Source organism: Numenius arquata, chromosome 1 (assembly GCF_964106895.1).
Source record: "Numenius arquata chromosome 1, bNumArq3.hap1.1, whole genome shotgun sequence".
Taxonomy (NCBI): domain Eukaryota; kingdom Metazoa; phylum Chordata; class Aves; order Charadriiformes; family Scolopacidae; genus Numenius; species Numenius arquata.
This window is the reverse complement of record NC_133576.1, coordinates 48232464-48291302: the sequence shown is the minus strand read 5'-3', so window position 1 is coordinate 48291302 and position 58839 is coordinate 48232464. Positions and strand designations below refer to the sequence as shown.

Below are 58839 nucleotides of genomic sequence, written 5' to 3'. Positions count from 1 at the left end.
CGGCGTGGTGCAATGGGCCCTGTGAGAAATCTCTATCAGTAGAGTTTGACCAAGGAAAAGCTTCAGTGTCAGCCCCCGCCAGGCCCAGCCCTGGCTGGGACAACCGAAGCAAAGACTTTGGTTCTTGCTTTTCCCTCGTTTGCACAGCAGCACGGCTCGCTTTCTGCTTCATACACCCTTTTTTTCTCTTAACGTTATTAGTGGGACTGAGAGAAGTCTAACGCGAACGGAAGATGCTGTTTAATGTGAGGAACTTCTTCAGTATTGCAAAACTAACAGGGAACCGCAAGCCCCTGCTGCGACAGTTTTGGTAAGCTTATCCTTTACTTTTGTCTGGTGTTCAGTGACATTTAGTCAGAAACCTGGAGGCAAAACCAGTTGAATCCTGTGAAGGAGTGAGCGTTTCAGAGAAAGGCTTTTTTTTTTCCTCACATTTTTATGGCCCTTTTGCTTCCCAAGGCAGCAAGCTCTGCATCTTTGGGAGACTGGAGGATTTTCCCTTTTAATGTTTGTGAAATTCTGTTAATTCTTTCTGTGGGATTTATCAGCAAAGTCAAGAAGGAACATTTCTTCTTGAGGTCAATGTACGCTGCAGGCACTATAATCAATAAATAGCTATCTGAATAAATGACAGGAAATTCTTACACATTTAGACAATTGTCATAGGCAGTACTGGGGGGGGAAATTCTCTCCTTGAAGCTGCAAGGTAAATCCCTGCTTCAGTATTTTTTTGTCTCTGTAAACACCGGAGGTGTGCAGGAAAAGCATGATGTGATCTAAGGGTCCAAGTTAACCAGGTAGACCTGACTCTGTGACCTGGCTTTGGGTTCTTTCTTCAGCCATGTAGACATGCCTGTCCCCTGTGCCTTCAGAAAATTAAGGCAGTGTTACAGTAAGCTGCTTCTCATGCTTGTCACATCTCCAGAATCAGGTTAAATTTAATGACTTGAAACTTAATTCCACATCTTCTTATGTTTTCATGTTGATGTCAATAAGAATAGCATTAACAGTGTTATGTAACAAGTGATTAGTGTTGGAAAACAATACACGGGAATTTCACATTCACATGAATCCTAATATGCAGTAAGTTATTTTTATTTATCATTTCTACGTTACATCAGATGAAAAACAAATGTTTTCCAAGTTCTGTGATTTATTTGCTACTTTAAAGTGTTCCTGAAGCCTGAGTGATAATTTTTATATGGATTTTGGATTTTCACTGCTGGCAATTGGTGGGAGCTTTCTCTGGTTAGCAGATATGATAGAAAAGCAAGTTTGGAAAACAACTGCAGTAAAGCCCATTTTCCAATAAAGTCATCCAATTTATTAAGGTCCCCACATAATGTTGTTTGTTATTTTTAGGGTTTTTTTAACATTCTGTCATAATATTCACATAACTATCACGACTGTCTATGAGCATTATCAGTTAAGCATGCTGTTGTTGATACTGCAGCATAACCTAGTATCTATCAGTCTGTGCTAATAGTCCAAAGTAATTGCTGCTCCTGCTCAGAAAGGAATAACCCAACTGCTTGACCTTGCAATTCTGCTTGTTACGTTTTAACTTTGGTCTGTTGTCTCATGCTCCTCTGGAATTTATTTGTCCACTTCTGCCTCTCTTTCAGAGGATGTGGACAGGAAGGGAAGCATTTCTTGAAGGTCATAGCAATAAACAGAATCATCATGGGAACACAGAGGTCAGGAGCGGACCTCTAGTCCAACTTTCTGCTTGTAGGCTGACAACAGCATATGAGGTCAGCTCTGTCTTTGCTTAGCCACATCCTGAAAATCTCCACAGATGGTAATTCCAAATCCTCTCAGGGTAAAAATTTAATGCTTCTCTATCTACTAGTGCTGAAATTAGTGGTGTATATTTCTCAGTCGACTTCTCAACCATGCCAAGAGTTGAAACAAGACCAATGAACAGAAGTTCCTGCTTAGCAGGTTGAGATTAGACAATCTCTAACTTCCTGGAAGGAACTGTAGGCTGCAATTAGAAACTCGAGGAGCAGCACCAAAGCTGCTCGGGAAACAATGCAGTGAAGAAGAGTAGAGTGACCAAGCAGCAAGCAGCTGCATAGATTTTAAAACAGGGCAAATATTTTTTTGTTCCCCAAAACTGGAACGAGTATCAAATTCCTGTTCCAAAAAATATAATAATAAAAAAATCACAGTTATGAAACTAATTTTCTTCACAATATACATATTGAAGTTAGAGCCAGTCCCTTGAATATCAGTTTAGTGCCTTGGTGTTCAAGACTGGATTTTGGTAGTTTACTTTGGTGAGCTGTTTTTCATGCTATGGTGGAAGCTACCATGAATGCCCAGCCTTTCTTAAAATGTCAGGTATATTCTATTCTGCAGCTGTTGAATATAGAGGTACAGGAAATAATTATGCTAGCTCTGTAACACCCACTTCAAATTTAAAAATGGGGCATTTACATGCTTCCTAACTGTTTCTAGGTTGTTTACCTCAGGTTGGAAACAAGCATGGGTACAGAAGGATAGCAGTTATAGCAAAATATGTAGCTTTATTTTACTAATGATGGTAATGCTATGAAGATTAGCCATTATGGCTTAGAAATGTGCATTATTATTTTAAGTGCCACAAATATTTCTTACCTGAGTCACACATACAGTTTAGATTGTATTTCACTTAAGAATCAATTTTCAGAGACACTCTAAGAAAATACACAGGCAACTTTTCTCTAAACTTAGAAAACAAGAAATCCACTCCTTTATCTGCACAGTGCTACAGAAAAGTCCAGCAATCCTGCAGTTTGGGGGCCTGTGCTGAGACCAGGCTCTGATGATGCACATTGATGGGAATCTTTGTGGTGCTTTGTGCTGGATCCTCTGGCAGCCTGCATAATCTCTGGAGCACATTGCCCTGATATATGACAGCATATACTGAGTTCCAGCAATATTAATCTGTAGGGCATCTGCATGGTCTACTTCTTCATATATTCTTCATGTTTCTGCTGTTAAACATAATCCTTTTCACTGTGAATAAAGTATTCTCAGTAATTGCGGCGGTACAATGTGTATCTTAAGTACTTCTAAGGTGTCCAGAAGGTGTTTTACACAGCATTTAGATATCTTCAGTTAAAAACAAAATTCAGCTACATGATTTGAAAGGACATGCAGTCTGTTCTGTGATGTCAAATAGACAATAATAACGTCTGGTACCATTCCTTTAAGAGCTGCTCTCTTCCTATGGTTTCAGCTGTAGTCTATGCTACAAACTTCTGCAGAAAAAGTCTTTCACTCCAGATTTAACTAACACCCAAATCTTTAGAAGCCATGATAGGCCTATCCACTCCCAGGGCTTTTATTCATTGGAATTAACAGATAAATGAACAGAAATTCTAGTTCCCCCCCCTGAATTTTCCTAGCTGTGGGCTCCAGAGCTTGGCAATTGGCAGGTGCTGTAACTGAGCCTGACCTCAAAGGTGAGCTAAAGGGAAGCCTTGAAAATACAAAAGCAGTAGCTGCACTCTGTCCATTTGTTTGCAGTGCTTTGGTCTCCATTCCATCAGATCGGTCTAAAAATGCTGCAATGAATTAAAAAAACCCCATCTTTAGCTTGTACCCATCCAAACCTTAGCAAGAATACAGTGTGGGCTGTGTTATGCTAAGGAGGGCTGTAGATACAGTACCAGAGAAGGGGTTAAGCTGCCACTCTCCATTATTAATCTTAAGCCTGTGAAAACACAGGCTTAAAAAAACCTGTTTTATTTTTAAAAAAAACGTGATTTTCATTAAGACACTTTGTCTAAGCTAGAGAAAATTTGGTCATGTAACTTCTGTGGGTGGTTATCAGCATCCAATTTCATGTGATTCTGAAGTTGCAAATCTGGCTAGAGGCCAGAATACACTGAATAAATACACTGCAGATGCCCAGAACATCTCTTGTGTGGTAGGAGAAAGACCAAAGCACATGGCTATTTTGTTGGGTTTTTTTTTACCCTCTTCCCCAGTGTAATCAAAAGATTTCATACATGTTAATAGAAATACCACTGTTTGTACCAGTGGGGGTGGAACATGGCAATTGTCTACTCATCCACAAAGCATGAAGGAGGGAGAAAGAGCACCAGGATCTATTCCTCATATTCTCTGCCCTCAAAGGGCAGCTTTACGGTCTACGTGTAAGCCATTTCACCAAGTCTCAAATGGCTTTATGCATTTGGGTTTATTTGATTAGGCAGCATGCAGTCAATGCATATGCATATCAGCAGGCAAAGGAAACTATATCTAATGTACAGTTTATAATACAATTTGAGACACTGTTACAGTGCACTGATCGATATAGTGCATGGTGCCATGTTGCGTATGTCTGACAGTAAAAGTTATTTAAACTAATTAACACAGCCCATCAAGCTGATCCAGCTGGGTCAAATGAGGGGAATGGGAGAGATTTCAGCTGCTTGCTTTTTAGCATGAGTACAATTTATTGTCGAATGACAAAAAGTGTGTATTTCTTGCTCTTTTGACACAGGTATGGGCCACCAGCTCAAATGAATGTTGATCTGAAAGGTCGTGACCTCCTTACTCTACAGAACTACAAAGCAGATGAGCTGAAGTATTTGCTGTGGATGGCCTCAGATTTGAAACAAAGGATAAAGCACAAAGGAGAGGTAAAATGCTTCAACTGTCATTTAGGTCACTCAGATGTTGAAATAAATACTGTTCTGAAGAGTATTGGGAATGAACCATTCAGCTGTCTTGTCCTAAACATCACCTGAGCTCTTAAATACTGTAAATCATGTGCTACAAATCAAATAGCTTTCCTGTAAAGTGTTCAGAGATATTCTTTAAATACTTCAGAGGACTTCACAAGTGAAAAGGTTAAACAGCTTTTCACAGTTAACTGCCTGTTGTTGGCTAACCCCATCAATTGACACATGGTGCATATGCAGCACTAAATGTAGGAAATGGAAGACACTTCCCTTCATGGGATTAAATTAGTATTAGAGTTCTCCTTAATGCTAGCTCAACTTGAGTGCCAAAATGCAATTGCTTTATGCCCCTAGAATGACTTATTTTCCTTTAACCTTTACACTGCTAATAAATTCTGTGAGAGGCAGGAAAACAAAGCTACAGCTAAAAAACCACCTGTGTAGCTTTTCTCATGCTGAATTAAAATGTGAAAGAAGTATTTCACACTGTAAAATGTATAATGACTATAAAATTGAAATGCCTTCCATTTTCATGTTCCAGTATTTGCCTTTGATGCAAGGAAAATCTTTGGCCATGATTTTTGAGAAGAGAAGCACGAGGACAAGATTATCTGCAGAAACAGGTAGGTCTGAGCAATGGCACAGCCAGATTTTATGTGAAATTGTATACTCTATGTACTGAAAAACACTGCATATTTTTGTATTTAGCCATTTCTACTCAAGAGAAACTTAAAGTTTGAAACTAAAAATAGGAAAACAATGGTAGCTAATTGTGTTTCACCTTGCATATTAATGTCACAGGCACATCGCCTTGGTGACTAAAATTTCACCAGATCGTTCGAAAACATGATAGATCAAAAATAAAGTAACAGGCAGAAGTAAGCATTTCTGGTGTAAGCTCCTAGCTGTACTGGCAAGATGCACATTTCCTAACATCTATTTTAGTAAGCATCACAAATTTAATTCTGTGCAAGCTCTAACAAGTATTTTTCTAATGTATTATGCATTACCATTGTCACATTTCAGAGTATGTGTTTAGGCTGGGAATCATAGTAATGCCTAGATATAAATTAGTAAAAAAAATTAACAGTATTACCTACAGGAGAAGATGACTCGATGGAGACTCCAGAGTATTAGCCTAATAAGGACAGGCACTGGAACATTATTCGTTTAGGATACAGTACTGCAAACACTGAAACACGTACATATCTTTATTTACATCATGGAACTGCTGAAATAAATCAATCATGTGCTTACATGTTAGCAAGGAATAACTATGAATTGGTGACACAGCAAGGAAGGAGAAGCTTGCCCTTCTCACATTTAAGTTGACCCAGCATCCTTTAGGCTGACTTCTCCCTAATGAAGGGACAGGACACTTAAGTATGCACATTTCTTTAAAAGGTGTAAGGGAGAAGGTAAAAATAATGGAAGGAAAAAGCAGATATGTTAACTGCAAGCATTTCTAATTTGCCTTTGTATCTTCTGGCACAGCCATTTACCTGCTGATCCTGCTCTTTATGTAGACTTGTTGCTTTCTGTTTTCTCCAGATAAGCAGGACTTATGAATGGGTTTCTCTTGTGCATTCTCTCTCTGTGAAGACCACCCACCTTTTAATTCCAGAGTTTTTAGTCCAGTTTCTAGTTGCCTACCATACTGATATATGGGCAGGTAATGAGGAATTCTCTGAATCTGTTTATCCTTCGTGCTTCTGTATTCAGAGGGAAGCACCATTTAGTCCTTCGTTTTTTAAGGCTTATGAAAGGGGGGAGCTCAGGAAAGTTCAAATGAATTAACTTAAAGATGAGAGTTAATGCACATAAGTTCATCCAAGAGGGATTAAGCTCCAGTGAAATAAAACTAATTTATTTCTGAGTGAGAGCTTCCACAAGGGAGTTTAATCCAGTTTAACTTCTGTACATTAACTTCACACCTTCAGTTAATTGGTCTTAAGTCATCAAAGCCTAAGACTTTGTTTCAAAGGCAGACTCAATTTTTTTCTGTCCATGGAAACTCCGCATATTTCAGCTGTTTTTTAACATACATGACCTCTCCCTTGGAATTTCTAACTCAAAACAAATGTGGGGTCACATGTGTTCCTTTTAGCTAAATAAGCTAATTTAATAGCAATGTTCTAATGTCCAGTGAAAGCAGACATTGAAATGGATTGGAGTGTTTATTTATAAAATACCTGAGTCATCTCAAATAGCATTTCCCACAAGTTGCACCTTCAATATCTTGAAAGAGGTCACTTGTAGGACAAGCTTCTGGTGATGAGAATAATCTAAACAAACTTTGCAACTCTCAGGAACAACTAGATGAAAACCAGTGGGTTTCATTATAAAGGAGTAGAGACTTGGAAAGCACTGATTACAAAATCTGCTCTGTGCAACATCTAGGAGAATGTTTCCATTTTTATTAACACCATGGAATTCTTTTCTGAAGTCCTGCTGTCCCTATGCCTATAAAGAACACCATCATGAACACACATATGAAAAATAAAAAAACAGAATCACAGAGTGGTTGAGGTTGGAAGGGACCTCTGGAGGTCATCTGGTCCAGCCCTGCTGCACAGGGAGGGTCATCTAGAGCCAGATGCCCAGAACTGTGTCCAGAAGAGTTTTGAATAGTTCCAAGACTCCACAACCTTCTGGGGCAACCTATGCCAATGCTCAATCACCCTTTCAGTAGAAAAGTTTCCTGATGTTCAGAGGGAGCTTCCTATGTTTCAGTTTGTACCGACTACCCCATTGAAAAGCATCTGTCTCCATCCTCTTTGCATCTTCCTTTCAGGAATTTACATACATTAGTAAGACTCCCTCAGAGCCTTCCCTTCTCTAGGCTATGCAGTCCCAGCTCTCTCAGCCTTTCCTTATATGAAAGACGCTCCAGTCTCTTAGTCATCTTCATGGCTGCCTGGAAATAGCATCCAGGATTAGCTGCTCCATTGCCTTTCCAGGAATTGAGGTGCGGCTGACTGGCATGTTATTCTCTGGATCCTCCCCCTTGCCCTTTTTGAAGATAGGCGTGACATTTGCTTTCCTCCATTCTTTGAGCACTTCTCCCAGTCATCAAGATTGATCAAAGATTAACAAAACAATAATTTATAAGTGCATTGTAAGAGAACAGTTGACATTTGTGAATTTTCCAATACACTATGCCTCTAAACTGTTTTATTCTGATGACATTGCAACTGTGGTGAATAATATACAGCTCTTTGTGGTATAATAAATTGCCCCTTTACTCTCTTGGACAAATATAATCTTGTCCTAATACATATTTCTGAAGCCTGTATTATTTTACCGTTTCTAAGACTAGTAGTGGTGTTGTAAGTTTAATGAAGAACTACAAGTAACTTCCATAGGGTATTGGCAAAGTAAATCCAGTTTTGTTCAGCCTACTAGATTTATTGCTATTGCTGGCTATTATGTTGGAAAATGTGACATCTATGCTACTATACTAGAAAATGTGATCTGCTTGCAGTCAGAATCCCATACTCATTCTGCATAAAATCTTGTGTACTTTTTGAAAGGAAAGGTATTCCACGTGGTCATATATTACTTGTAAAATAAACATCCTCAGGCATTGCATAAAGGTGAAAGCCCTGTTTTTGTTATAGCTTTGGTGTAAAATATTCTGATTGTCACTGATACTCTTAAAATATACAGCCACAGTTATGGTTTAGTGAACAAATTATAAATAAATCCAGCCATTTCACAGACGGTGAATGCAGACAATGTGTCACAGGGTAGAAATAGAGAGGAAACAATACAGGTAGAAAAGCTCTGTATACCTTCTTTTGTTGAGCACTGGAATATACAAGGTCTTAACAGCTTTACAGAAGTTCACTGCCACTGGCTTTAGTGGAATTACTCCCAACTCACTCCTCTTCCCCAACAGGATGAGAAGAACATGGTATCTGTGCCTGAAGACTACTACATACAGTCACAGAAATAATTGCATCACTTTGTATTTAGTGAGGATGGTATTACATAGCAGGAATACAGGGTCTGTTGTTTTGTTGGAATGGCTAGTATTATTTAGCTTGGCCACATTACAGAGGGAGCAAAAGTATTCTTTTAGCTTGCTCTCCACTTAGAGGGGTAGCTTTAAAAAAATGTGTATTGGGTTTTGCATTTCTACTTTAGGACTATTCCTGTTATTGCTGCCAAGAGTAATTTTTTGTTATGAGTCTAAACTGAAAAATACTTTCTAGATTGTAAATTCTGGACAGCACTGAGGAAACTAACAAATTCAAATCCAGATGTCTTGAAGTATAAAAAAGAATCCTTCCTTTGAGTTTGAGAAGATGGCTGCGTATGTCTCCCGGCGTCAGCAGGGCAGCCTCACAACTATATATCCAAAGTGTTAACTAGAGGATTCACTTTGGCACACTTAACGCAATGTAGCAGGGACAGGCTGGAATGGAGATTTAACCCATGTCTGTACAACCACCAGCACTAGTGTCCTATGTGAAATAGTTTGCATAAGTGGGCTTAATAAAGTGCCACAGCCCAAGGCATAAATCTGTCCATTTTTGAAAACGAACAGTAGTGAGAAGTGCTGACATGAGATAATAATCTATTCTGGCTCTGCAGTATGAACATTTAATACAGTTTGTTGAAGATACCAAGATTCATATAAACACTTAGCATTAGGCTTTGGATATGACCAGCTTGTGACAACAAAGAGGATTGGATCTTCCAGTTTAACACAGCACTCCAGTGTGTGCTTATTTGCTGAATTGGTGCCTGCATATCCTCAAAAGTCATCATTTTTTTCTTTCTACTGGTAGTTTGGATGAAAGAATCTAAAGCAGAGATTTTTCTTTGCAACTATATACAAAGCTAGAGCACAGAGCTCCTGTCTTTCCAGATGGAAAGTTAGGGATGGAAATATGTTCGCAGGCCCTGCACAGATGGCCAGTTCACAAGCAGAAAGCCCAACACATTAAGACTCTGCTATGTACACAGACTCCAGGTGGTAGCTCCGACTGGGCTGCCTGATGTCTGGCAATTCTGAATAAATGACCAGATTCCTCTTTTCCTACCTGGGCATCATTTATAGAAAACAGAACATGTCCATGGGAGCCTGCCTGGAGTGTGATACATATACCAAAGTGTAGGCATTTAGAAGCCTAAAATGCAGAGCTGTTGTACTGCATGGAACTTGCGGGGATAAATCACTGACATAATTGTATATGACTTCGAAAACACCCACAAGAAGCTGGACAGAAAAAGTTACTACGAATGACATTTCATCCTTGAGGTTTTGACTTAAAAACTAGTAGTGAATAGATAGGCTGTAATATCTAGGCAACAGTTTGCATACACATTCCCATAAATACAGCGTTTGTGTCTCAGCTGCAGAGAGGAGGTGAAAGTATCTGAGGAAACCTAAACATTTGCCTGCCTCAATACAAAAATGCTTCTGATTAACCAAGAAAGGAGGGCAAAGCAACTAGCAAATTTATAGTGCTTTTGTAACAGAAAATACTAATAGTAGAATAGGTGATGCTTCATTCTTAAAAGTTTGCTGTATCTGACTCTAACCTTGTTGAGATTTGGAGCAATCCTTAATGATGACAAAGGGAAAATAAAATCAGGCCCATTCAGTCAAATGAGTATACACTGGCTGGATGGAGCAGAGATTTGCCCTTCAGGTGGAGTCTGGAGCATTATTATTTTTAATCTGACATCTAGGGAAACTGAGGCAGTCAAAAGGGAATGGCTTGCCAGTATTATTTTTATCTGTTGCATTTTAAAGTCTAGAGACTGGCTGAACTGATGCAAAGTGGAAGACCTCACCTCAACCCTGCTGCCCACATGGGATGGAAGTTAATAAGGGCTGCTCTGTGTTAGGGGCCCAGATGTGGGGCCCACGCCTGCCGCCTGAACCTCGTTGCTTGGTTTTATCTGTGAAAGGTTTCGGTGTTCACTTCTGGTTTAATCCTTTTTTGAAGAGTAGCTGTGGGATCAATTTTTTAATCTTTGACAGGCCTGTACAAACCTCATGTTGAAGCTGTAGTCCTGGCCCTGTCTGCAGTGCCATCTAATGGCTACAACCAGCCCAAGCAGCTTTTAACCTTTTTTTCTCCCCACGCCTGCTCTGCCCCCAGCTCGGAATCTGTTTAGCACCTCCAAGAGGTTACAGTTTGGCAGAGAAGGGGGGGTGTCTCTGCTCTTTTGTGTTGTATGCAGCCTTTCTCTTGCTGACAATAAAAATAAGATTTTTGTCACAGTAAAAGGCTCAGTTTCCCCCCCAGCATTGTCTCAACAAGGTTGATTTATCCACACCGAGATTCTCTGGAAATTTCCTCCATTATAGATATTAGTGACAGGGCAAGATCTCCCTGAAAATTTCTCTACTCTCTCCCAGTGCACAGAAAATGCCTTACAGGGCTACCTACAACACAGTTCAAGTGCTACACTTTGTATATCCCCAGTTGCAGGACCATGTGTCCTGTGCTAGGCTTATGCTAAACCATTTGTGATAGTTCAAAAAACAGCATCCCCCCAGGCCCCATCCTCCCAGTAAGTGGCCACGATGGACTTTACACTGAGATTTAGTGGAGGGAGGCTTTAGGCTTAAACCAGGCGAAGACACGGAGACTCGAGTGTTGGTGAAAAAAAGCTGGTTTCCTCCTTGTCTGTGTCAGAAAGCTGTGGTAGCTTTCTAGTTGTGGTGCAACTGTAATAAGGCAGGACAGAACCCGAGAGTTGCCCTTAGCATGTAATTTGTCTTTATCCAAAATACCGTCCAGACATCTTTTAAGTTCCCCTAAGTGTTTTATATTCTTAAATGATGCTCAGGTCTTTCCATGATTTCCTGGTCAGGAATGGATTTCATTCTTCAGACCTAATCTATCCAGTTCCTTGGCTCACCTTGTAAATTCTGAACTATTGCAGGGTGGAGGGATGTGCAGTGCTCGAGATCTTTCCTTTTCTGTCTGTCACAGTATAGTTTTTAAGGCACTTGGTCATTTGTGGTGAAGCTCAAGTATGTTACAGTGTGTGAGGAGACTTAGGTTTTTCTATCTGAGTGACTATACTTGAAGCTTCTTGCAAGGATGTGGAATTACATCTAGTGACTCAGATGACCATTCTAGGATGCTAAGTCCCTTGAAGTAGAAATTCAGCATGATGAATGGATTACCTAGCTCTTAACAGGGAGACACAGTGATGCTTTTGGCAATGTGTAGCCTTGCAGCTTGAATGACTGTTCCTATGAACACAGATCAGAACTCATGCCTAAGGATTCCAGCAAAGCATCACATTTGAGTGGTTTTATTCTAAAATACATTTATCTGTGTTTTGTGTGTCAGACTTTAAGTGTTTGAAACATTTGGATACCCTGCTGAGTTTTACTTTTATTGTTGTAAATATCTTTTAAATGAAGATTTTTAATCTTGGCTGTAAGTATGAGGTGCTGGTGTTTAATTTCTTTTTTTATTTGTCCTCACTGTAGGATTTGCACTCCTTGGAGGACACCCTTCCTTCCTTACAACACAAGACATACATCTGGGCACTAATGAGAATCTCACAGATACAGTAAGGTTGGTAAAGTGTCACTTGATTGATCACTATGTATTTGGTAGTTGATCAGGATGAAACCTGTCTTACAGAATTTTGGAAGCTAATATTTTCTTTCCGGAAAATGTCAGAAGGCATTCAAAATTTCTTAAATATTTACAGATCAGCTCAAAGAATCTGTAGTTCAGTACACCATCATTCCATCCACTCGAGCTCTCCAAAATGTCTCAAACTGAGAAATATTTTTATCAAATTTGGCATCTAGAGTGTCAATGAAAGTGGCAGTCATACAAACCAAACCATTTCATGAACCTCAGTAGTACAGCTCCACTGATGACAGCACATATATTCAAACAAGACTAGAACCTTCTGGTTCTGTTGCTCCTCATGGAGCTAGAAGTACAGCTGACTGGCAAATCAAAAAGAAAAATCAAAAAGCAAAGATTTCATTTATCCTAGTTAGGCCAGCTGCTGGTGGACCTTAGCCTACCTGCAGTGATAGGGTGGCACTGAAGGCCACTCTGATCCCTCTGTTCCAGGGGCACCAAACTGGAACAACAGTTTGCAGTGAGTTTCTGATTTCATGTGCCCTCTTCCACAGCTGTACCCACTGTCAGGACTGCTGTGGAGTCTGGGCTATGGCGTTTTTCTCTTACTGGCACCCTTGGAAGATTTTAATCATGCCCAGTCCTGCATGCATGCAGAGATGGGTAGCTAGCAGCTTGTCTCTATTTGCCATAGCAGGGAAGAACTGAGCTCAAGGATTTTTTCCAGTAGATTCCCTCCAGTGTTGTAGAAAGTAGACAGAACATGAAGTTATCTTTTGCAGGTGCTCTCGCTGTTTTTCGTAGCGCTCCATGTAGTAGTCATCCAGCCTCGGTATTGTGCTGCTTTCTAGGCAGCCCTCTTTCAGCCTGAGGTCAATTCCGTCAGGCCCAGCTGTTGGAAGGTTAGGAGTGCCTGAAAGGTCCTTTTTGTTCTGCTGAAAGAAATGCAGTGTCAAGTTCATCAGGCTCAATTCAAAATATTCAGTCAGCCACCTGACGTTCCATTGCCTGTGCTGTACACTGCAGTTTTCAGAGTCAGTGGTAGAGATTGTTTGAGAACTATGATGCTGTTCTCTCTGTGATGAAATCCAAGGAAAATGTAAGAAAAAGACCAAACATTTGAACTTTTTAGACTTTTCTTTCTTACTTTTAACTGCTGAAGTGGAATACATATGGATATTGATAGCAAAAAAGTCAAAATTTCAGTATCTTGAGGCTTGAAAGTGCTTAGCTCTCACTCCCTGATAGATAAATAACTTTGCCAGTATCAAAATAAGCTGCAATGATAGTGTTCAGATGCTTCAACAAAAGTGTGTCCCACTGCCTCGGTTTAGTAACTACAAGTTTAAAAGATTGAAAAATTTCAATAATTTTGTAAATTTGTGGGTCTACAAAGGGAACAGATTAATCTGAGACTTAACAGTCAGGTCTGAGGTACATTAGGCCACTGTGTCCAGTGGCCACTGTGTTCTGCTCAGCAGAGCTCGTACGCTGCCATGAGATTCAAATACATCCCCTCAAAAGAAATTCTTCATACACCATGGGACATAGCCCTAGTTTAAGCCCCAGAAGCAGCTATAGCTTCATCAAAGTGTGCCATTTAAATGCTTCAGAGCACATGCATCCCGGCTGCAACTCTACTGGCATGAGAGATGGAGTATTTTTCAAGTCAAGCATGCATAGCTTACTATGTCATATTAAAGGGGAGTGGGAAACATATCAAAGGTATGTAAATACAAAAGTGATGTAAGTATTATTCTCCATGTGTCTTGCCTTTTTTTCCATTCTTACTGGACCATTGTAAGCAGAGAGTCTCTTGGCTGAGAAGGGGAAGGAAGAGAGGATGCTGAGAGAGAGCACAGTAGGAGGGAGATGGGAGGCTGGTGCTGAGAGAGGGGCTGAAAAGACAGAACCTGACATAGGGAGAGCAGGGGTGCCTGCACACCGGGCTGGAAAGACAAAGATCAGCTATTTACATCACCTTAAAGGAACTGAAACTGAGAAGGGATGGGACACACCAGAGCAGTGGGAAATGAATGAAAAAGTGCAGAGGTGTCATATTTGGGAAGGAGTGACTTCAGGCTCCAAGACAAAATGATGTGGAAGGATGGCAGTGCCACCAAAGGTGGCAGGTGAAGCCAAAGGAAGGGTTGATATACCAGGGCCAATGTGAAATTGCACTGTGGCACTTGTGAATGGGAAGGGAAGGACAAATGGTGAGAGTCTTCAGAGCGTTATGTTAGGGTGCCATGTGAGCTGGTGGCTCCTTGGGGACTAGGGAGGCTGGGGTGCCAGGAGCTCCCCCTGGCAGGGCAGCACCCCACCAGCTGGCACCTATATCCCTACCCCCAGCCAGGGAAGAGGACAGCCAGGACACAGCCAGGGCAGCCACAGTGCAGGGCATCAGGCACCTCTGTGGGGATGGGGGTATGCCGAGGCCAGGCTAGGACATCAGCCCACAGGTGAGGGTCCAGGTCGGGATCAGCATGGGCATGGTTACTGATGCCGTGAAAGACGAAATCAGGACTCAATAGTCGGGATGACTATTAAGCAGGTATCCTTTATTGCAGCGCTGGACGCACAGGGGATAGCTCCTCCAAATGTGCGTGCCCGACAGAGTCAGTTTAACAACATATATGCACACCATACATACATATTCATGCAAGGAGTTTTAACATATTCATTAGTTTCCAGTAACTCATTACCATATGCTACCTCCCTCTTGGAGCCCCCCATTTGTCAGAGATAAGATAACATTGTGCTGGCCTCACAATTGCTATCTACATAGGTACCTTCCTGTCTTGTTACTTATTGTAGCTCTGCAGGGGTGTAGGCCCCTATTTGTGGTCAGCCAAGTTATATTTGCTAACTCATACTTAGGTAAGCAAACCTTCAAGCCATACCTAGCCTTATTCTTTAATTCAATCCCCCCTTTTTTTTATGCTATTGCAAATTCTTTTGCATAGTTTTGTTTACAGTCCATAATACATGTACTTGTTGAGCAACAGTTCGTACTTTCCACCACAGCCAAATGTTGAGAATAGTCAGCAGTAGGGCTGCAAAAATCAGCACTAGTACAGGATGCACTAGGAAATTGAAAACCTGTGCAGCGGTTGGAGATTTTAGTGAGGTATTTAGAAAAATGTCCCACCAATGATGTTCACCAGTTTTCTCAATGGCTGTGATGATGTTCTTTATTTCTACAGTATCATGTTGGACGTGCCATAATGTTCGTTTCGAAGCTTCCTTCACCCTCTTTAGCAACATTTTAATGTCTGGGTGGGAAAGCATTTTCTTCAGGACATTAATGTCCATTCCAATCTGTAATTTAGGTATATCATTGTATAGCATGGAACTGTCAGACATCAACTGAGAAGTGGTTATTGGAGCAGAATAATTAAAATCACAACCTTGTATCTTGGTAAAATTACAAACACAAAAGTTAGTTCCATTTGTTTCTTTACCGGCAGTATGGGGGTGTTATATTCTGATTCACATTCCACTAGTAGTCCATGTTGTAAAAAGTTCTTAATTGGACCTTCTATCCCTCTGCGATCTTCTAATCTCAGGGGGTATTGTTTTTGACGTATTGGGCTTGCTCCCTCCTTAAGTTGTATTACTATGGGGGTAGCGTGTTTCGCCCTTCCTGGAGTCCCTGTAGCCCAAACCCCTGGATATACCTGATTAATGATTTCTTCAAGTTCGGGTGATGACACAGTGGGCTTTTCAGAGTGCATTAGGGCTAGGCTCAAAATTTCAATCAACTGATCTTCTTTCACTTTTAATTCCATGGCTCCTTGATTAAAAACTATCACTGCTCCTAATTGCTCTAATAAATCTCGCCCTAACAGTGATTTGGGGGAATGTGGCAAGTATAAAAATCGATGTATTCCGATCTGTTTTCCTAATTTAAATCTAAGGGGTTCCGAAAAGAACGCCTTTCTCTGTTGGCCAGTGGCTCCTATTACATTTACAAAATCCTTGCTTACAGGCATTAATTCTTGATTTCTAACTATCAATTCAAATCGTTTTGTCACCTTAGAGGGATCATCTCGATACCCTCTAGCTACCTCCTTCCAGTCATTTAAATCAGTGGTGGAAAACGGAATTTTCACTCTAGCTGGTCCACTAGATCCCATTACTTCCCGTAACGGGGCTAGGAGTTGTGGAGCTCTCTGAGTTTTACTCCTGGTTCTTGCAGTAACTGGAGTAAAAGCAGTTGCCGCTTCCCCTTCTTCCTCACCGCTACCGCCACCCTCTGTCTCAGGGAATGGCGACTGGGGTGGAGAAAGCGGATCTGGCAATGGAGGGGGGGGCATTCCCAAATCCTCAAGCTGATCTTCTGTTTCCTCTTTCCTCTTACTGGATTCTGTCACTTTTAAACACCTTTGTCCAATACTACATGCCGAGCAACATCTCTTCATTTTCTGCTGCCCCTTCCTTTTATCTTTATGTTCTTTCTCGAGGGACAAAACTAAAGGGTCTTGCGGTGGTATATTAAATCCGCGGTCCTTTTGCCATTCAGGATGATTTCGCAAAGTGAAAAACATATCCGCATACATAACCTCATCCCATTTTCCTTCTCTCCATAAGAACAACATCAACTGCAACATAGTATTATAGTTTAGAGTTCCATTAAGAGGCCACTTTTCTCCATCATCTAATTTGTATAAGGGCCACCATTGATTACAATATTTTATCAAAGTTTTCTTATTCACGTTCCCACCTGACGGTCCTCCTATATTTTTCCAATGTTTTAAAATACATCCTATGGGGCTCTTTTTCACAATTCCGCCACTTTGCTGTCCCCCCATATTTGCTAATTTAACACAGTACAGTTAGAGGATACAATCTGTCTCCTCAATATTCCTCCCACTGCATCCACAGCTGGCAATTAGGGCACTCAAGATCAGTACAATCTGGATTAGACCCAAACCAGTGAAAAAATCTTAAAACAATTTTAACGCTTAACACTTATTGTTTGCTTTACACCCGTTATCTGGGTGGAAAGGACAATATCCATTTATATGACCGATCATATTCATCCAGTCAACCAAATACACTCGCTTTGTTCATCTCCGGCCGCACCCCTCGCGGGATAACGGAACCGCGGATCAGAACTCCACACTCGCTTCGCAGCTGTGCCGCGTCTCAGGCATACAAGAGCTAGCTCAATTCATTCACACACCTTTTACCAAATCCAAATCAACTTTCAATAAACAATTCCTTTAAACAGTTCCAATTTCAATACCGATAAGTTACTACCACCACAAAGTACGTTAATGCAAAGGTACTTAGCTTTACTCGCGACCGTACCTAACGTACTAAAACCAAGTGTATGAAATACAAAAGTACAAAACACAGCATGTGCTCATACCCGCATACACAAACCAAACCAAGTGTACGAAATACAAGAGTACAAAGCACAAAATGTGCCTGTACCCGCGTACACAAACCAAGTGTACGTAATGCAAGAGAGCGCAGCACAACCTGAGTTGCGCAGCACAACTCACGTACACAGTATGCCCTCAGGCACTAGTAGCCTGGCATACAGCGCCCTGCGTAGGACGTCTCCTACGACTTATGGGAACCCCAAGTGACCGGTTCCAAAAACCAAAACTCTTTTTTTTTTTTTTTTTTTTTTTTTTTTCCCTAATTTTTCTTAAAAGAATACCTTATTTTCTAGATGGTCCTTGTCTGCCCCCGCAGTGATCCGTATGAGGCGAGGAGTCCCTCCGGGAAGATCCCGGGGGTACCCTAGGGAGTCCTGTTCTCAGAGGGTCCTGCAGCCGAGCAGAGAGGGTCCCATCTGGGGTGCCAGAATTGATGCCGTGAAAGACAAAATCAGGACTCAATAGTCGGGATGACTATTAAGCAGGTATCCTTTATTGCAGCGCTGGACGCACAGGGGATAGCTCCTCCAAATGTGCGTGCCCGACAGAGTCAGTTTAACAACATATATGCACACCATACATACATATTCATGCAAGGAGTTTTAACATATTCATTAGTTTCCAGTAACTCATTACCATATGCTACCTCCCTCTTGGAGCCCCCCATTTGTCAGAGATAAGATAACATTGTGCTGGCCTCACAATTGCTATCTACATAGGTACCTTCCTGTCTTGTTACTTATTGTAGCTCTGCAGGGGTGTAGGCCCCTATTTGTGGTCAGCCAAGTTATATTTGCTAACTCATACTTAGGTAAGCAAACCTTCAAGCCATACCTAGCCTTATTCTTTAATTCATTACAAAGCAGCAAGGGATGTGACTCTCAAGAGAAGGGTTTGGCCCTGATGGAGGCTCCTCGCAGTGCCATCTGGGAGTCTCCTCTCCCCCTTGACATCAGAGTGAGGAGGGGTAGCCCTCAGCTACACTGTTGCAAAGGTGGCTCTGAGGCCCAGCTGCCAAACCTCCAGGAAAGGGAAGGATGCCATCAGGGCCCTTACACAGTGCTCCCCTGCAGTAACCTCTCCAAGCACCATCCCAGCAGATGCACAGGACTGTCATCCAGAGTCTCTCTGCCATTCAGATACCTACACTGCAGCAAATACATGTGTGTTCTGATACGCAAATGGACATACTTTGTATAGGCCAGTTTTCGTTTCTTCTTCTTCCCAAATGGGATACTAAAGGACCATTAAATCTTTGGGTCACAGTTGTTTGAATGACACTTGTTTGCACAAGCAAAAGGGGAAAAGAAAGACAGTAAGTACAAGAAATAAGGCAAAAAGTAGAAGCATACACATCTTCCAGCGATTCTGGAGGAATTTGTGGAGAAAGCTCCATGATACCTCCAGAAAGCTCATGATACCTACTTCCCATGCAAGCCTTCAGCCTCCCTTTTCTCTGTCACTGCTTGCTTTTCCAGGTCAAGCCCCTATTTATGACACTGGGGATTTTGCTCCTTTGCTGAGTCATAGCACTCACCTGTTACAGTGGAGTGAGGGCTTTCCCAAGTCCTTACAGAGCCCCACGTGTTCTGCTTCACTCCTGCTCTCATTAGCAGAATTATTATTGACTTTGCATAATCAAGGCTGAGCAGTTTACCCAAAAGAACAACCTGAGTGTTAATTCCTTGGCATTTGTGAATGAGGGATAACATGCCAGCCTCATTCAGTTAATGTAAGAATAAAAAAAGAATGACGGTTGTAGACCCAGAGGGTATTTCAAACACTTGCAGCCACGTGTCTAGGGCTGTGAAGGCTTGAGTACTTTTCAAGAAGTACTTGAGATTGAGACTTAAAGCAAAAGGGGTGCAGACATATAAAAGACACAGTTTTTATTAAATTGCTGCTGGTAAAGGTTGAAAGTATTTCTGCTTTGCACGTATGTTTAGTGACTTATTACCTGCTTGTAATACATGCTTCACAAGACATTTACATTTACGCTAACACAGTAGCAAAAAGTTGCCACCTATTAAGGAGCTCTAAGCCTTTCAGTGCTGTTTAGCATGCCTGATATATTACGTGAAATGAAATACAAGTATTGTATCTGTATTTTCTACTGTAGAGCGGTTCCGTTGTGCACCACTATAGCTCAGTGGCCATAACGTTCAGTGACAGCACAGAAGAACTCAGCATGATTTTACCAGTCCACTGGCATTATTAGGGCGTGAATCTCTGCATCTATGGGGGACAGGCTTACTTCTCACAGCTTACTGAGAACACATCCACCATATGCCCCTGTAAGACTATGAATGACAATGGAGTGGTCTTGTCAGAAATTTAAACCTTTTGAATGGACACATACTTTCAAAACAAAGCCAAAGCTACCTTGGATAGCAATATGCTGCCCAAAATACATGCAAATGCACCAGCCACACCAAAAAAACCATACTTTCATTTGTGTTTAATTTTGGATTCCTCAGAGGATACACTTGAGTAAAAATTTTCAGCATTTCTCTATAGAAATAAAAGTTATTTTGAAAAGAGAAGTATGTAGCATTCCAGTATATTCATATGTTTCCAAGCTCTGGGATTTTGAAGTTTATAGGCTCACAGTCTTGCAAAAAGAATTAAAAGAGAAAAAGACCTTGTAGTTGGTGATAACACAAGAACCTTAAATGAAAAGTCACCTGATGAGCCTGTGCTTACTCCTCCTCACTTTCCAGACCTTTACTTAAGCCTTTAATCTAGCCAGGTCTTTTTTTCTTACAGAATCCCAGGCTTACATGTTTTCCTTTAAATTGGTTAGATGACAGGAGACTTCATTTCCTCAGATGAGGTGTATATATATTTTTTTCTGAGTTAAATTTGGTTTTGATTTCACAAAGAACAAACCCAGTTTCCACCTGGGGTTTCTGCTATAAGATATGACATCTAGAAATGCTGGCAGAAGGACTGTCTGATGTCTTGCTGGTTAAGTGTCTAATAAGCCTCGTATCTACTTTCAACTGATTAAGGAAGAAAATCTAGCAGTTTTCACTAATTGGTAATTGATTATGACTGAATTTCTTATAATGGCATACCCTGAAAAGGAAATATCTTCTTTAAATTCTTTATCAGTCGTGTCAGGTAGGAATCGGCTGTTCTGACATCCTAAAAAAAAGTCTAAGAAAAATGGGCAATTTCCCAGTGTGATTTGCTCTTTTCCTTGACTGGTGGGACTGGCTATGTCTCGTTTAGGGTGGATGTCTGTTAGATGGCTAACAAAAGTGACTGGGCATCCATCCCTGATGACTAGTTCAGAACAGAATAGATTTTCCACAATCACATGCTTCAAGCTAGAATAAACACACACAGAAAAAGAAACTCATGAGCTAAGAAGAAATAATGGCACAAACAGCAACTGTTCCAATACCTTGCAATCAGTAAATACCTTGTTCAGTTCCTCCTTTTCACTTGTAGCTGCTGTGGGCAGTCTTTTCTTCATAGAGAGCTCGACAGGGAATCTTGTAACATTTTATAAGAGTTTTGCTTGTGTGAGGAATGTCTGGTGTCAGTAGAAAATATTTGTTACTGACTTCATCAGGAGATTTGTCTGTGTAATGGCCATGGCATTAACAGCTGTATTTCCATAAGAGGACATACCAAAATTCTTCATGGCTCATCAGGAAGACAGATACTGCAAGGATTTTTTCATACTCTTTTGTTCAGTCTCTTCCTTGTTTTGTTTTAAGGTCCTATTAGCGATAACACAAAAACACACAAAATGCTACTTCAAAGTCAGGCTTCAGGGCCTGATTAAAGCACAGAAATGCAGAGAAATGCAGAGCTCCATATTTAATTTATCTAAAGAATTCAGAGTATACTGAGTATACTATGCTAATCCACTATGCTAATCTCTGAGTCTTTCACACTTGGACAAATGAGGTTAAGGCCAGAATGGCACAGTGACTCCTGCATGCCCCTGTCCGCATATCGAGTTTCAAATTTGGGCATTACTTTAACACTTATAACCACGTGTGTCAATATGCAGGTGTGTACGTAGGAGAAAGAGCAGGGTGGTGCTGTTGGCCTCCTGTTTCTGTGTTCATTAAGATCAGTAAATAATTGTGGTACTCTAAGACAGATCTGTATTCCTCATCCTCACAAAGGTCAGGCTACCATACAGAGACACTGTAATATTCAGTCAATGCTACATTTGTTCTTTGCTAAAAGACTCAAGAAATCTTATACCTTACCTTTTCTAAAGTTATCCAATTCTTCAAATGTTACAGTCATGCAGTCTCTTATCTTAGTTCAGATACCTTAGCCTTTATTGATGTTACATCTATAGCTACAATCAAAAGCTAGAGAGAAAAAAACATAAAATACAGCAGAAGTTTTCATTTACTTACTGTAGTTTGTTAATAAGTAAAGCTGCTTACTTATTAGCAGCTTGTTAAATGTCTTCATTTAAGTGTGCTATGCAGGCATGATAAATTATTCAGATAGCTGGAAAAAATTGATTCATTACCACTTCTCATTAATATTTATGTGCTGCACGCTAAAGAGTGCAACAGGGATATATTTATTATGTTTGACTTGGGTTTTTTCTGCCATCCTCTAGAGTGCTGTCCAGGATGACAAATGCAATCTTGGCTCGAGTTTATAAGCACAACGACCTGGACCTAATGACGAAAGAAGCCACGATACCAATAATCAATGGATTGTCCGATTTATATCATCCTCTCCAAATTTTAGCTGATTATCTAACTCTTCAGGTAACAATATAATCCCCATTTAATAACTTTTTTTTTTTGCTAAGTCTTGGTAAGTATTTGGGAAGTCAGGTTCAAAATCATTTATTCCTAGGTTTTTCTAAGTGGTAATTACATGACACTTGTTATTTAAAGAGTTCTTCATCCAGCAATATAATTAAGGACCTGTTTAATTTAAAACAATTACCTAGCCCTATCAGCTGTAGTGGGACTGAAGTTAAGCATAAAATTAAGTACTTCATTGGAATTAGGATGCAATTCAAAAAATGTGCAGGGGGCTTTACATACTAAGATAAAGGTGAGATGTTGGCTCAGCCAAAGCCAGTGAAGGTTTTTCCATTAACTTAAAAAAACTCAGTAGTTCACTCTTGGTTCCTCCCTAACCAATGAACAGTTTAAAAGGAATCACTACCCATATATTAGGAAATTGGTCAAACAAATTTGTTTTGAAAAGCCAGTTAATGCTGCCAGTGCAAATGCCTGGTGTTCAGGCACTTAAACCTATTTAAACCTTGCTGACATCAAAGAATAGTTAAAAAAGATTATATTGTGTAGTTTAATCTAATAAAATAGTTGATTTGACAGCAGGATGTTTTACACATAGAATACCAGATGTTTATCTGTGAACAGAAGGACTATGCTGTTTTACAATCAATTGAGAAATTGGCTTATAAAAAAGGTTATTATACTGCAGTGCTGGTTGACAACTATGATGAACTCCTCTGACCTTGTTTACTTTCTGAATGAATAAAATTCACACTGCTTGAAAAAGGGAGGGCACAATAATTTCCTGATTCATTCAGCTGTGTTTCACAGCTGTTGAAGACTTTGCTATGGGGCATTCAGTATGTGGAAAAGATCTAGTGAGAGTAACATTAAATTCATTCCTTAAATTGTAAATACAGGAAGACTCATATGTTTATTGAAAATTACTTTTTCCTTACTTTGATTAGTATTTTTCATAAAATTTTCTATGCCAAAAGGGAAGAGACCAGCAAAAATTGGCAAACTTGAGACTAAAATGGTTCACATACCTCGGCATAAGATACATTTGTGAGATCACATTGAGCCAGCCTGAATGAACTGTTCAAATTATGTAAGACAGTAACCTGTAATGAGAATGTCATCAATCACTAAATGTCATAATTTCATTTCTCCAGGCTAAAGAGTTCCAGCTCTCTCAGCCTTTCCTCATAAGGGAGATGCTCCAATCCCTTAATCATCTTTGTTGCCCTACGCTGGACTCTTTCCAGTAGTTCCCTGTCTCTCTTGAATTGGGGAGCCCAGAACTGAATGCAGAGTCTTATGGTTGTGTCTTGTAGGAGGGTCTGTCTTGCAAATACCTTAGTTATTAGCATTTTATCACTTGTGAATAACAGGCTTCAGCAATAATGTGTCTCATAGTCTACACAACTATTTCTCTGCCCCTAAACCTGGTTTTATCCAGGCCTCTGACTATGGCACCAAAGTTCAGAGTGCTGTTGCCCTGTACTCCATCTCCAGTCAATTAAGAGAGTCCACTGAGTATCACAATCACCCTCTAGAGATGCATCTCTTTCTCTACTGATCTTAAGGGGAAACCTATGGAGACCAGCAGAATGAGTACATTCCCTGTTGATCATACTCTGCTCCTCCTCCATTGTGTCCTTGTATAGGGCAGCCACGGTAGAAGCTCCATGAGCCCACAGGCTGGACTTTTCCTTGGTTTGAATACCTAGGGCAGCTGCAACAGCAGGTGGGTGTCCTTGTTGCCTCAAGCACTGGGGAGGACATCTTTGGAAAGAGCGTCCCTGTCCATTTTACATGATGAGGAAACAGGGCCATAACAGCTGGTGCTCAAACAAAAGAAACATTTGATGTGCAGAGGTACCATGACAAAGTGAGCACTTCCAGAGATCTCAAGGAGTGGCTCAGCTTTTGCACAGCCATGGAAGCTTTTTAAAATTTGCAGCACTTTCCCAGTCAGCCTGATAAGCAGAGCACTGTTTCCTCCAACTGTTCCTATCTCTCCTCCAGTCTTTCCAGCATGTTCCTTAGCCCAGACTTTGTCAGGAGGTCTTTGGAAGGCAGCTGGGTGCCCGCCCCGCTTTACCAAGAGCATGCTGCACCGCTGGTTTCTGACCCACTTTCCATTCTCGCTTTTTTACCCAGGAGGGAGGAGCAGGCAGGGAGAAGCTCCTGGCAGCACTGTGGGTCTTGGCACTGCCTGCTCTTTCCCTTTCTGACCTGCCCTGCTGCTGCCTTTTTTTCTCTCTGCACTGTACACTGAGGTGGAGAAGACCGGTCTTACAGCCAGTTGCATGCAATAAGACCGTGTTTTAATCATCTAATGAACCTTACCAGGTCACAGAAATAGGATTAACACTTGACAAAGTGTGAGCCACAGGGTCTAGTTGTTACTTAGGGCAATCAAACTTCTTGTGGGATTTTTGGCAGGGTAAAAAGATGTTATCCAGGTACTGCATGCAAGAAGATTAATATAGGGATGTTGAATAGTACCACTGATTCTTTGAATAAGTTGAAAATTCATGTATAAGATTTGGACTGCTTTCTTGCAGTACAGAGGCAAGTTGATTTATACATACATGCAAACTACAATAGTGGCACACACTGCTAGCCTTATATTTAAATATAACTACAGATTTTGTGCAGCTTATTTCTCTTTAAAAATGCCTCTTCCTTATCTCTGTAAATATTTCTGCCTGGCTCTGCTTCTCCCTACTGTCATTACATACCCAAAATGTACTTTTTTTTTTCCTCTTCTTTTTTCTCCTGCTGCATTTGCCAGTGGAGCACTCTGGACCTCATCATGCTTAGCACATTTTTATTCTTCCATTTTCTAAATCCTATTAATTTTGTGATGTGCCTTCTTGAAACCTCTTCAAGCACCTTCTCATCGGTTTGATACTGCCTAATTTCCTGGTTTATTTTGTCAGAATGTCTTCTTGCTTATGGCTTCTGATTCCCTTTTCACAGGTGCATTTTAGTGTGGTTATTTTAGTACAGTCTGTTGCATTCCCCAAACAATGCAGCTGGTTTATTTTCAGGACTGTCAGTTCTCGTTCTGTACCCAGGCTGTTTTTGTCAGATCACAAAGTGTGCTCCTGTCATGAATACTGGAGTGAGAATCTTCAAGTTCAACATCTTCTTGCCCAGTGCCTTCTTCGTGAGAAACCTGGTGCCCCTCATATGTTTGATGTCTGAACTGGCTCTGCCCTTTAATACTGTGCTCAGGATTAATGCCTCCTATTATGCCAAGAACGATGTTTTTCTTAGCATACATGTTACCCTCTTTCTTAAAGGTTGGGATGAGCTGAGTTTGCTTTTGAGTTATAACCCAGTAGAAATAGCTGTAAACATCATGCAAACTGATTTTGAGGGTTTGGGGATTTGGTCTTTAAAACCTATGAGTTTGTGTGCTGATACTGTGCACATGCAGAGCCACTTTACTTCTCTGTCTGTGCTGAAGGCATGTAACAGCCACTTGCTGAGTCCACCCTGTGCTTCTCAGTCTCCTGGCGCACAACTTCTGCTCTGCAAAGCTTGGCTGGAAGGCAGCATCATACAATTTGTATTCTGGGGACAAGTTGAGTATTGACATTGTTTCAATTGGTATTAATGTCACTGACCAAATCAGCTAACTTGTAGCTGACTGCACAATGGCCAAACTGGTAATTAGAGTGGATCCATATGCCACTAGCTTTTTATGTCACTGGTCTGAGGGAAATGTCTTTTGTAGAAAGAAATGGTTGGCATTAAGAAATACATCAGTGATTCCTTTTCAAATACCGTAACAAATTACAATGTTGCCCAGCTTGAAGAGGGCTGCCGTGTATTCTCAACTTCTGTATATGTGACCCAGAGAGTTCAAATTATTGTAGTCTTCTAATTCCTGACTATTATCCTCCTCCTCATTATTCTAACAATTAGAAATCCCAACTGAGATCTGGACTGAGCCTCTAGAATATACCGTTTCAATAACCATGACAAAAAAACAATGTGGGAGAGGAAAGGTAACTGGCCCAGCATCTGCCTTCAGCTCAGTTCGAAAGCCAGTAGATCCAGGTTTGCCCTGTTTCTCATTTACTGGATTGCACTGTCTGCCAAAGGGCTAAAGCTTTGACTAGTCCTCTGCTTTCCATTTTAAATTTTGACAGACTATTGATTGATTATTCAAAAGCTTGTTTTCCTTGAGGGCTGTTATAACTGTTGTGGTCAAACATTTCAGAAGTAATCTGTAATGGTGTCAGGGTTTCAGCCTAGCTGGAAGCAAGTCCGGTCAGAGGCAGACATGAATGTCCCTAATTAATTAAACCAGTCTTCTCTAAACATACAACAGTGCTAAATCACTGTGTATGCTTATTTTTTCCCAGGGTTTGATACACTGATACAGTGCAACCATGGATAAGAACAGAATGAAATATTGTAAAAGCAGCATGGGGATGAGAAAGTTGACTGTATAATTGACATTAACCATTTATCAGGCATTTTTCATGAAAATGGCAAAGCCAAGTTTTGTGACACTACAGCAGCAATCACTAGTTTGCCAAATGGGCATTCATAAAGGAGAAGGGCTCTAGATTTTCTAAATATGTTATTTTCTGAATAGCTTTACAAGGAGTATAAATATTTTGAAGTCGGGTTCCAATGTGAAGAGAAACTGCAGAACACCCAAGCAGGCAAAAAGCCTACATGAATATCACAGAGTTTGGAGAAGTTGGGGAGAGATGCAAGGAGAAAAATGTCTTCAGAGGCTCAGGTGATCAGCATGTATTGTAAAGGTTCTGGTTAAACCTAGAGTGTTAGCATTGTGGCAAAACACTTTTAGCAGGATTTTTTCTGTGCAGTTGTATAAGCATATACTATAAAATGGGAAAAAAAAAAATGTGTGTCTCATATACAGTAGCTTTTGTATTGCCTCAAAGCTTTCTGGTTCTGACCAACACAATCATGTCATGTCGCTTAGATGTCATGTCAAGAGTCGCTTAGATGTGGTGTTGGGGGATATGGCGTAGGGAAGAGCTTTGTAGAGTAGGGTAGATGGTTGGACTCGATGATCCCAAGGGTCTTTTCCAACCTTGATGATTCTATGATTCTATGTCTCTTGGAAGCTGAGGACATATGCCTACAAGCAGTACAGCCACAGTCACAGTGAGCTGGCTTTAGGTGAAGAGGCTTGAGTTAACAGCAGCAGTCTACCAGTGGCAGCATAAAGCTTAGCACAGGGTATAAAGTAGACTCCACTAGCACACACACAGCATGATTCTGCCTTGTCTACGACTTCTTCTATTAGCTAAACATCTTCATTAAAATTAGCTCAGCTATGCTTACTCTATATAGTAGTCACTGCAGATGCGGCTTTGCAATTTGCAGTGCATATTGAGGGTCATTACACAGACATCTCCAGTACTTCACATTTTACCTGTAACAGCTAGTAGCTTGAGAAAACAGAGAAAGGTATTTAGTATGCACTGTGCTTCTTTTAATGCAGAGTGGCAGCTGGTAATAAGATGGAAGTTATTTAACATAGCAGTATATTTGTGACTCACTAGTCAGTGCTTTGAGCATTACAGGCTACAATATCTATTTTTAAACAGTAAGATCAAAAGAACTCAGGGTTGTCTCATTTGCTCCTGGCTGCAGGTTCACGTCTCAGCTATCACTAATCCCTAGCTGGAAACAACCCCTTAAATAAATGCTTTACTTTGGCCTTCTCCTAGGAGCACCATTGCTAGGAGATGTGGGAAGGACTTTGAAAGACCCTTAGATACCTGCAGAGCTGTTACACTGAAATAACTTCCATGTCCACAAAGTCCTGATTTGCTGTCCTGTAAATACCCTTGCATCAAACCTCTGCCAATAAGCCTGCTGCTAACAAACTTTGACAGAAAAAGCAATAGTTATACAATACGTTTTAGCCCTTAAACTGTAGGCAGTCTAGGACTCTATTAGGTTTAGATTTCAACAGCATTTTAATGTCATTCAAGATTTCGAGTGCTACTATTTTTGACTCAAAATTGTGGTCACTGGCAGAAATGCCAATAACTTTGTTCTGAAAAAACTTCACAACTATTTGTTTAGGAGAAGCTGCTGCCAGGAGAGGAGGGGGTAGTCGCAGCCCTTTTCCTGTTCAGTCTTTTGGCATCTTTGCTGCGACTGCCTGCAAGGTTGCCAGTTAGTACAGCTCTACAATGTGGATGTTTATCCTCCCTGACAAGCATTGAATCATGTCACACAAAGTGTCGAAACGCTGTCTGGCTTCCAGCTACTACAATGCAATTGTAGCATGGCCCAGTTTTGAACTAAGAATAAAAGGCTCTCCATTGTGTCTTTGGTCTTTCGCTTCATGAGGTGGAGTTGTGCAGAGCAGGCACATACAAGTATTTGTTTATATCTTTACAAACTTTCAGTATCAACTTAAGTACCTATAAACATGCATATTTAAAACAAGGCTTACTAAGGGCCTCAAATTGTCCTACTCTGGAAATATGAAACTCCTGTTACTCTTGTTCCTCCTTAGGCCTTATCTGTTGGTGGCTGAGGGCCAGAGCAGCTGCCCACGTACAGGCTGTAAGTGCCATCAGGCAGAGCTACAGTTCATGCTGTAATGCTGTTTCAAGTTCAGGTAATCCACACTTTAGAAAAATCATTGCACTCTTTGGCTGTACAACAGAGAGCAAACCCTGCAGGCCATGACTGGCACGGCTGCTTTCAAAGTATTGGTCTTTGCTGTCCAGTACAGCTGTGATGGTTAAAATGCACTCTCAGGATATGGCCGCTGCCATGGCCGCAGGGAACATTTATATAAAGACAACCAAGCCAGAGCAAACCTGAATAGGGATATTGTCACAACCTGGGGGAAAGCTGGAAGGAGTGCTATCCTAGGCATTAGGACTGCCTCTAAATTAAGAATTTCTACCATTTGCTGATATTTATGAGCACCAACCCATGGCTGTACAGCTTTGGTACTAAAGTTACTGTGTGTCTGCTGCTGTGGGTCTTCATATAGGACACAGGGGGCTTTCTCTCCCTGGCTATCCTGTAGCTGCAGTGTGTTCAATTAAAGGTATGGTTCCATGCAGCTAGCATTTGAAGTTAGCCAGCCTTCTTTGCACCAGACCTGTCTGATCGGTCCCTCCTACCTATCCCATCAGCTTGCTCAGCTTGCCTGGAACATAACCCCAGGGCTGTCTGATTCATTTGGCAGGAGCACTATGGTGGCCTGAACGGGCTTACTATCACCTGGATCGGGGATGGAAACAACGTCCTCCACTCCATGATGACGAGTGCTGCAAAGCTGGGAATGCATCTGCATATCGCGACTCCCAAGGTAGGAAAGCCACACACATGCAGTAAGGAAGGCATACTTTGTCCGTTCCTGTCTCAGCCACTTGGATACTTCCCAGCATCACCAGCCAGTGGTGCCTGCACGTATCTTGAGTGCCAGTTTTCAGAACCAAGGTTCAGAATCCTGATTCAGTTATTTTGATGCGAAGCAGGAGTAATTCTACTGAGTCCAACTTCAGAAGGGCTGAGGGGAATTCATGACTGCAGTATAAATCACGGAGGATGATAATTCCATTTGAGAAGTGTGACAAAGTCATCCAATGCCCTTTCCCCCCAAAAAGAAATTTGAAAGTTATTTCAGATTGGTGGAAGTGTTGCATCTTGTTTGGTTCAGTTTGGTGATGCAGCTTTTCAGAATGCTGCATTGTAATACAATACAAAATATAAAACAAAGAATCAGTTTAGAACAAAAAATTAAATGACGAATAGGCATGTCATTCTGTAACTTTTGAAATTCATTTTCCTTACCTTATCAGAACACTTTCCTCCACTTTATCTCCAAAATAAACTTTCAAGAAAATCAACCTAATTTCCCCAAGTTTTACAGTTCTGAAAGACATTCTTCTTTGCATGGCAATTGGTTCAATCAGTATTTTTCTAACCAGTGTTAATAATCAGTAAAGATCTTACATATATATTCCATGATACATTACCATCTCTTTTGGCAGGGCTTTGAACCAGACCTCAGAATAACTAAAATATCGGAGCAGTACTCCAATGAGGTAGGAACCTAAGAAATAGCCTAGTAAAGTACTTTGAGTAGAGTTTATTTTTGTTACAAATGAAGTTGAAGTTCCTTGTCTTCCTGATCTTCCTTATTTTATTCCCATTAGTATGGTACCAAGTTACTTCTCACAACAGATCCTTTGGAAGCTGCAGACGGTGCCAATGTCTTAGTTACAGATACGTGGATAAGTATGGGACAAGAAGAGGAAAAGAAAGAAAGGCTAAAGGCATTTCAAGGTTATCAGATTACAATGCAGGTAAAAATTGAAATTTGGATTTTGTTGATGCTTTTACAATTTGCATTTATGATAATCAACATCAGCAAAGCATAGGTTTCATATTTTTTTGAGTGGGGCCATGGAACAACCAATGCAAATTTCCCTCCTGCTTGAAAAACTCACAAAGATAACAAAATTTGAGTTATCTTATACACTTCACATGGCTCCGCCTCTTTCAGAGCTTTCCAATGAGATCTAACTCCAGAACATATGCAGGAGAGCTAACCCTTTGCTTCTTTATGACCTAAAACTATTTCTAACTTTACATTTCCTCTTTGCTACCGCAAATGATCCCCTATATTTTATATAGGATGAGCAGCTCACAGATTAACTCTTAAATGTCTGGGAAGCATTTGGGACAATTTTGTGTATATCTGTCAACAAATAAAGCATTAAATATATTTCTTTAAAATCATCTAGTTAAAATGCTTATCAGCACAAAATCAGCTAGGGAGAACATAAAGTCATAAACTCTTAATTGTCCAAGATAGAATGGACATTTTCCTTTCTGATAGAATTACTGGTTTAATTGACTGTATTTTAACATAAATTCACAAAATACTATTGATGGCTATGTCCCTGAACTGGCCTAAAATGCTGTAATTCATTGTTCATTGGTAGTAGGTCAATATATTATGAGTGACAATATCAAAAGAAAAAAATTACAGCCTTTTAAATCATGCTTTAGTATGTTCTTGTTGCAGTTATCAATAGTATTATATTACTATATGGCATTCAAATCAAGATTGCACTTTATTGATCCACTAGTTCACTGGAGTTTTTACTCCCTTACTAAAGCCAGAGAAATAGGAGTAAATATTCAACTTTTGTGAAGTCAGCACTGAACTCTTACTGACTTAAATGGGGATATTGCCATCTTATTCACAGATGAGGAATTCTTTTGAAGTCAGTGGAATTCCTAGTTCATCATTCAAGTAACTAGAGTGGGAGCTAATATAAAATTTGTTAACCTTTTTACTAGTTAAGATTTTACTAATGTCCTCACATAGTTCTTTATTTTTATATGCTTTTTGATTTACAGACTGCAAAATCTGCTGCTTCCAACTGGACTTTTTTACATTGTCTACCCAGAAAGCCTGAAGAAGTTGATGATGAAGTATTTTATTCTCCACGGTCATTGGTTTTCCAGGAGGCTGAAAACAGAAAATGGACAATTATGGTAAAAAAAAGAAGATAATAGTAGTTAGAGGTTTGAGTCGGCTTCTGTTCTGCCTTCACTACGAGGCTTGGGTTCAGCTTGGTTCCTCAATAAGTAGTAAATGCTAATACCTATGTTTCAAAAGCACCCCACAGCACATCACAATTTTGACTATAGGCAACATATATATGTAGTATAAATGCTTCTGGACGCAAATGTGATCTATTTTGATGATAATCTGCTGTTGCTTGACCCAGTTTATATCACTAAGTGAAATCTACAGTAGAAATGGTAATTTTTTGATATTTAAATCACTGGGTTTAAAGATTAACTCAGCGGCTCAATTTTAAAACATGTTAAATGCTGAGGTCCCAGGGACTGGTCTTTGAAACTACAATTTCCCAAACACTTAAAGCTAGAGATTCTGCAGTTTTTTCTCAGGAAACACTGCCACTGACACCAATGGGAACTTTCCCTGAGAAAGTGCTGCAAAAGCAGAGCTTTGAAGGACCCTGAAAAGTTATGGTGTGGGTACTGTGTGATCCATGGGAACCATGAGAGAACACTTGGCATTTAACATAAACTGTAACTCCCCTCTCAGCATTCCTAGAATTTCAGAAAATTGCTGCCAGATCTCAGTAGCCTGTTATTTATTCTCGGCTTTAGAACCATCATGTTTGAGCAACCTGCTCTGGTGGAGGCGTCCCTGCCCATGGCAGGGGGATTGGAACTCGATGATCTTTAGGGTCCCTTCCAACTCTAACCATTCTATGATTCTGTGTTGACATAAGCTATTGAAAACTTTTGGAGGTGAAAAATACCCCAGAAATGGCATTTTCATAGTTCTCAGATGAACTTTAGATGTGCTTCAGGTGAATAAGTGGTTGAGTATTGTATTTACCAAAACCTCAGATTTTGGACACAGTTAAAATTTTTAATAAATTTGTGTTAAATTCATAATTTTGCCCCTAAAATTCCCAAAAGTGCTCATATTTTTTATTTTAATTTTCCAACATTTCTAGTTGCCCTAAATGGTATTTTCTTAAAAATAAAACAAACCCTTTAATTTGGGTTCCAGCTGCACTTTTTTTTTTTGAGATAAGAAAAAAGTCGTATTTGTATTTTATCAAGCTATAAAAATAACGAATATATGGGTCCTGTTTATATATTATTTTCTACCACTTTCAGCTGAGACAGCAAACTGAAAAATAAATTATTTGCTTAGCTGTGGTTCCAGACAGGGCTGACATGGGTAGCAGCGAGGGGCTGCACAGCTGTACGTTCAGTCCCCACTGTGTGCCTGGGACTGCCTGTCGCACTGAGCAGCGCTGAAGGGAAAGGAAGGACAGGCAACGAGACCACGAGAACCCTTATAAATCCAGTTCTGGGCCATAATAACAATTTGCAGTCAGACATTGCTGTGAAATCACAACAGCGTGAACCAGGTGATATCTTGTCAACACCAAGCCAACATGGGCCCTGGAACAGGCATTCCAGTGAGGCACTGGCACAGGTTGCCCAGAGAAGCTGTGGATGCCCCATCCCTGGAGGTGTTCAAGGCCAGGCTGGATGGGGCTTTGAGCAACCTGCTCTAGTGGGAGGTGTCCCTGCCCATGGCAGGGGGGTTAGAACTGGATGATCTTTAAGGTCCCTTCCAACTCTAACCATTCTATGATTCAATGGGGCTTGTGATGTACGCAGGTGTGGGGAGGATGGCAGAGCTGCTGCAACACCATGTTTTATTTAGCTGCTATTCCCATTACTGTCATTTCACAGCCATTCCTAAGGTTTGTTGGAGTACTAGGGGAGGGCAGGAGGGGTAGACGGCCCACTATTAACCTCAGTGAGGGTTTTCCATGTTATGCCACAGAAAGTACAACTAAACCGGGATAAATTTCAAACTCCTTATTCTAGTATGGTTGTCACTGATGCTAGTGGAAGTTCTGCTGAAATCCACAAGGAAGCCCATCTGCTGTTTGCGTTAGGTACAGCATCTCCTAGCAGAAGCTGAGGATACAATATAACACACCAAAAAGTCCTCAGCATGTGGGCTAAACATGCTTTGTCTGCATATCTCCTGGGCTGTCCATTAACGCATATGGTCCACACTGAGAAAACCTATCGGCTCTAACACAGAACATCCTAACTAATTTTCAGCTCTTTCCTGATTCATCATCAGAAATTCTAGCAAATAAATCTAAGTGTGCAGTTTTTGTCAGGGCAATAATTTTCAACACAAGACTTTAGAGCTGGAAAATATTTCTCCCTTATTTATTTTTATGGAGTATCTGTTTCCAGTGTGATTGGATTTTTTCTTTTCTTCCTCCTCTAGGCTGTCATGGTTTCCCTGCTGACAGATTACTCACCACAGCTACAAAAGCCTACGTTTTGATGCTTGGCTTCCTGCCAAGAGAAAAATATTCCTCATCGGCAGAATATTCTGGTCCGCAAATACATAGATCTTCTTCAGAAAGGATCAAGGCAATGAATGATTCTCTAATAAAACTGTATATTTAGCTGTATAATATTGCATCACATCCGTGAAAATGTCCAATGCCGTTGCAAAAGCTACTTTTCATCTCAATGCTCCAGGTTGGCTACTCTTTCTAGTGGTCAGCGTCACGGAAAATTTTCCAAGGTTGTACTTTAATGATTGGCTCTACCAGCATCCTAGGCATAGCATAGCTACACATAGCTGTGTTGGAACTCGTATAGTGTAATATGACAGACATAAATATCTCCCTATGCCTGTCCATTTAATTGCTGATCTCAGGGAGTGTTGGGTAGAGAAGCAGTGCTTTACCACTTGCCTTGGTTGCCTGCACTTCCTGGGCACCCTGGCTCCTGTTTCTGTTCTGCAGCCAACCTCCAAATCCCACTCCTGTTTGACACCAAAAATATAGAGACCTTGTGAGCATGATCTTTCTCCATGACATTCCTGGGGGCTGGCACAGGAGGATATTGCTGCAGAATTGGAATAGAGCAGCTTCCACGGGGTTGAATGCGGCAGAGAGAGACAACTGGAAGGAACTGGTTCATTCTTTGTCCATATCCCATAGACCTTCACTCCCTAAACAGAATTTTGGCTAAAGAAGGAAGTTTTCTTTTTCTTTTTTTCTAAGCAAACATGAGGGACACCATATGATGGAACTATATACAGCTCCTTTGCAGAAAGAATTTGCGGCGTTTCGTCTGTCACTGTAACATGGTGTATGTTTCACCTAATCCTTCTCAGTAGTAAACATATTCATGACATTTGTAGTTTTTATGATAGCTGGATGTGCGCATTTAATTTAGGTAGAGCTTTGAGTACTATTAAAAACCATCTTCTTTGTTGTTGTCAATTAGTTTCAAGAATACATTGATTTTTTTTCTGCTGTAATACTGGAACAAAATCTGTGATTTTTTAAAAATTCTTCAAATGGGTTTCCATTTTCTGACCAGCTGCAAAGCATTATTTAATTCCTTTCAAAATTGGAGTGCGCTGTTGGGCCACACAGATCACTGAAACAAAAATAAAAATACATTTGTTTATCTACCCACTTATGATTGATTCATTGTTTTTCCGGGCATTTGTGTGTCTCTTGTTAAAATTAACATTTTCCATTACAATTTTACAAGGGTTTCAATACGTCAGTGATCATTTACACTTCAGCAGAGATCTAGCTGCGTTGATGATGGAGAAATGGAGTATGTGCTGGAAATGAATGTTTTACTACCCAATTTGGTATGCGGAGGAAAATCCATGCAACACAGTATATTTCTGGTTGTGTTAGGTCCTGTGGTGTGTATTAGGTAGGTGCTTAAAAGTACGATTGGTCCTCTTGGAGCTAGTGAGCTGCTCAAGTGCTCCGAATTGTAGATAACCTTACTAACCTGATCTTAGTGATATCTGAGAGTAAGACAACTAATTTTGCTAGTCCTTTCACACACACACAAAAAAAAGCATTAATATCAGTTTTATTGTGTTGATTAATGTGCTATCAGTGAAGCCAGGCAGATTTATAATAATGAAGCTGTTTTGTTAAATGTTTCACAGTGAAAAGACCAACAATTATCTGCTACTCTTTTGCCTCTCCGTGCTCTGATTAGAGCTAACGTGCATCTAGGTTATCTAGTCTTCTCCTGAAGAACCTTGGGAACCTTGAGCAGGATGCCAGGCACCTGAATCCTCTTGACATTTCTAAAACACATGCGTAGATCCGCTGCACAGCACGTCAGTGACGGAGTCCAGCGTTTCCAGGGAGGGATAATTCCGCCTGGTTCTATCCCTCTGTGAACTTGTACAGCGCAGGACGGTAGTAGCCCTTGCTCTGTCCTGCACAAACTGCTCACACCGTCGGCTCTGGGTGGACTTAATGCACAATGTGCCGAGCGACTGGCCGTTGCGTGGAGGCGCTGAACGTGCTGCTGCACCTTTCCCGCACGTGCAGCCCCCGGTGTGGTGCGTGCTGGGGGCCAGACACATCCCGGGGGGACCGATTCACTGAACGCGTGCAGGCTGTCGGCACGGCGCACGCAGACCGGGTCTGACACTTCCTAGAGGCGTTGGGTTGGTACCAAACAGGCATGTACGCTTCTGCCCCAGGGACCCCGGAGTATGGTGCCCTTAAGGGTTTTCTATTCTGCCTGAAGGGGCTTCCACCGTCTCCCCCCTCCCACCCCGCCCCCTGCAGCAGAACAGCACCGTGAGGCTCAATCCGCTTGCGCGGGTCCTGGGATTGCCAGGCAGTAGCTGTGGCAGCGTGCAGGATGATAGTATTATTATGCCATCCAGACTCCTCGTGAATTCATTACTTGAATTTACAAGTAATGACTGCAAATGCGGCGAGTAAAGGAAACGGCAATAACGTAGAAAGAATTTCTAGGGGGGGGGAAAGTAGTTATCAGCATGCAAAGGGCTTAAAACAAATGCATAACAGGTAGCAGTCACTAATAGCTTACAGTGTTTTTCATTACATTTATCATGCTTTGATCAGTAGAAGTGCTGTTTTCATTGCTGAGTGCACTTGAAAGATAGGGTACTGTTTTCTCCGTCTTTTTACAGAGGGGCTCCTGCCTGGCTCCTGACAGCCTAGACCTTCCTTCCCCAAATGCCCCGCTCTTCTGTTTGACCTGGAGAACGGTCCTGGTGCAGTTCAGGTCTATCAAGTCTTACCCACATTTGACTGATTTAATAAGCCCCTGCTCCAACATCTCACCTTCGTGCATTTGCAGTGCTGTGTTCTGGTTCTTCTCCAGTACCATGCACCGACAGGGGCAGCTGCCAGCCTAAACCATCACCTGCTCAGCAGCACAAAGGGATGACTGCCCCTGCTCCCCTGGCCCTGCTCCTCCTCACCGTGGGGCGGTCTGTGGGCTACTGCATGTTCAGCCACGTCCAGACCTCACACACAGACAGGCACTGCGGCTGTGCTGTGTCCCAAGGGGGTATATGCATGGTAACTTTGCTGCCCAAAGCCCAACCACATCTCCAAAGCTAGTACTAGATCTGGCTTTGATATGACTGGGGTAAGTCTGGTCCCAGCTGAGCACCTGGGGGAGGATCAGGGGCCCAGAGGTTACTCCTCTAATGTCGTTTTAGACATCTGAGGGTCTCGGAGACATCTGCACAGACCTGGCAGATCTGACACAGGACCAATGTGGCACTGAGAGCAGAAACTGGTGGCCAGTGAGGACATCCTGCTGCGTCTCAAATGGCCCTAGGTCTTGTGCTTTGGCACCCTATCCACTCCCTCAGTACTTTCATAGTCCTTTAGAGGGTTACTGTACTTAGAGTTAGAAATGCAGTATTGCCTATTGTCATGGTTTCGGATGAATTTACGAAAACCGGACCAACAGATGGCCCTTCCCTCCCCACCTCCCTCCCCCCAAAAGAGAGAGGAGAGAAAGAGATAAGGAGATTCAGAAGTTTAGAATGAACTAAACTACTTTAATGAAGAATTTATATTAAAATAAAAATAAAGAAGAAAATAATGAAATAGATACAATATATACAAAACCATATCAAGCTCCCATCACCGGCAGGCACTGGGGAAGTCCCAGACTGGACTCAGCGACGGATGGGAACTGGATTCCAGCTCTGGAGTCAGGAACACATGGATTGGGATCAAAGGCAGATGAACAGGATGTCAGCCATTGCAGGAAGGGGGCTGACCCTTTGATTCCTCAGCTTTTATACCGAGCATGGGGCAGATGGGATGGAATACCCCAGTTGGTCAGGTTTGGGTCACCTCTCCTGTCCGCTTCTCCCCACCGATGTGACCCCTCTACGTTTTTCCATTTCCGACCCTCTAGGGGGCAAATAACGAAATTGGCTGCCCTTGGTTGTTACAGCAATAAGTATAAGCAAGGGCCTCCCTGCTCACCATTCCTTGGCATGGAGCACAAACATTGGTCTTATCATTCTGAGAACGAGCAGTTTTCTCCACAATATGCCGTTAACTTCAGAGAGTTAGAGGAGGCCTAGCTAGGATGTAAAGTTACAGAACAGAAAATTGGTTCAGTTTTACTTCAAACCGGGACACCTATTAGCATTCTGTAAGCACTTGTTCTGCAGCTCGTTACCAGCAGTGGTGGGATTCTTTGGTTACCCTTACAGTGGTCTTCTGAAAGTGATCTAACATTAATTAGAGATGCGGTAGAGAAAGAGGGGCAAAATGCTCCTCTATAATTTTCTCAAGGAGTAAGAACAACATTTTTTCCCCTGCGTACTACAAAGCTAAGAAACAGCACAGTAACTACAGCAGGTGAGACACCTGCAGAAAAAATTTACAAATAATTAATATCTCCAAGAATATGAGGAACAGTGACTTTGGAAGGACTGAGTGGGGAGCCTGGACAATCAGGAGGGAGCAAAGAAAAGTAAGAATTCTCAAACAGATTTAGATAGTTTATCTGCGCCAGCTTACATCAGGAATGACACTGGAAAAAATCTACAGCGGATTTACTCATAGTCTGGTAGCGGAAGCAATCTCCCGTGAGACACCGAGTTGCTAAAAGGGAAACACAGGAATAATTAGATGAATTAAATAGCAAGGAGGCACCCAGATTTGCTTGTGCGAAGTCCTCCAGAGCTCTTGAATTAATGTTTACCCCTCATAAGACAGACCAGTAAGCTAGCCAAAATTATTTCACTGCCTTTCAAATTCTGCGAGAGGGCGAGGAGGAGCTGTGTGAGGGTCTGAGCAATGCACCGAGCTGATGGCTCATTCTGGGGAGAGCTTTCATGGCTGAGTTGAAGCCTATTGAGCTTAGTTTTGTTTTCCAGGAATGTGTAATACTGGTGGAAAGTCTGAAAAACAGACTGCACACAAAGGGAAAGGTTTCTTCTTTCTTCTGGGTCTCCCATTACCCTGTTAATCACTTGGTTAATGTATTGAGCAAATAAACAGTGCTTTTTTGATTATTTTGCCACGGCTATTTAACCAGCTGCCTTTCAAATGCAGAGCCCAGAATTTCTGGGTCTTGCCCAAGGTTATGTGTACAGAGACACTTCATAAGCCACAATAAACATTTTATTCAGCCCGGCATTTGCTGTCATGACTAATGGGACACAGCTATTTGCAAGGCTATTTGATTCTTACACAACCTTGTTACCAGCTCTTTGAAGAAATCCCAAACCTTTGTGGCCTCTGTAAATGCTGATGATCCCTTCCATGCCTATGCCTGCGGAGGATTTTCCTCTAGGGGCAAGCAATCTGGGGTGACTCCATTCAGAGAGCAGATCTTTCACAACCACAGTCAAAGCACTGCCTGACCCTGCCAAATCCCTTGGAAAGCTCCTTGTGGTCTGCCTTACATGTTGGAGGACTATTGAATTCTGCTGCTCCTCTAATGGGCCTGTTTTAAGGGGGTTGGCACTCGCGCAAAGCAGGCCCCAACACAAGCATAATATATCTAGAAAGAGGGACGAGCATCAAAATTGCAAACTTTGCTGATCAAAGTTACTTAGTTTAGCCAAGACTTCAGTCCAACTGGGAGGAACGGCAGCAATTGCTGGAGAAGAGAACCGAAGGGTGGGGAGGGCAGATGCAGGTCACGCTTAAGTGATTTAAGCACACAATTATGTTCTTTGGAGGGAGAAAGCTAAACTGCTCACACAGGTTATGGGGGCGTGTGTGGGAAGAAGAAGGGGAAAAACAGGGAGACCACACCGCCACAGGTGGATGTTCTCCGTGAGACGTGCCATGGTCCCACTCCTGGACAATTTGGACTAGTGGATGCGGAGGAGCACTCCATGGCTCCCATTCTGCTGCTGGCATACCCCGACCCCCCGCCGGTGGGAAGCAGGGCGCATGGGGCAGGGCGTGCACTCGGTTTGCTGTCCCAGCCCTGGGTGGTGGGAACTCCCCCACGTCCCTAGGTACAGCGCATGGGATCCACAACCCCTCTGCATGCCCCAGCGTGGGGCACCCGTTGGGCAAAGACCAGGCAGGTCGCGGTAACACCAACTCAGTGATGTTAAAACAGCTGTTTTGGGGTGGCTCGCGCGGAACAGAAAGCTGTCTGGCAAAAAACAGATTCGGTTTGTGGCATGAAAGGGGGAGGCCGTAACCTTTCCCGTCCTGCTTCCTATGCTGTGCCCCAGCTGGATTTGGCCAGGCTGCTTTTCTGTGTCCAAGGGTTGTGTGTGACAAACTGCCAGCCGCTGCTCCCTGGGTTCTCTGCCGGAGACAGAGCTGGTGGCTAGCTGTTGCTCTCACTTGGGTAACGAAGAAAGAAAACCTGTGAGAACCTGAAACAAGAGACACTCTAGCATGAACACAGAACAATTACGCTGCTGAGCCCAGGTACAGGCAGCTGCACAAAAGCCTTTGCTTAAGTGTCCCCACAGCCACAGGGCTGGAGAAGACCCGGGTTAGGAATGCAGGTGCGGGAGTGCTCTTCTCACGTGCCAGCCCCTGCCAGAGCAGCCTGCTGCGCTCGCCCATGGTGTAAGGATGGGATCTGCGCCCCACCGACGGCCAGGGAGTCTCTGCTGCATGCTCGGGCATGCTCTCCCCACCTCACGGGTGGGCTTCAGCCGCAGCAAAGCCCTTGCTGCTTTCTGCAAACCACTCTGCTCCGGAGCAGCATTTCACCCTGTCGCGCTTCCAGGAGACCGGGATGCCCCGGGACCCCTTGCCTGCTGCTGTGGGGCTGAGCTCCCGCCCTGCTGCAGCTTCTGCAGGGTGAGGTTTGCACCCATCCTGCAAACCTGCCAGCACGGGGCTCCCCAAGAATGGCACCCTGCAGATGGTGTGTTGTGCTTTCCCCAGGCAGACTAGAATATTTCGTAATTGATATCATTTGAAGGATATCTGCTTACTTTGGGAATTTAACTAATTGAAAAGAAATGTCTCCCTGCACCACAGAATCCCTGCATGAGTCACCAGCAGGCTTTCAAGCCCCATTCTGCAGATCAGATTTCTGACTTAAATCCCAGAGCAGTTTTGGGGGATTTCTGAGGACACTGGAGGGTGAATGACATGTAGAATCATAGAATGGTTTGGGTCGGAAACGACCTTAAAGATCATCCAGTTCCAACCTCCCTGCCATGGGCAGGGACACCTCCCACTAGACCAGGTTGCTCAAAGCCCCATCCAGCCTGGCCTTGAACATTTCCAGGGATGGGGCATCCACAACTTCTCTGGGCAGCCTGTTCCAGTGCCTCACCACCCTCACAGTAAAGAATTGCTTCCTAATATCTAACCTAAATTTCCCCTCTTTCAGTTTGAAGCCACACTTCTCCAGGGGGTTTCCCCTGTAGCAGGGCAGCCCTGCGGGCTCCTTTGGGGCACAGCTGCCTCCAAAGACAGCAGGGGTAGGAACGATCAGCGAGTTTCAAAGCACTTTAACTCAAACTAACATAAAGCAATGAAATGTCTTAATCCCAATCCAGCAATTATAGAACACACCTGATGTGATGCTCTATACACATGCTTTATGGGTATATAATCCTATAACGCAGTTACTGATAGTATGATCTACAAAGGAAGACGAGAGAGCTTTCAGACCCCCCTCTCTTATTCTTCTGTCCTGTGACACAACCGGGGCTTTCTTAAATTCATTTGTAACCCTGAATTTCCTGTGTTTTGCATAATTACAATGCCACATGTTTTACTTTAAATTACTTACACATTCATGCAATAGGAGAAATTTTGAAAAGTATAGCCAAGTAATTTGATTTTGAGAAGTGCTGTGGAGGAGACAAGGATAGATGCATATAATTTGTCTCCTACCAGCTTTATGAGTCCCTCTCTCTCAGGGAAGGTAACAATTCCATCCAGAAATAATTCCATTAGACATGAAATATCAGAGCTGTGAATCACTGGGCATTTCAGAGCATCACTTCACAGTAGGAGAGCATCTGAAAACTGCACCAGAGACAGGAGTTTAATTCTTATTGTAGCACTAGGGAGGAAAATGCAATCAAAGAGCTATAGGAAGTTGCAGTACAGCAGAACTATCTATTTTACTAGTTGCCTTCCTGGGAAAAGGAAACCAGGAGATTATAGTTATTCTTCCAGCAATACAGTTGATTTGGCCAGGGTAGTAACTAGGATTCACAAGACTGCAATTAAGGGCTCAGGAAAACGTGTTCAATAAATTCCTCTGAACGACTGCATTGTCGTGACCACGCACAGGTTGCTTTTAGGTATCCATGTAGCAGGATAATAACTGATTCTGCCAAGGAAAAGCTTTCTGATGCACTGAGAAGGCAATGAGACCGATCTGAATCAGACATATATAAAGACAAAATGGATTCTGAATTGAGGGGCCAGTCAGTTATTGCCAGTTTGAAATTTTCACCTCTGACTGCATCAGAAAGTCACCCATTCCTTATTCCTATCTCAGCAGTTAGACATAACACCACTATTTCAACGTAGATGACTATAGGAGCTTCCCTCCCCCACAGGTGGACCTGTGAGATCGTTGCCCCATTTTGCAAGGGGATAAAGCTGTTTCCCAGTGCTGAGCCCGCTCCTGATGCTTGGGATCACGATGGGTTTTCTTACTCTTCCCCATTGCCGAGGTAGACAGGAGAAGGAGAACAAGTATGTTTATTCTGAACACTGTGCATCACAAGTGACAATAATTGGAGGCCTGCTGAGTTGCCAGGCTAATTTACAGACATGGGACCTGACCTTCAGGAGAAATAAACTCAGAGAAATTTCATGGACCATAAGCACCTAGTATCTCTGAAAGCTAGCACATGCTACCTGTCTCCAGATTACGGCTGCCTGTGTAAAACAGGGGTCAAAGGCTGTTATAAAAAATAAAGAAGGCCCTTGTATCTGGCAGCATGTCAAGGTTGCTATGCTAAAATCTAGGCAGCTACAGAAGGGGGTCTGCAGAGTATTGGCCTTACATGGCTTAACCGGATTAGCCTTTACATCCTAAATATCTGGACTGTCTCCAAAAGAGGTAGTGACTGCCTTTCCTTGAAGCAGTCTTCTTTTTCAACCGGTTGATGGAGAACATTATTCATAGAGATGCCTGGTTCCCTAATACCATGGTGGATACAGAGAACTTGTATTACCGTGGCTGTCTGCAGAAGCAAATATGGGACATGCTTAAGCAGTAGGACATGCTTAACCACAAAACCTCTGCAAAAACTGGTGGCAGTGTTTTCAGCTACAGTTGTAAAACACTTTGCCAAGTCAGTATTTCATGACAGTGCTCGGTCTTCCTTTAGGTAATATTTTACTCCCCTCAGAGGTTTTTCTTAGCAGGCTGACAAAGAGAGTATGTGTCCTTTAACCCGGGTGCTTACCTGGTGAGGGGACAGAGAGCCGAGAGCCTACAAACTTCGGGGATCCTCCTTCCCAAGTGTCCAAGTCCATGGCTGCCCAACACACTGGACTCCTGGTCTGACCATCCTAGAGCCATCTCCAGTGTTTGGCACTGAGGTGCTTGTCAGCAAACTGTAGCCAGGATCTTCTTTCTGTTTTTCAGAGACTCTCAGCAGGGCCAGAATTACCAAAATTGTCTGTGAAATGAACTGACTGTTCCTCCTCTGCCCATTCCCATGTCTCAGCTTCCCAGGACCCAGGAGCATAATACAGTGTGGAACAAAGGCCTCAAATGAGATATTTTTTTAAGGAAAAAACCCAAACCCTTAAATAATGAATACAATGTGTTGCTCCATTTATGTCATACATTGTCTATAACCCAAAAATAAGAGAGAAACGATCCTACATTTATCTGAGATGGAAAATTTTGGAACTGAAAGAGAAAGAGAGCTGCTGGAATGTCTGGGTCTATAGAGAAATGTCTGCACAGCAAAGAGGTAGATGCCCAGTTTGGCAGAAGACCTTGCTAAAATCATTTATGATGTGTTTCCCGCCCCTGCCATCAGAAGGCCTTCAGCATGTCCTTTGTAATTTCCTATCCTTTTTTTTCCTTAAACTTCAGTCTCTGCATCAGCATTGGCATTGTGATCTCAGGTGAAATCCAAAAAGGGTGCCCTCCTGGTTTCTGAATGCCATTTTGCATCCAAATTTGTTGATGGTCATCAGCAAGAGACACTCCAACCATTTATTTAAACATTCCTGTGCACCAATCCACACAAAGTTATAAACAGTGTGATCTATCATGTGTGTGCATAAGTGTGGGAAAAAAACCTCAATCTTGAGAACTGCTGCGTAAGTGCTGAGCTGATGCATGTCCTTGCTAGAAATGTGTTGAGTTTGTAAAGGTCAGGCAAAAATAAGTAAGTGGGGGAAAATTCACTGGTTCCCACCTGCCTCCTAACAAATACATCACAAAGGCTCTCCATGCCTCCCTTGAGATACTTATTTGCTCTGCTCTCCCCCCAGCCACAATGAAAGGGGCTTTTCTTCCACTTGAACTGACCTTTAACAAACATTTCCCTTTCCATTAAGATCTGAAATGTCCTTGTGGACTGCTGTTGCTGGAGACAGCGGGGAGAAGGCTCTGTAACGCCCTTCATACAAGAGTCAGGACAGAGAATAATTACCCGAATTCATAAGGTTAATTCCAGTCTAGACGAAGGCAGAGAAAAGTCATCTAGAGGTCTCCATCGGAGAACAACTATATTTATCTTTCCGGACTCTCTGGTCTCCCCGTGCTTACTATGTACCATGAATATTTCTCCCATGGACTGTTGTGCAATTATTGTTTCTGAGCACTGGGCTTGCTGTCCTTCTGTCATTATCAGTTTTAGAGCCCGGTGTGAGCCGCCCAGGAATGAGGCTTTGACTGTGGCTTGATCTGGCTCACTGGGGTAAAAGGAAAGCCTCCTGCAGATGGCAGGCTGAGTGTGGGTGTTTGGCACTGGGGAAGTGCCTGAGTGAACTAAAGAAAATTTATTAAAAGAATACATCAAAAACTTGTCACATGCAAACTTAAAGGCGAAGCCTAGAGTGACTTAATACACAATCCCAGTAAAAATGGCCAGGATAACTAGAAGAGGTGAAAGAGAAAAATCAGATTAAAGACTGCAGAAACTTCAGAGGGTCGCATCGAGCAGAGCAGATCAATGCAATGTTGCTGTTCAGCCTAAGTTCTCCAGACGTTTTTACAAATTCTTGCTAAGGGGCCGATATTGCAGGTCGTCTCCTTTCTCTACGCTTTCTTTCAAGCACAGCAGCCTACGTGTGCAGCCTTGTGCCCATACTGTCCTTGGTCAGCCTTGTGTTCAGTAAAACCACACTACAGCAGGCAAATTACTGACTGGAGACTGGCTATGTGATGTGCTGTGGTAGAACTCATAGTACATTCATAGAATCACAGAATGATTCGGGTTGGAAGGGATGTTAAAGATCATGGAGTTCCAACTCCCCTGCCATGGGCAGGGACACCTCCCACTAGACCAGGTTGCTCAAAACCGCATCCAGCCTGGTCTTGAACACTTCCAGGGATGGGGCACCCACAGCTTCTCTGGGCAGCCTGTTCCAGTGTCTCACCACCCCCACAGTAAAGAATTTCTTACTAATATCTAATGTAAATCTACCCAGGTTTTAATTGATAATCTTCTCTGCACCCCAACTACGTACTCTTATGTGCTTATAAGAGTGAGTCAGTTACCTGGAAGTCACGTTGTTAGTCTAAAACTTCGATATCCTTTGCATTTTACTCCCTTCCCTCTACTTGACCTCACTCATTGCCTGTTCTCCGTATCTTTCAGGTACACTCTAAGGTGAATTCCCACAGCCTGAGTTACTTGCTGTGCACAATGTGGTGTTCGTAATAGTCCACTGTGATGGAAATTTATGAGTCCTTCCTCCTCTTGGCCTTCTTAGCATCAAACCCACTTAAACTTAATGCATATGCACTGATAAAGCGATTTCCTTTCCTGTTTTATCCCTTTCTACTGCTGTCTTCCTTATAATTGCATCAAGCACAAATATTCTCTGTTCCCTTTCCAGGTTTCTCTCTGTTTATTTACTTTAATGCTTTGTTGATTTGCATCTTCTGCTATGCCAGACATTCTAGCCTCATTTGCCTGGTTATCTAGTTTCCCACTGAGGATACTCATGCTCTCTTCATCGTGGAAGGAAGGCCCTTCTGATACTAGTCTTTAAAACCTGCATCTGGTCATTTTGCTAGGCGTTTTTATTGTGTTGCCTACACAAGGCTGCCAATTGAGCATGATTGTGCAGGCAGCCAAGGAAATAAAAAGGCTTCTTCTGTGTGGTTTTTTGCCCACACATTTACATGTATGTGACTGCACTACTCATAGATAGCGCGTGTTCTATTTAAACAGGACTGAATGCAGTGTGAGTAGGTGTGTGAAGAGCAGGCCTGTGACTTAGGAGCTCGGCTTTGATGCCAGCTCTGCCACTGCTTTGGCTTGCTCTGAAAAGTCACCTGCTTGTGCCTCAGTTTCCCCATCTTTGAAACAGGGATCATTTTGCTTACACTGTTTTACCAAGTGCTTGGAGACCGAGTGATAAAATATGCTATGTAATAACCATACAGCATTGTTTTTCCTGTCCCGTTCTTTCTCATTATGTGTCACACCAACTGGTTTCATCTGCTGCTAAATTAGATCACGGGCATCTGAAGGAATCCTACATTTTTCACAGCATGATGGCAGAGGCGTTGCAGTGCTCCCTAACTTTCAGGTACTAATGCAGCACACGCAGCCAGTATATTAAAAGCACCTCTCCTGGAGCTGTGGACAAAGGGGAATGCTAAGGGTCTGCACTACGTAATGGGGATCTAAAGCAATTTCTTGTGACATTTTGTAGTCTGACGGTTGCCTGAAAGAGACCCCAGATGGGATGTAAATTGCATGTGTTGCTGCCATATGCTTGGGGAAGCAAGATCCATTTGTTCTTTTAGAATAGAGAAGCCTGCTGAATTCAAACCAGAAGTCAGATACACATCACGGTCACCCCAGCTTGTGTTAGGGCTGTAGCAGTTCCTTATGCTTTTGCTTTTGAGTGCTGCATAAAGCTCTGTCTGATGCAGCTGGGCTTCTATCACAGGGAATATGTTTATTATTTTTGAAGGGGTGTATCACATCCTGGTTAAAAACTGTATTTTCACTCAAAGGAAAAAAAATACGAGCTCTTCCATATAACATATGAAGCCAAATTTAGGCATAAGCCTGATTCTGTGAATTTCTAGATTTCATGAGTGTTCCAGTCACTTAGATGGGGGCTGAATTTGGCCTGGGATGCACATTAGTACACTGGATTGCTATTTGAAAGTTAAGAAGTTTCTGTTTAATCTTTTCAAGATTTTTATCTTTCTCTAGTATTTCACAGGAAAGACAGATAGAGTGGGTAGGGAGTGTTGTCTGAGTTTTCTCTGTTTTCTGTTTCTGTGTTCTGACACCTTCTAATTTTTAGGAATGCTTGTTCCTTACTTGAGACCTGTAGCAGTTTTACAGCTATGCATAAATACAAGAAATAGCAACCGGGGAGGCACTGAAACTGCCAGGCTGACATCTCCATTAGTAAAATGCACAAGATGCTGATCTTACCTGACCCCTGCTGTAACTCTGAAAACAAGGTAATTTTTGCTTAAGCTGCTGTGTTCTGAAAGGAACAGCACAATAATTTAGGCCCCTAACGGTATCTGTGATTTCCTAATAGCATCTTTCTCACTTTGGTTTTTTTCCTTTGGCCCTGACCCTTAAGAATCACAGAGCAGAAACAGAATGATCCTGAGAGGATATATTCCCTCATGAAAAAAAAAAAATGCCAGACTGTCAGATTTAAAACTTTTGCAAGATCCGTGTACTGGATCAGAAGAAAACGGTTTTGCTTCCAAAATACCCATTATATGGGTGTCATCTGAGGTTAATGGGGTTTGCAACCACTCGGCAGCTGCATCAAGCAAGATGCCACAGGGCAGATGCCTCTCACCTAACTTCAGACATCTGCACTGCTAGTGCTTGGGCATGAGTTAGCTGTGTCAGCTCCCCTCGTAGGCTGGAGATAGAAACAGGCACTTCTGAGAGAGATTTATTTCATCCTGATGTGAATATCCAAAGCAGTCCAGAGGCAACACGTCTCAGTCCCAGCTGTTGTTTTCTCCTAGCTGTACATAGCGTATACATGACCACCCCACATAGGGACGTCTGCAGTGAGAGAAGTCCCTCCCACAGTGTCTCAGTTTGGGCTCCTGAAGTTAATGGCTGCTTTGAAAATCTGTGTGAAAGACTTTTCTCGGTCAAAAAGTAAGTCTGCAACACAGCCCTGAGTAAAGGTTAAGACGACTCAGTTTGTACACTAGTCACATCCTTGTCGCTGACTCTCTCTACCATGGCCCCATCTCTTTCATTGCTTATTTTTTGATAATGTGACCAAATGAACACTTTTACTGTGAACATTTGAAAGAGCCACTCGCTGTCTTTCATTTACATACTGATAAAAGTTATAAACCATGAAATAGGCTAGTCTTATATCATCCACGTTTCCACCTTCCTGCAGGGATTTGAATATGTCTCCCATGAAGAAATTTTAGGCAGTTTACCCACCTCTAGGCAAGGGCAAAACATTCCTGCTTGTTCTCTAACCTACATATGGACTGCCAACAGGGAGCATTACACTCACCGGAGCATTTAAGAGAGAGACAAGAGAAAACAAGCCAAGGCTGTGAAAAAAGTCCCTGGAAGAGAAAAAGAAGAAAAAACCAGAATAAACTAGAAAAGAAAAAGCAACTGGAGTAGGGTAAAAGGGAGTTTTCCAGGGATGCTGCCAAATAGAGCTTTTATGGCACTTGGATGCTGCGGTACAGAGCAGAGACCTCAGGCCATGTCATGTGCTGCATCCCTTCAGTCCCATTTCTGTGGCATGATCAGCATTGCTGCCCATCTCACGGCTGCACCAAAAGCAGGGGCAGCCACAAACCAGACATCTCATCCTCTGGAAAACTCCAGGGCTTCAAAAGTTGGGTTTGTTCTAAATCATAAGTAAAAGTGACTGTCACGGGTTTTTCTCATGGAGGAAAATGTCCAAACATTAAGGATAGATTGTTTCCTTGGACTTACTCAATTAGACTTCATTTTGCATTTATGTAAAATAGCAGTGTAACATAAAGGCTGTAGCAAAAAAGGTAAGAACTGAATATTTCAACATCTTCTTTAAATATTTTAATGAAAGCCATATGTACTAGCAAAAAATTTCAGTTTTGTCAAACCAGCGTTTTCCACTGGAAAAAAAATATCCCTCTAATAAAACCTCATCCTTGTCTTTCCAATACACTCACCTACTAGTTAAAATTAGGTATTAACCAATCAAAAATATGTATCTGTCATCCTCCTCCTTTGATTTCCTTTCTGGAAGAAAGAAGGTCATTTAGTGATTTATGGAGGCCTGTGAAGACCAATAGACTTTTTTTCCAATGGAGACCAACCTGAAGATTTTTCATCTCTGTGTCATATCACGATTTAGACTTCAGGGACAAGAAAGCTGGTGAGCAGGGAGGGACCGTCAAGCAGCCATGCTGGATAATCACAGACAAGTAAAGGTTGAACTCATTATTTAAAACCAGGCCAAGCTGAACTTCAAGTATTTGTATAACACCATCACTTGCAATTATCCCCTTATCAATATGTTGTGGGATACAGGGGCCAGGCATCCATTTCATTCACACCTGAAAGAAACAACAGCATAAACAGCAAGCAAATAAAACACCACATCATTCAGGAAAGCAAATATTCCTCTGTTCCTCTATGGGTCATTTGTCCTCTCCTCAGTGGTCTTTTTAGTAATAGGTTAGTATAGTAGAATAATGTATGTGGCTGAGCATTTATGCAACTCTAATAACTTGCTTAGGTCAGAAAGTGAGTGTCTGCACTGTTTGAAAATCCAGCAATTACTAACCATCATGTTAGCTTCCTTTGGGAAGAAGCAATGATTACAGGAAAGTCCCACCACACCGTATTAACAAAGCATTCAAAATGCTTTTACGAAGCGGATAATATTTTACAAATAGTGCTGTAAATATATCCCTGGGCAAGGAGATTCAAATAGAGACTTAATTTAGGGAACACCTCCTTTGATTAAAAAAATATGTTCCTAAGAACAGCTGGAGCCATTTGCTGAGATAAATCAGATGCTACTCTCAACTTTTATGGGTTGCTAAACCCATGAAATATATGTTATGTCTAGGATTTGTTGGCTGCATTCTTCTGCTATGAACACAGATACTGTAGTTTGCTAACAAAGAAAAACGATGGACCCAGCAGGCTACGGCAAAGCCATATCTTCTTCTTTCATTCTTACTGATTAGAGCTGAGAGAAAACTGCTCTGGTGAAACCTTTGGAGCCTTCTCGTTTTTCCCATATTAGGCATGAGCTGAAAACAGCCTGGGTCTCCTATTGCCTCTTTTACCTCTAGAGAGGAAAGTAAAAGAAATATCACTGAGCTTTTTTTAAGGTAGAGCAGAAGATTCCCTACCTGTTACAAAGGCCTGGAAAGAATAATGGATTTTTAGGAATGCTGTCTCAAGAAATAGTCTTAGAGACCACTAGGTCATTCATGCCTCTAGCATCTCTGGGTTTATGATAAATGCATCTTCATTTTTGGCCATTTGCCAACTTATCTAAAAGGAACAAAAATAACTTTAAGTGTTTCTCAATGGTTTGCAAAAGCAACAAAAGAGGAAATGTATTCTATATCTTTCCTCTCCCCTTCCCCGCAGAATAGAGCATCTCTACAAAAAAAATTTCTCACAAACTGTTGCATCTGAAGACTTTTGGCCAGGGACCCATGGGCACATGATCTGTGTCATCCAATGGTGAACTTATTTTGGGTGCTGGAGTTAGAGAAGATCAAGGATGAGGAGGATATCAGCAAAAAATGATAGGCATAAATGAATAAATGCAGAAGGCGGGTCTCAAAATGCATATGAAGCATCACAAGTGTATAATGAGGAGGCACCACAAAAGGATAACAAAGTGCTTTGATGCTTTGCAATGTAAGTTATGAGCTCACAGAAAGCTCCACTTCCAAGCATTGCTAGAAAAGACGGGATGGAAATGACCTGCCCAGTTCACATCTTGTTTCACTTTCCTGAAGCTTGTGTTTCTTGGGTGTGGTGGCTGCAAAGGTAAGGGGTGGACTGTTGGACTTAGGAGACTTAAATCATTGCCAGTGAGATGCAGTGTTTTCTTATGGAGATCTTGCATCTTCTCTTTCTGTTGTTTTGCTTAGTCTCTGTTACTATTCATGTTACAGTTCTTCTTCTGCTAATCTGTAAACTGCTTTGAAATTCTCCCAGTTATACTATCAGCCAAAATTCAAAGTGTTGTTTTTGTTGGCAGCTAGGAGAGAAATCACAACATTGTGTTATACAAAAGCGTTTAGCCTTCTATTCTCACTCCCTCTTTTTTTTTTTTTTTTCCCATTTTCTTTGGCCTGGATAGAAAGCAACGGCAAATATATTGTTAACAGTCATGGGGACAATATTTCCATTGTGAAGGCTCCAGGAGATATTCTATTCAATCTGTGATTTCAGTTCTGAACTTTCAGACTAATTCTCTTAGCAATTCCTCTAACTTAGCCCCAGGAGGAAGGGAATTGTACCAAAATTTTTTCAAAAGCCATTTTAGCCGGTGGAACTAATACGCATATTTAAAAAGAAAGCTATTTCTCCCCCCTCCCTTCACCCTTCCTTCCATTTTTTTTCAGCAGTATGAACTTTTGCTATGTGGAAATGTGCAGTTTCCTAGTGACTGTTGTAAAGGAAAGTACCAAAGGTGAGCTCCAACACACCGGCAGAGAGAAGATGTCTCTCTCCACTTTTGTGCCAAACACAGAAAATTCTCACATTAAGCTAATGACATTTTGAAAACAAATAGCATTGTTTAGACCAGTCAGGATTTAGATTAGGAATGGTTTTAAAATTAATGTGGAATAAGTTAGAGAAAAATCACCCAGTTACAAAAAGGAGCTACCCGTTTGGTAGCTTGGGCTGAAGTCATTAGCACAATTCCAGAGAACCTTTTAGTGCTAATGGCACTGTGTAGGGTAAGTGTGGACCTGCCTGCTCTTGTGGAGGCCAAGAACAGGGTGGACTACGTACAGGAAACAGCCTAAAGAAGATAAATCCATACAGCTATATTCATACCATTTCTTTCTCTCACACACTTGACCCCACTTTCACAAACCAAGGCACAGGCGTATGATTCCACCCTTTTTACATATTGCACATTGACTTATGCCGATAGCTAAGAAAAGCAAGCCGTTCAAAAAGTCAGAGAAGCGGTGTATTTTTTTCCCCCTACTGGACCGAGGAAACTTAGGAAATGCTATAACAATACTAACAATAGCAAAGAGTGCTAACAATAGACTGCATTCTCCAAAGAAAGATCAGGGCCAGGGCTGTGCTTTGAAGCGTGCGTAGGAAGGAAGAAGAGGAGCATTTTGTAAGCCAGATCATTTCTGTGTGGTGATCACTGCAGAAAAGATATTTTTTCAAAACTCTCAGAAATCGGGAAAGGGGAGATCTCCATATCCTTCCCACAGTTCCTCCTTCTAGACTGGAAAGCAAGCAACATTTGACATGTGTCTGAAGATGAGCTGTGTGCAGTTGTTCTCACACGGGTACAGCGACAGCACCAAAAAGCCCGAAGCAGATGGCAGGCGTGTGGGTGAGGAGTGGATTGCTGAGATTCCAGGAGCAACAAAGGGAGAGTCGCTGGTTATTGGGAGAACTGCAAATGTGCATGGGCACGGCTTTGCGCATGTTTAGCCACCCTTTGCTGCAAAAGCATATGGGACATGAACACTCCGGAGGGGTATCAGCTAGTGGGAGGAATGTGGTGGGACAATAATACTCTGAGATGATTAATAGGAGCATGGCGAGAGTTGCTGTTTATATCTAGATATTCTTCTTCCCTGTGTTATGAATCATCCGATGCAGCAGAAACTGAGAACAGATTGCAGCGGAGTATGAAGTGCTCATGACGGGCCATGCTGGCACTGCGGTGAGCCCTACAGACCCGATCTCCTCTTCTTTCAGTTTGAAGAGCAGGCAAAGCCTGTCACTGCTCCTCTCTGGTCATTTGGGGGGCAGGGGCAGGAGGCTGGCGCATATCCAGATCTTGACTCTACCCCAGGTCTGGAAGTGGGAAGAAGGCATACACAGATCCAGAAGCTGAGAACTGCCTCTAGGTCCCACAGTAAAGACACGGATCTGAAACTGAAATTAGTAGATGGATAGATGAACCGGTAATTCAGACAGTTTTTTGAAAGACTTCTCCAGCATTTGCAGTAGCCTACTTTTCCACCAGTACCTTCATCAGAAACCTGTAGCACAAAGCAGCCTAGGACACTCTACAAAGACTGCTGGAGAAAGATGCATTTGGGGCAAAAGAGTGGCTTTCATCCAGTCTAGCAAGAGGGAGAAGAAATCACACTACTGTCTGTTTTTAGATTCACGTTGTCAAGTTGTTCATGCATGAGCACAAAAACATAGACATCACAAAAAGATCAGGAGTTGTGTTAGAGGTAAAGTTCTGGTGGAACAACCGGTAAGGAGAAAGAATTGAGAACCTAATCCTATTTTATATCCTCTTTTCTCTGTCCCCAATGTCTAAAATATGCCATGTGGATTTCTAGGCAGTGTCAACGTCATCTTCTGTCACCAGAGACAGCAGGAGCTACTTACACACAAAGACCCAAGGACTGGGAACACAACTCTGCATACAATATTCATTGTTGTGTGCACACACCCATGCTCAGTGATCTGCCCCTGAAAATAACACTCAAAATGAAGTCGTTGCAAAGAAGATTAACCCAAGCACATGCCAGCTTGCAGTGATGTGAGGCCACTCATGGCAGGATCTGTGCTGCAAGGCACTGGCTTTTTGGGGCAGTGGGCTCAGGGTGGGCTACCCTAACACTGGAGCCCAGAGTTGCATTCTGCAACACGAAATGTCCTTTTTTTTTAACTTGCAGAACTTTTGCTAGAGGAACTCCCACCTAATACTGTCAACTCCTAACACCAGGAATGCTTCTGTCAACAAGTGTTTGAGGAAAGCATGTCTGAGTCCCCACAGGCACACTGTTTCTGATGGTACTATTTCAGAAGATCCAGGGATATGGACAATATACAGAATATTATTCCAGGAATGTCAACAGCACCAGGGCCAAGAGGTCTCCTTAAACCACTTAGAAGAAAATAAAGGCAATCACTCATTTTCTCTTAGTGCTCATACCTAGTTTATGTAACTTGTCCTGGTCACTATTATTTTTGCCTTGTCATCCTATCCCTGTAGCAGATGGTTCATCTTGTGTTAATTTGATTCATAAGATTTCTGGGATAGAGGATGCATCTCACTGCACTTGCAGTGTGTACATCTGCCATTTCCTAAATTTCAAGTGCTTGACTGTGAACCTAAATAAATATAGCTTTTGTATAGCAACTCTTGTAATATATTTATATTGCTATATTTATACTAATAATGTATCATTAAAAATTGGGAAAAAGTAATTTGAGATGCAAAATGAAGAGGTGGATATGAAAAAATTATAGTGCTGTAAAATCTATAAAATTGCTACGTATTCAGAAGATGACTGAATTAGGTGTTGCAGGGGTAGCTACATACTGTAGTTTCAATTTTTTCAAGTGTCTGACTTTGCAACTTGAATCTTGTTTCTTAACATAAAGTTTTTGCATGTTTGGGGTGGGGTTCTTCTAATGTAATTTCAAAGGGTTTTTTTCCATATAGTGGAAAATGATAAAGAACAATTTACATGTAATTATAGCAACCTGCTGCCGCTGTGAGAAGGACTTGAACCCCAGGCACAGACGTAGAGGATGGGACTCGGCTCCAGACCCAGACACCTAAGTTTGGGTGTTGCGAGAACAGCTGTCTACACGTGAGACACTTGTCTTTCCTGCCACTGTAGTCAATGGATCTACAGGGCTTCCCTAAAACAGGCACGTCTGGTGCATTCACAGCTCTCCAGGTTCTACTGAATGGTATTAGCTGGCTCTCCAGTGACAGGAATAGGAGCTGAGACACCTACTCCACCTGCAGATACCCGTACTGCAGAACGCTGCACTTAAGTGTCTGAAAGTGGAGATGAAAAGGAGGGTTTGAATCTGTTCTCTAATCGTAGGCATCTAGTGCTGTATTAAATACTCTAGAGAACCCCATTTACTCTCCAGCCACCTCTCCAGAAGATTGTTGGTCTCCTGCTTTTCCTTCAGTCCCATAGAAATTTGCAGGAGAGAGGAGGACATCTGAAATAGCAGAAGACAGTTGTGTTTGGACAACTGAACCAAGCCTCAGGTGTCCCCTCCAGGCTGGGGAACAGACACAACCAGGACTGCTGGGCTCAGTCTGCTCCTGACTTACTTTCTGGAGACCGGGGTCTCTGCGGCATGCGTGGGGAGTGAGGAGCTGAAGGGAGGAGTGGGAACACTGGTGTTTAACATGGTGCCCCAGAAGAGAAGGTGCTCTGCTGCTGTGTACCGACCTCAGAAAAATGTTTGCTTGTACAGGGAGAGGGAAGGCCCCTGGCCTGTTTCTCTTCTCATCACTGATGGCTTCAGCAGAGCTACTGGGACACCCAGAGAGGAGTGAGATGAGCAGTTTTGCTACAGCCCATGCCCTTCCTCAGAAAGCTGATGTTGGCAAGGAAGCAAGCTTTTTGCAAAGATGAAAAGTAAGGGTGATTTTTTGGGGACAATATACTAATTCACAATTAATCAGACAAACCCTTACAGGAACTCCACTTTTCCAGCCAAAAGCCTTTGCTGTTGCTGAAAATCCAGCCCCCTCCAAAAGACTGAATATATGAAAGTTTCTTATGAAATGTCACGATGGTCTTTTGTAATGGAAAGCATTCAGCAGTGTAAAATGACGGGGCCCTTACCTGCTCCTCTTGAAGTAATCAGTAAGTGGTATAGGCTTTTAAGAGAGGATAATGAGGATAGAGTTGCTTATCACAGACACGATGCCATTTAAATGGGTGCCTGACAGGCAAATCATCTTGGAACTTGTGAGTGCTGCTGTGCCAAGCCCCTGTGTTGGTTTGTGTGATGCTCACCGAGTCTGGAATGCAAAATCAGCTGCTCTGATAGAAACCGCAACTCTGTGAGCTATTTTCAGAAGACACTAATGAGATTTTGCTTTGGGATTATCAGTACAAAATGGAAAGCCCAAGGAGGATAGAAGACATAATTGCTGTCTAGCAAAAATATGACCACATCTACATAAAACAGAAGTTCAGGTTTACCAAGAACTAAAAAATTGGTTAAAAATGAATTTAAATGGGGCATCACCTGACTTGATACAAATCTGGTCCCATGCTGAATTAGAAGTGTACTGGTTTTGTGTATGGACAGCCCTTCTCAGTCATGCTACAGGCGGGCTGTCTATAACACCGCGCAGTCTGATATTCTGTCACTTGTCCTCCTGGCTGATGAACACTTCGTGTCGTATTCCCAAAATGTGCACAGCTGACAGGTGGTCATTTCCATGACTGTGTCATCCAGAAACGTATCCTGATACACAGTCATACTTGTATCCTGTTTTACTGTAGATGACACGCTCACCTAGTTATGTTCAGTCTGGAGGTGTGACTTTGGTGAGATGTCGTGCCCTCTCTATTAATGGCACACATCACCACAGCCGCTGAAAGCCTCTGTGACTTGTTCAGAACGGGGGTGTCGGTACACGGGTTTCGATTTCTCCTGGGGTGCTAGGACTTTATCCTAGCTTCCTGCAACCAGAGGGTTTGTGTTTTCCCACACTGCTTCCAAACTGCTGTGTTTAGGAGCTACTAATGATAGTTTTTCATACCCTTATTGCTGGCCATTTGTGTTGTCAGGCTGTGCGGGAGCTGGAAGAGGCTCATGGTTCTACAGCAGCGGTGGCAGAGCAGCCCGTGTCAGAGGGCACGTCCTCCAAGCTCCCTCAGCACCCCAGGTACAAATAGCTTTGTTTTTCTTCATGTGTAGCCTCTGTACACTCAGAGCTGGGAAACAACTCAGTGGTGTCTGGGAGGTGGGCTGAACAGTGTGCCCCGGCTGGAACGACCCATGAATCTGTCTCTGCATGATGCTGAACTCAAGCTGGGGCTGAGGTCAAACAGTGAATGGGCCCATCGGGCACCGGGATGAGGATCAATATCTCTGCTTGCATTAACTGCTCCAGTGAGTTCTTTCTGCAGGCTCAGCCAATGTCCCAATGTCCCAGTTCAGATTTTTATATAGTCTCATCTGTGATCACATCAGCTTTCCTGACAGACATTTTCCTGGTTTATATCCTGAAGCAATAGCCACTACACATTTCTACCCATGTTGTAATTAATTCATGTCTGACTCCTCAGGAAATCTCTGAGAAAGTCCCTGATGTTGTCTCCATTTCTCCTTCTCAGCTGCCACATTTCAAGCTTTGGAAGATGAGGCCATGTTATAATGGAGCAACTTGTTATACTGCCTATTAGCAAAAGGCCACTGTGACCCCAGAAGAAAATTATTGGAGTGCTATAAGAAAGTCAATAATCTTAGTCATAAAATATGAGTGGGTTAAAAATCCACAGTTCTTTGCTTAAATATCGTGTTTTGGACAGAGCATAGAGCTGCCCATAGTGTGCTACTGAAATACAGTTAGGCAGAATATTATATACTAATGGAAAACCATAATTGCAATAGCAGAAGAGCTGTGGTATGGAACCAAATCAAACCATGTATTTTATAACAGCTCAAATGCACCCTGACTCTAACTGATTACTAAATTACTGCTGTAGCTGCTGCATGGACATGCTGTGAATACACAAAGAGTCGTTCTTACTGTTAGTCAAACCCTTTTCTCTGCAGAATGACAATTTTCCATTTTTCAGTCTCCAGTAGTCCTTCCTCTCTGTTCAGATGTGCTTAATTATTCAGACACATTTAATTATTTGTGTTACTGTAGCACAATTCATACCCCAAGACTCAAGACAGTAACTGTCATACCAAGAAAAAAACAAGATGTCACTGAAGACACCCTCTTCTGAACAGGTTATCTCTTCCTTTTCCCATGGAAAACCATTTTGCTCAGTTTTATCTTCCCATCAAGACACAAGCTTTTCTTTTCAAATAATTGGGGTTTTTCTGTAGCTACTGGGTACAGTATACACCTATTTCTGTACCCTATTTGGTTCCTGTCCTTTACATGCATTTCTCCTTACAAGCCCAGAGGCACACTGTCTGCAATCAGTTCTCCACACTTTTACTCCTAAACTGTCACTATTCAACCAATATGAGGGTCTCACACCTTCCTCCCATAGTAATATATGTGAATATGCAGTATTATAGAATCATAGAATAGTTTGGGTTGGAAGGGACCTTTAAAGGGCATCTAGTCCACCCCTCCTGCAATGAGCAGGGGCATCTTCAACTAGATCAGGTTGCTCAGAGGCCCAAACAACCTGATCTTGAAGGTTCCCAGGGATGGGTCATCTACCATCTCTCTGGGCAACCTGTTCCAGTGTTTCACCACCCTCACTGTAAAATATTTCA

The 58839-nt window shown here is 42.2% G+C and overlaps 1 protein-coding gene across 1 annotated transcript; it reads left to right on the top strand.

Annotated features, from left to right (window-relative positions):
- Positions 1–233: 233 nt before the first annotated feature.
- OTC (ornithine transcarbamylase) lies at positions 234–34305 on the top strand. The gene is made up of 10 exons (XM_074159540.1): positions 234–310; positions 4499–4637; positions 5221–5302; positions 12148–12235; positions 22253–22406; positions 29611–29733; positions 30419–30472; positions 30584–30733; positions 31797–31934; positions 34246–34305. Exons 1-10 carry the CDS (start codon positions 234–236, stop codon positions 34303–34305), a joined length of 1065 nt encoding a protein of 354 aa, XP_074015641.1.
- The last annotated feature ends 24534 nt before the right edge of the window (positions 34306–58839 follow it).

Coding starts and splice junctions, on each gene's coding strand:
- OTC (XM_074159540.1), top strand. CDS start 234: ATGCTGTTTAATGTGAGGAACTTCTTCAGTATTGCAAAACTAACAGGG. Junction 22,407..29,610: donor CTGATTATCTAACTCTTCAG/GTAACAATATAA, acceptor TTCATTTGGCAG/GAGCACTATGGTGGCCTGAA. Junction 31,935..34,245: donor ACAGAAAATGGACAATTATG/GTAAAAAAAAGA, acceptor TTCCTCCTCTAG/GCTGTCATGGTTTCCCTGCT.